This window comes from Moschus berezovskii, chromosome 5 (assembly GCF_049115385.1).
Source record: "Moschus berezovskii isolate FMDL1 chromosome 5, NW_MosBer_1.0, whole genome shotgun sequence".
Classification (NCBI taxonomy): Eukaryota; Metazoa; Chordata; class Mammalia; order Artiodactyla; family Moschidae; genus Moschus; species Moschus berezovskii.
In genome coordinates this window covers 112000495-112072583 of record NC_142464.1, presented here as the reverse complement: position 1 = coordinate 112072583, position 72089 = coordinate 112000495, and the positions used below count along the sequence as shown (strand labels likewise).

The 72089-nt window shown below is 45.2% G+C and overlaps 1 protein-coding gene and 1 pseudogene across 1 annotated transcript; both read right to left on the bottom strand.

Annotated features, from left to right (window-relative positions):
• Window positions 1–23363: 23363 nt before the first annotated feature.
• On the bottom strand, window positions 23364–26699 carry LOC129561621 (sugar phosphate exchanger 3-like; annotated as a pseudogene).
• Window positions 26700–37167: 10468 nt separating this feature from the next.
• On the bottom strand, window positions 37168–53303 carry DMP1 (dentin matrix acidic phosphoprotein 1). The gene is made up of 6 exons (XM_055434751.2): window positions 53215–53303; window positions 46465–46539; window positions 45939–45986; window positions 43064–43096; window positions 42564–42611; window positions 37168–39816 (listed from the first exon to the last, which is right to left on the bottom strand). Exons 2-6 carry the CDS (start codon window positions 46516–46518, stop codon window positions 38470–38472), a joined length of 1530 nt encoding a protein of 509 aa, XP_055290726.2. The 5' UTR covers window positions 46519–46539; window positions 53215–53303; the 3' UTR covers window positions 37168–38469.
• Between the last annotated feature and the right edge of the window lie 18786 nt (window positions 53304–72089).

The following is a 72089-nucleotide window of genomic DNA, read 5'->3' as shown; positions in this document are numbered from 1 at the left end:
ATTATCCTTCAGTTAAAAATAAATAAATTTAAAAACAGAAAAAAAAAAACACCCTGCAGGTGAGATATTTCTACCCCTCCCTTAACTACCTAGAAGAATTGAAATTTGGGATTCTTTCTCAGAGTGCGAATCACTACCAGAGTGAACTTTTATCTAAGCGACCCACCTGTATGGCACACTACTCATCAAACTACCAAATTTTCCTGAAAATGTCCCTCCTCCCCTTTGAAGTCCCAGGCCTCTTTCCAGTCTCCTAGCTCAGGATGGCATATATGCCTTTCTTTATCTATTGCCATTGAACTTCTTAAGTATGTGGGGTTCCTATGTGCTTAAAATTATTTTTCTCCTGTTAATCTGTTTTATGTCTTTGATGTTAGACCTGCCCAAAGAAGCTCTGACGGACTGAGAAAGCTCTTTCTTGCCAGCACACTCCTCCATCTCCTCCCCCAACCTCTCCCACTGCCTCCTTCTCCAACTCCTCTCTGTAACTCTACTCCAGAGAGGGAACAGGGACCGAGGGGCCTTGGAGGACCTTCCAGGGCGTGGTCACAGGGTGATGGACAGGAGGATGAAGTGCTAAGGATAGAGCCTCGGGTCCCAGAAGCCACCTGCTGTGCCTAGTAGTCACCATGGTCACCTTGTCAACACTGAGTCGCTGTATCACCTGCCTGTTTATGATGTCCATTTCCTGGAGGGGAAACTGAGGCTGGAAGAGAGAAAGGCAGAGTAGCTGGCCCAGGTAGGACTCAAAGTCCGACTGTTCTGACCCCAATCCAAGACCCTTCCCAACCTGAACCCAGCTGGGGGCAGGGATTGCAGCTCTCTCATGCCCCAAAGTTGGCACTTCTTATAAACCAGGCCAAGACTTTGGAGGGCAACTAAAATGAGGGAAAATAGAGGTACCCCACGACATGATCCTAAAGGAGAGGGGGTCAACTGAACCCTTCCTAGTCCCAGTTACCTTGCCCAATCCAACAACAGAAATCTCTCACTTGGGACACTAATATTCCTACAGTGCAGGGGTGGATGGACTTGAATTCCCTGCCTGCCACACCCCTTCGCCCCAGGATGGAGCAGAGGAAAGATGGAGGGGGAGAGGGGCCAACCTGAGCTTTGAAACGAAGAGAAGGAGGAACGCAGAGACAGAAAGAGCCTGCAGGCTCCCAGCCTCCCCATGGCTCTCCATCCACAACATAGCCCCAAATGAGTGGCTATAGCCAACTCCCTAGTCCCCTGTCGCACCCCCACCCCTCCTCCAGGAAGGCCTCCTGGGTCCTCCAGGAGCCCCTAAACCACCACAGTAGCTTCTCCTGTGGGCAGAGCCCACCATGGCAGAGGCCTTTCTCCCCAGCAAGGGCATCCTGAAAGCAGCACATTTCCTGTTGCCTCACCTCCCAGCACAGAGCCTGAGATAGAGTGGGGTTGCGGGGTTGTGCATTGATGAAAACGTGAGAAAAGGACCCAGGGCAGCCTTGCAGCTTGCAGTGGGGCGGACCTGCTGTGTATAAGCAGCTGTTCTCTGTGGCCAGGCATTGGGTGATCACTTTACATCCCCAACAGCTTAACGTCAAAATTACCCTAAGGGCAGACCTACATATCCCCAATGTACAGATCAGAAGCCTGAAGCTCTGAGTTAGGCTACCAGGAGTTGTGTGTCACACTGCTCCAGGCTTAAGCAATTTGGCCACGAATCAGGATGAAGTGGAATTGGAGTGAGTGGCTGAGTTGAGCTTTATACATTGCACCCTGGGAATCACCCTTGTCGACCAGGGTAGAAGCGAACAGAAATATTCATAATGATTACATCCATGTGTCCACACAAAAGATAAAGAGCTCCTGCTTTATACCAGGTGCTGATACAGTAGAGAACAGCATGAAGCCTCATGAAGCCTGTCTAGTGAGTGAGGAGGGTGTTACCGAAATACACAGATTAATGTAGAGTTATATTCATCAGTAAATGCTATGGAGGAGCGGGTGGCAGGTCCGTGGAAGATCTCTCAGAGAGGGAAAAGATGTACAGGAGAACTAACAACCTGCCCATTAGAAAGTGGAGGAAGACGCTTCTCAGTGGAGGCAACAGCACCTGCAAAGAGCCTGAGGTTGCAAAGGGCTCGACCTTGTAAAGGAGCATTTGGTCATGCCGAGGTGGTGCTGGGAGGAAACAAATCCTTGCAGGTGGAGGGGACACAAGAGGCCAGGAAAGAGCAGAGGAAAGGGGTTGTGGGGATGGTGGGCAGTGGGCCTTCTGGCAGCTTCTGGAATGGAGCAGAGGAGGGTGCGGGAGGTGAGGCCAGAGAGGCAGGTGGGACAAGCCCTAAGGGTCTGAGATGCAGGCTGAAGGCCAACCGCGCGGAGGGCAGACTGGGAGCGATGGAGGGCTGGAAGCAAGAGGATGCCGGGTCCACGCTGCTGTGGGGACCTTCCCGGTACACGTGCAGCCCCAGGCAATCTGCCCATCAAGGCAAGCCTGAGCCCAGAGGCCAATCCACTCGCCCTAGAGGACAGAGAGCACTGATTTGTTCTTACAAAGAACATTTGTTCTAACAAAGAACAAATGGAAATGGTGCTGGAGTGTCCATCCTACAAGCTCCCGCACACCATAACTTAGGGTCAGGCTGTCCTTTCTCTAGATCCCCTAGAACAAGTCACGCTTCACACTCTCGTGTGCAGCTATGACCTGGATCAAGAAGAGGTCACAGGCCATATGCCCACATGTGATGACGGGAACAAGTTGGCATTGCTGCGGGGAAAGCTGGCAGCACCCTGCGTTCTTCTCATGGTGCCTGGATCCAATGTGGTGCATCTCATGGGAGTGGCCAAAACACGTGGCACTGGCCCTTTTGCTTGACAACAATTTGCTGTTGGTCACAGAATCCAAGACCTCAAATAGCCTCTTCAGGCTAGACATGGAAGAACCTGGCCTAGAAAAACTGCTCCTGTGCTGTAGCCTGACCCTGTAGGGACGTGCCAACACCCTAGGGAAGGACAGTGAGCCCTTGAGCCTGTCATAGAAACATCGCTTGCCGCCACCCTCCCGGGGTCTTGCAGCCTCCAGACTGTGAGAAAATACAGGTCTGCTGTTTAAGCCCCCTCTGTGTTACCTGCTATGACAGCTGAAGTAGAATAAACGCCAGCCAGAAAGGACTTAACAGTGGGAGGCAGACTAACAGGCTGCAAAGATGCTCTGAAGCTGGTCAGTGTTGGTCCACATGCGTGAAGAAGAGATGCCAGCTCTACATGGCAGAGGGAGGGGGAAGGGATTAAAGATGCAGAGATGTAGGAAGGGGCTGCAGTGAAGGTGGTAGGTGAGCTCAGACGGTGTTTCTCCAGGAGGCCCGGAGGATACTCGGTTTACAAAGCACAGGCATCACCAAGCTCAGAGCTGGGGATGCCCCTGTGGGCTGGGGAGGATGAGAGCTGCGCTATTACAGAGGGGCTCCCTGATGGCACTGGAAGTAAGGCGACAAGGGAAGGAGGGGCCAGGCACCCGCATGTGGCGGGCGGTTAACGCTGGCTGCGGGGAGGACACCTCAGCGGACCCTACGTGGCTTCTTCACAGGCGGGCGGTTAACGCTGGCTGTGGGGAGGACACCTCAGCGGACCCTACGTGGCTTCTTCACAGGCTACTTGAATGTCCCATGATGTGGTTGCTGGTTCCTCCAGAGTGAGTCTCCAAGAGAGGACACGGTGACACCAGGGAGTGTGTGCATTTCAGTAAGGAGATGTGACAGGGACGCATGACCATGGGGTCTTCTGCTCCCACTGTGAGCCCAGTTTCCAGAAGCTGTAGGCCTGAGTGACGAATGGAATGGCCAGTTGAAGGTTCAGGTGAGCCGGAGCCTGGAGACGGCACCTGTGACTCTGGGGCACCATCCTCTAGGAGGCATGCACACCCCAAATCCATGGCCAGTGCACGGGGTCCCCAATGGGTAGAATATGTGAGATGGATACAGAAGGGGCCTCATGTATCATCACTCCCAGCAACCTACTTGGGAATTGGAGTCTCACAGGCGTGACTCTGGACTCTGCAGGTTCAGAGGTTGGCATCCAAAGGAGGGATGTATCCACCAGGTGATAACCTACTGGTGGCCCTGGTCCCTTTGGACTGCTTGTGCCAAGAGACCAGCAGATGAGCGGAAGGCCAGCATTCTAGTGGGGATCACGATGGAGACCACAGGAGGAGGCAGGTCAGGTGGGCTGAACACAGGGAGGCAGAGAAGGCTCGGATGGTAACAGATGTGTGCGTCTCTGGCCTTTTCCTGATGGGGAAGGTAAATGGACAGGTGAGTGCTGTGACTCAGGAAGACATGCTGACCAAGGGTCAGGCCCTCGGGAACGAGGCTCTGGGCATCCCCCACCAGGTCAGCCATCATTTCCAGCCGAGGTGCTCGCTGGAGGTGAGAGGCATGGATGGGTGGTAGGTGGGGGTATGAGTATCAGATCTGACCTCGAGTGAGTTGCAGCAAGAACAGCTAACGCACAGGCCTGGAGGAAAGGACAAGAATGCACACGTGTGTGACACAGCATGTGGTCTCCACGTGGGTACGGCCACGTGGGGCTGGAGCAGCGGGGCTGACCTGCCTCTCCCTCTCGAAGGGCTCTCAGGGCTTCCCCACGTCTCCTTCCCACGTGGCTTGGTTTGGGCTTCCTCGCAGCATGGCAGCCCCGGCTCCACACGTGAATGCCCCAGGGACCAAGGCAAAGTCCGCCTTGCCGCTTCTGACAGCCTCCAAGTCACACAGGGCATCTTATCTACATTCTGTTGGTTACTAGTGAGTCACACGCCCACCAGCTACAAAGAGAAAAGAAACAAGACCCTGTTCTCAACAGGAGGAAAGTCAAGGTCAAATCATGTCAGATGTGGGCCAAGGAAGGGAGACGGGACAGAGAGGATGAAGACTTGCTCGGAGACCGTGTTCGCCAGTGGTATCTGCTGAATGGGTGGACAAGGTGGCCAGAAGGGAGAATGAGTCTCAGCTCCGGTCATGATAGGAAATGCCAGTCAGGCATTTGGATCTCAGGCAGAAGCCCACCCTGTGGATCCCCTTCTCCTCCGTCAAGGGGCACAGAGACAATGCCAGGCAACACTCAGTTGCACCACGTGACCAGCCTTCCCCCAGGAAGGACACCCTGAGGTTGTTATCTCTTGTGCATTCTGTCACTGACCCCTGGCTCCTCTATGGCCAGCCCATTTTACAAATGGGGGGTTGAGGCCCAGAGAGATCAGGCATCTCATCGAGGTCACTATCGATTACCCAGATCCTATTTAGAAAGTTTCACATAGTCTTGCTCCTCTACTAGCTATGTGATCTCAGGTAAGTCAAGTACTATTTGTGAAAGTCCATTTTCCTACTTAAAATGGAGATTACACTCCTTATGGAGAAGAGAATGCCAACCCACTCCAGTACTCTTGCCTGGAGAATCCCTTGGACAGAGGAGTCTGGCGGGCTACAGTCCACAGGGTCGCAAAGAGTAGGACATGACTGAGTGACTAACACTATACTATACACTACAGTCCTTATTGCAAGGCCCCGATTGGGGGTTCCATGTGACAGAGAGTTTATCAAGGCAGGCTTCCAGGTGGTGGCACTCCCCGGATGAAGTGTTGAGTTTTGTAGGGCAGCTTCTGAGTCAGTCAGCCAGTCAGAGGGCTGCAAGCAGAGATGGGCAGGGAAGCAAAGCAGGAAAAGCTTGGAAAGGCACAAAGGAGGGGCACAGACATTGGAGTGAGGGGTAGCATTCCTGGCAGGAGTGAAGTCTGGCAGGCTTCCCTGGGGAGGTGGCATTCAGTACTTGGCCTGAAAGTAGACAGAGATTGCCAGGAAACTGCAGATGGGAGTGGACGTCTGAAGGGCAGTGAGCGGGTGTCTCCAGCCTGCACTGCTCAGGCGACAGCATCTATGTGGGCCTCTCTCCTGTTTTTCTTCCTCCCTCCTCCCCTGAGGGGTGGTAGCCCAATCAGCTCCAGAGAAGCCGGGCCCTATAGGCAGAGTGAAGTCCTCCAGCCCCTGCCTACGGGCCAGTGGGATGGAGTCGCTCAGCTGGCTGCCCGTGTTCATGCAACTGGTGCTGCTGAGGCCCCAGGAGGCCCTGGTCCCATCACAAAGCAGGGTCTTCGTGGGGCCCCACCACCACGTGGACACGGGCATACTCCACACCGTCCAGGTGGGTGTCCTCAGTGATCCCTGCTCGCCTCTTGGAGCTGCAGTTCCTTTTTTTCCCACTGGAATCCAGTGTGGGTCTGTGTCCTGGGTCTGCACCACAGGGAGGCTCAGCCTGGGCTCTGGTTCTGCCTCTGCACCACAGGGAGGCTCAGCCTGGGCTCTGGTTCTGCCGCGGTCATGGACGGCCTGTGTGGCAGAGCTCGGGTTGGTGGCATCCAGTGTGGGTCTGTGTCCTGGGTCTGCACCACAGGGAGGCTCAGCCTGGGCTCTGGTTCTGCCGCGGTCATGGACGGCCTGTGTGGCAGAGCTCGGGTTGGTGGCATCCAGTGTGGGTCTGTGTCCTGGGTCTGCACCACAGGAAGGCTCACCCTGGGCTCTGGTTCTGCCGCGGTCATGGACGGCCTGTGTGGCAGAGCTCGGGTTAGTGGCATCCAGTGTGGGTCTGTGTCCTGGGTCTGCACCACAGGAAGGCTCACCCTGGGCTCCGGTTCTGCCGCGGTCATGGACGGCCTGTGTGGCAGAGCTCGGGTTGGTGACTTCCAGTCTCTGCGGTTTAGTTTTCCCACCTGTACTGGGGAAAGTTACAGGCAGCAGAGATCAGATGAAGTGTGCATGGGCCTGGGGAAGGACACGGTCACAGGCCCAGTCTGGGGACCCGCCCTGCACCCCGAGGCTCACTTCTGTAGGGAGCAGCGGCCTCAGGGCCTTTGCACTGGCTGTTCCCTCCGCCCCAAAGTCTTTTCTCCCAGATGCCTGAGGGGTTCAGTCCCTCTCTGTCTCCTGGTTGTTCCTGAAAAGGGCTTTCACGGCGAGGCCTTCCTGGCACCCTTGCCTACTCTCCTATATGTCCTGTGCTCAGCCACTTCAGTCGGGTCTGACCCTTTGTGATCCTGTGGACTGTAGCCTGCCGGGCTCCTCTGTCCATGGGACTCTCCAGGCAAGAATACTGGGATGGATTGCCATTTCCTTCTCCAGGTGATCTCCCCGACCCAGGGACCCTGCATCTCCTACACTGCAGACAGATTCTTTAGCGCTGAGCCACCGGGGAAGCCCTTACTCCCCTGTATATGTTCCCCCTACTCCCTTCCTTATATTTACTTACCAGCTTGTGAATCTCTGGTTTCCAAACTAGAACCTCAGCTGCCTGGGTAGGGGCTTCATCCACTGTGTCTACGAACATATTCTCAACCCGCTTGATGGATGGAGTCGAGGCTCCATGAGTATTTGTTGAGTGAGTGAATGAATGATGCCGGAAAGGCTGATTTCTTTAGGTTTCCGGGCAGGTGACTTGAAATTGTTAGACCTGCCTCCTTGAGCTCTTTTCTGGAGAAGGAAGAAAATAAACACACAACCCCGCTCTGTGATGATGGATATAATTCATTACATGAGATGTTAACAAGTTGAGTAGCTCATTTTAAAGAGAGAGGGGCAGCAAGAGCCTTCAGGCTGAGTGTTAAGTCTGGTCCTGGGCCCACTGGGTAGCCTCTGTGGGGGTCCATCCACCTGTGTGTGGAGCTGCTGACCTGTCACCCCAGTTTCCAGAAGGTGAAACTGAGGCCCGGGAGGATCGGGGCTGCTTAAGTTCACCAGAAACAGCTGCCATGCCTGCTGACTCCCTGCCCGGTGCTCCTTGCATTCCTTTAACCAGCATCTCCGGGCTCGACGGTGAGCCAGGCTGACCCAGATGGGAAGCAGGCGCGGCCCCAGCCTGGGGGCTCCCTGCCTGGGGGGAGGCAGGTAGATCCACAGCGACAACCCGGGGGGTCAGTTCCCCTCAGCTTCATCTCCCAGCACCCACACCCCCATCATTCCAGCCCAAGGAAACCCTTCTGAGTCCCTGGACCTCTCCCCTGGGACCCCTGGGTTTGACTGGTCTGTCCTCCCATGGCAGCCTCAGGGTCACCCAGCATGTCCTTCTGGAGGCTGTCCCTGACCCTGGGCCTGGCCGGCATGTCCCTCTGTCTTATGGAGTGTCACAGTCTGTCTCCTCACATCTCCTCAGGGGGCGTATTCCCATCAAAGGGGGTCCCCGTGTCCTTCTCCCAGCACACCGTTTATTGTGCATCTGGCACAGAGTGGGCACAGAGGCTCCCTTGCTGGAAGAGCAGTGAGAGCAGAGGGCAGGTCCTGGGCAGATGGTGTGAGTGCTAGGGGCCCCTCGACACTGTGGGTCCCTGGATTTTCCTCCTTGGCCTCCAGGATTCCCGATGGAGCTGGTGTGATGGTGTCCCCCTTCCCCTCCCCCCAGTCTAGGAGAACACGCAGGCTTATGTCACCAAAATCTACACCTCGGTGGTGGAGGACCTGACCCGCAATAAGCAGCACAGGTTCATCATCGTGGACCAGGAGTTCTTCCGGCTGTGATGGGATGGCGTCGCGTCAGCCACGCAGGAAGTCCAGGTAGCGCTGCCCTCCAGGGTGGTCCTCGCCCTCGCCGGGGAGGTGAGAGAGGAGTGGCCTGGGGGACCCAGTGATGACCCTTCAGGAGGCTCCTGGGACAGTGCTGTCTGTGTCCAGGGCTGTGCTGTGTAAACCAGGAGGCCCTAAACTCTCCGGGGCTCTTCTCAGAGTTTAGATGAGAGTGTGGTCAGCCCCATGCCCAGGAGATAGGTTTGTGTTTAATCTGCCTTTCTGGCTATTCATTGCAGCTGTGGCAACCCCACTGGCGCTCAGCTGGTGTGAATGGGGTCACCTCTGACACTGGGCACTCCAGGGGGTCCCTGTGTCCACACTCTCTGCCTTCATTTACACATCTGTGTGGCCCCGTGGGGACGGGAGCTGGTGACCCAGCCAGGGGGTGCCACAGTCCCTGTGGTTTCAAGGCCGGAGGCAGATTGGTTTCACTCATCACAGGGAGTAAGAGGCCCCGCTCCACGGAGGGCAGCCTGGGACCAGGTCCTGCTCCCCCACCTCCCTGGGTGATCACAGGTGGCCAGTGGCCTCTGTCAGCCGCATCTACAGTGGGAGTGACCGCCCTCCTCAGAGAGGCTGTACTTGGAGTAACCACATGATGGAAGCACCTGGGATGCCTCTCTGGAGCTTGGCCCCTCTAGGCTTCCCTTTCCCTCAGAACAGTCCCTGGTGGTGAGACCCAGAGGCCCAGTGACCTGCTCAAGGTAGCAATGCTCAGATGGCGAAGCAGGGTGTCCACGAGTTCCCCCCAGAGGGGGTGTGAACCTGCAACCTTAGAGCTGAGGGGACCAGCCTCCTGTTTGATGGGCTCTGCGGCATTCCAGGTACTGGCCTACAACTTGTTATACATTATTTCATTGACTCCTCCCAACAGCCTCACTGTACAGAGAAGGTTCCGGTTCAGAGAGGGCAGGTAACTGGCTCATGGTGACACAGCTTATAGCAGACCGGTGGGATTCTGGGTCAGATATCCTGACTCGAAGCATAACTCTCCAAGGTCTTCAGTAGAAAGTCCCCATTTCTTTACATGGATGCTCCCAAATAAAACCGTCTTCTCCCCCAGAGAGAGGTGTGGCCTGGCTAAGGTAACTCAGTGGCACAGCCCATAAAGAGAGAGTTCTTCTCTGCTTTGTTTTGGCCAAATCCTCATTCTGGATGATGCCCAGAATGTAGTAGGTGTTTTTTGAACACAGTACATGTAGGTGTCATTCAGTATAGTTTCAGTGAATGAGCTTCAAATATTGTACCTTCAGAAATCAAATCAAAACTACAGTCTGTCAAGTGCATGGCGGCCTTACTGCCATAGCCTTTGCCTTTATATGTCCAGGGACATCCCCAGGGGTCAGCTCCTCTCAGCTTCATCTCCCATCTTCCGTCCTCCCTTTCTTTCATGTATATTAAAATTTGTCATCCAATCATGTGACAAACCCAATTTGAAGGACAGTCTACAAAATAATTAGCCTGTAATCTTTGAAATTATTAATCACATGGAAGAAAAAGAAAGGTTCATGAAGTGTTGTGAATTAAAGGATAATAAAGAGAAATGACATTAAAACCAATTCAGGATACTAGAATGAATCTTGCACCAGAAGAAGGACATTAGTGGAACAAGTGGCAAAGTTAGTTCAGTTCAGTTCAGTTGCTCAGTCGTGTCCGACTCTCTGCGACCCCATGAATCACAGCACGCCAGGCCTCCCTGTCCATCACCAACTCCCGGAGTTCACTCAAACAAACGTCCATAGAGTCTGTGACGCCATCCAGCCATCTCATTCTCTGTCATCCCCTTCTCCTCCCGCCCCCAATCCTTCCGAGCATCAGAGTCTTTTCCAGTGAGTCAACTAGTCGCATGAGGTGGCCAAAGTATTGTAGTTTCAGCTTTATCATCAGTCCTTCCAATGAACACCCAGGATTGATCTCCTTTAGAATCGACTGCTTTGATCTCCTTGCAGTCCAAGGGACTCTCTAGAGTCTTCTCCAGCACCACAGTTCAAAAACATCAATTCTACGGTACTCAGCTTTCTTAACAGTCCAACTCTCATATTCATACATGACCACTGGAAAAACCATAGCCTTGACTAGACGGACCTTTGTTGGCAAAGTAATGTCTCTGCTTTTTAATATACTAACTCAGTTCAGTTCAGTTCAGTTCAGTCGCTCAGTCGTGTCTGACTCTCTGCGACCCCATGAATCACAGCACACCAGGCCTCCCTGTCCATCACCAACTCCCGGAGTTCACTCAAACTCATGTCCACAGAGTCGGTGATGCCATCCAGCCATCTATTTCTCAGTCGTCCCCTTCTCCTCCCGCCCCCAACCCTTCCCAGCATCAGAGTCTTTTCCAGTGAGTCAACTCGTCGCATGAGGTGGCCAAAGTATTGCAGTTTCAGCTTTAGCATCAGTCCTTCCAATGAACACCCAGGATCGATCTCCCTTAGAATGGACTGGTTGGATCTCCTTGCAGTACAAGGGACTCTCAAGAGTCTTCTCCAGCACCATAGTTCAAAAGCATCGATTCTTCGGCGATCAGCTTTCTTCACAGTCCAACTCTCACATCCATACATGACCATGGGAAAAACCATAGCCTTGACTAGACAGACCTTTGTTGGCAAAGTAATGTCTCTGCTTTTTAATATACTATCTAGGTTGGTCATAACTTTCCTTCCAAGGAGCAAGCGTCTTTTAATTTCATGGCTGCAATCAGCATCTGCAGTGATTTTGGAGCCCCAAAAAATAAAGTCTGAAACTGTTTCCACTGTTTTTCCATCTATTTCCCATGAAGTTATGGGACCAGATGCCATGATCTTTGTTTTCTGAATGTTGAGCTTCAAGCCAACCTTTTCACTCTCCTCTTTTACTTTCATCAAGAGGCTTTTGAGTTCCTCTTCACTTTCTGCCATAAGGGTAGTGTCATCTGCATATCTGAGATTATTGATATTTCTCCCAGCAATCTTGATTCCAGCTTGTGCTTCTTCCAGCCCAGCGTTCCTCATGATGTACTCTGCATATAAGTTAAATAAGCAAGGTGACAATATACAGCCTTGACGTACTCCTTTTCCTATTTGGAACCAGTTGGTTGTTCCATGTACAGTTCTGACTGTTGCTTCCTGACCTGCATACAGGTTTCTCAAGAGGCAGGTCAGGTGGTCTGGTATTCCCATCTCTTTAAGAATTTTCCACAGTTTATTGTGATCCACACAGTCAAAGGTTATGGCATAGTCAATGAAGCAGAAATAGATATTTTTCTGGAACTCTCTTGCTTTCTCCATGATCCAGTGGATGTTGGCAATTTGATCTCTGGTGCCTCTGCCTTTTCTAAAACCTGCTTGAACATCTGGGAGTTCACGGTTCACATATTGCTGAAGCCTGGCTTGGAGAATTTTGAGCATGACTTTACTAGCGTGTGAGATGAGTGCAATTGTGCGGTAGTTTGAGCATTCTTTGGCATTGCCATTCTTTGGGATTGGAATGAAGACTGACCTTTTCCAGTCCTGTGGCCATTGCTGAGTTTTCCAAATTTGCTGGCATATTGAGTGCAGCACTTTCACAGCATCATCTTTCAAGATTTGAAATAGCTCAACTGGAATTCCATCACCACCACTAGCTTTGTTCGTAGTGATGCTTTCTAAGGCCCACTTGACTTCACATTCCAAGATGTCTGGCTCTAGGTCAGTGATCACGTTATCGTGACTATCTTGCTCGTGAAGATCTTTTTTGTACAGTTCTTCTGTGTATTCCTGCCACCTCTTCTTAATATCTTCTGCTTCTGTTAGGTCCATACCATTTCTGTCCTTTATCGAGCCCATCTTTGCATGAAATGTTCCCTTGGAATCTCTAATTTTCTTGAAGAGATCTCTTGTTTTTCCTATTCTGTTGTTTTCCTCTATTTCTTTGCATTGATCACTGAGGAAGGCTTTCTTATCTCTCCTTGCTATTCTTTGGAACTCTGCATTCAGATGCTTATATCTTTCCTTTTCTCCTTTGCTTTTCGCTTCTCTTCTTTTCACAGCTATTTATAAGGCCTCCTCAGACAGCCATTTTGCTTTTTTGCATTTCTTTTCCATGGGGATGGTCTTGGCCTCTGTCTCCTTTACAATGTCACGAACCTCCATCCGGAATTCATCAGGCACTCTATCTATCAGATCTAGTCCCTTAAATCTATTCCTCACTTCCACTGTATAATCATAAGGGATTTGATTTAGGTCATACCTGAATGGTCTAGTGGTTTTCCCTACTTTCTTCAATTTAAGTCTGAATTTGGCAATAAGGAGTTCATGATCTGAGCCACAGTCAGCTCCTGGTCTTGTTTTTGCTAACTGTATACAGCTTCTCCATCTTTGGCTGCAAAGAATATACTATCTAAGTTGGTTATAATTTTCCCTTGCCTCTTGAGGAACCTGTATGCAGGTCAGGAAGCAACAGTCAGAACTGTACATGGAACAATAGACTGGTTCCAAACAGGAAAAGGAGTACGTCAAGGTTATATATTGTCACCCTGCTTATTTAACTTCTATGCAGAGTACATCATGAGGAATGTTGGGCTGGAAGAAGCACAAGCTGGAATCAAGATTGCTGGGAGAAATATCAATAACCTCAGATATGCAGATGACACCACCCTTATGGCAGAAAGTGAAGAGGAACTTAAAAGCCTCTTGAGGAAAATGAAAGAGGAGAGTGAAAAGGTTGGCTTGAAGCTCAACATTCAGTAAGTTTGACTCAGTTCAGTTCAGTCGCTCAGTCGTGTCTGACTCTCCGCGACCCCATGAATCACAGCACGCCAGGCCTCCCTGTCCATCACCAACTCCCGGAGTTCACTCAAATTCATGTCCATCGAGTCGGTGATGCCATCCAGCCATCTCATTCTCTGTCATCCCCTTCTCCTCCCGCCCCCAACCTTTCCCAGCATCAGAGTCTTTTCCAGTGAGTCAACTCATCGCATGAGGTGGCCAAAGTATTGGAGTTTCAGCTTCAGCATCAGTCCCTCCAATGAACACCCAGGATCGATCTCCCTTAGAATGGACTGGTTGGATCTCTTTGCAGTACAAGGGACTCTCAAGGGTCTTCTCCAACACCACAGTTCAAAAGCATCAATTCTTTGGCAATCAGCTTTCTTCACAGTCCAACTCTCACATCCATACATGACCACGGGAAAAATCATAGCCTTGACTAGACAGACCTTTGTTGGCAAAGTAATGTCTCTGCTTTTTAATATATTATCAAGGTTGGTCATAACTTTCCTTCCAAGGAGTAAGTGTCTTTTAATTTCATGGCTGCAATCAGCATCTGCAGTGATTTTGGAGCCCAAAAAAAATAAAGTCTGACACTGTTTCCACTGTTTTTCCATCTATTTCCCATGAAGTGATGGGACCAGATGCCATGATCTTTGTTTTCTGAATGTTGAGCTTCAAGCCACCCTTTTCACTCTCCTCTTTCACTTTCAGACGCGTGAGACGCCGGCCCCGGCGGCGCAGATGCAGGGGGCGCCAGTCCTGGAGCAACCGACCAGGCAAAGAAGCTCGGCCGAGAGGAGCTACCCCACGCCTGAGGCCAGGGCCGGCAGCCGAGAGGAGCTGTCCCACGTCCAAGAGGCGGAGGCAGCGCGGGTGCAGGAGGGCTGAGAGTAGCTACTCCACGTTCAAGGTCAGGAGGGGTGGCCTTGAGGAGATACCCCTCGTCCAAGCTAAGGAACAGCGGATGCACTTGCTGGAGCGGCTGTGAAGAGATTTTCCACGACCAAGGTAAGAGAAACCCAAATAAGATGGTAGGTATTGCGAGGGGGCATCAGAGGGCAGACACACTGAAATCATAATCACAGGAAACTAGTTGATCTGATCACATGGACCACAGCCGAATGTGGTCCACTGGAGAAGGGAATGGCAAACCACTTCAGTATACTTGCCTTGAGAACCCCATGAACAGTATCAAAGAGTAAGTTTGACTGAAGTTCCTTAATTCCATAGTAGCGTTTTTAACATTAAATTTCTTGATTTTGATAAATATACAAAAGTTACAATAATCTTGTTCTTGCCAAACCTATACTGAAGTATTCTAAAGGCTAACTTGTGCTTTCAAATGGTTTGGAAGAAACAAATGTGTGTAAGGATATGGGAGAGTATTCAAGGAAACAGGCAACAATAATAATGAGATAATCTGGGGGAAATACTTATGGGAGCTCTTGATACAATTCTAGCAAGTGTTCTTTAAGTTTGAAATTATTCCAAAAGCAAAATTTCAAAATATATACTTATATATTATACACGTGTTTGATGAAGCTGCAGTCACGGGCCAGGTGCTGGTCTAGGTACTGGACACAGTGCTGACCAGGACAGACAGGGTCCTGCTTTTGCAGAATAAATGAAGGTGAGGAGTTTGAAGGAAGGACCATGAGACTCTGTAGGCATGTCCCCAACAAACACAACCAGGCTCAGCTCAGGGACTGTAACCTGGCTTTTTCTCTCTGCCTGCAATGCCAAGGTCCATGAGCTTGTGGCCCAAAGCTGCCTGGAGTTTGTCCTTGGAGGCCAGGTCATGCACGATGAGGCCGTGACCCACGGCGATGACCAGATTCTCCAGCTCACAGGTTTGATCACCCCTCCCCAGACCTGGGGTCCCTTGGGTCTCCTGTTAGGCTGGGACTGGGTGTCTGAGCCCTGGTCTGGCCTCCACGCTCCCCTCTCAGCAGGTGACTGTGATCAACAACAACTGTGATTGGCTGGTGTCACACCCTTGCTTGTGCCCTTGAGTGCAGGGCTTGAGTGAGGATTCTAGACCAGATGGGCTGGCTATATCCTGGCTCTCAACCCTCTGAACAGGGGCAAGTGATGTAACGCCATTAAGTCTCAGCTCCCTCCTCTATAAAAAAGTTTATAATGAGGTACCTCAAAGCATTGTTATTGAGATTAAATTGGGATAATTCAAACAGAGCACATTGACTGTAATGCGTGGATCTCCAGTAAATGGTCAGTAAAGTTAGGTCCCATCTCTGCTAAAACCCCACCCACCACATACTCCACCACTTTTCACACCATTACCGCCACCGTCACCATCTGCATCACCTCCAACACCCCCACCACCTCCAATAACAGCGCATACTCTCCATCACCGCCACCACCACAATTCCTACCACCACCACCACAATTCCTACCACCACCACCTCGGTCGTCACACACACACCATCACCACCACCACAGTTCCTAACACCACCACCACAATTCCTACCACCACCACCACCTCGGTCGTCACACACACACCATCACAACCACCATAGTTCCTACCACCACCACCACAATTCCTACCACCACCACCTCGGTCATCACATACACACCATCACCACCACCACAGTTCCTAACACCACCACCACCACAGTTCCTAACACCACCACCACCACAGTTCCTACCACCACCACCTCGGTCGTCACACACACACCATCACCACCACCACCACAATTCCTACCACCACCACCAATATGGTCGTCACATACACACCATCACCACCGCCACCACAATTCCTACCACCACCACCACCTCGGTCGTCACACACACACCATCACCACCGCCACCACAATTCCTACCACCACCACCACCTCGGTCGTCACACACACACCATCACCGCCACCACCACAATTCCTAACACCACCACCACCTCGGTCGTCACACACACACCATCACCACCACCACCAGCCACCGCACTCCCGTCATTATCATCATCAGCTCTGCTACCATCATCACTACCTACACGACCCTGAGGGCCACCAGAAGCACCACTGGCGTCCCAGCCACCATCAGCTCAAACACCTCAGCCACCCCAAAGACCGCCGCTGCTTCATCGCCACCACCGCCACTGCAGCAAGCACCACCTGGACAGCTGCCTAAACCACATCACCTCAGGAACAGCTCTACTACCACCAGTTCCTGCATCATCTTCACCACCAGCAAAACCTCTGCCTCCATCATCAGCAACTCCACTACCATTAGCACAACTTCCACTACAAACAGAAGAGCCACCTCCACTACCACATCACCCCCCATTCCAACAGCCTCTGACACCATGACCACCATTACCGCAACAAAAACAACATCTCCAATGCCAACTCTACCACCACCACCAAAACCACCACCATTAATGCTAACACCACCATGAACAGTTTAAAAGCTTTCTCTCCACCTCTACCGTCCTCACCACCAGCACCACCACCGTCATCATTATCTCTACCAGGGCCATTACTACCAGAACCACTGCTTCACCCACCGTCACCTCCACCACCACAATCTCCACCATCCCCTCTGCCACCACTATGCTCTCCATCACCTTGCACAGTTTGCACCAAACACCCATTCCTAGCTAGGTAACAAATGTTTTTCTTACAAGAAATAGCTTCACCCATCCCTAAAGGCAGGGTGACATTACTTTGTCAACCAAGGTCTGTCTAGTCAAGGCTATGGTTTTTCCAGTGGTCATGTATGGATGTGAGAGTTGGACTATAAAGAAAGGTGAGCGCCAAAAAATTGATGCTTTTGAATGTGGTATTGGAGAAGACTCTTGAGAGTCCCTTGGACTGCAAGGACCCAACCAGTCCATCCTAAAGGAGATCAGTCCTGGGTGTTCATTGGAAGGACTGATGTTGAAGCTGAAACTCCAACATTTTGGCCACCTGATGCAAAGAGCTGACTCATTTGAAAAGACCCTGATGTTGGGAAAGATTGAAGGCAGCAGGAGAAGGGGACAACAGAGGATGAGATGGCTGGATGGTATCACCGACTCAATGGACATGGGTTTGGGTGGACTCCGGGAGTTGGTGATGGACAGGGAGGCCTGGCGTGCTGCAGTTCTTGGGGTCGTGAAGAATTGGACATGACTGAGCGACTGAACAGAAAGGTAGGGTACTGAGGAAGCATCATTGTTCTAAGTTTCATTTTGTGAAACAGACACGAAGACTGAGGACAAAGGAAGTTCAAGAGGCAGTGGATGAGCCAGAATTGACTACAGCTCTATCCCATGTCACCCACCTCCCCAAGAGTGATCCCAGTTATACCAAGTGTCAAACATCAAGATGGCATTGGACTTTTTCTGAGAATTTTCTTTACAGTGTCTCTCCTTTCACCCCTTTAATCTGTGGTTCCTTCCTTCTGAGTTTCTACTGACTTATTTCTAGGTGTAAGTAGGCATGTGATGGGAATGTTTAGTGTTAAATAAACTCCCAGTCTGCAAAGTGTGGTCTCAGACCTCACCTCCTGGCCTCCACCTCATCCTTCTGCCTCCTGCTGCTCTTAATCTGCTCCCACAATAGGGCCTCCTGTGCTTTCAATCACAAGTTTTCCTGTTGTTTCCACCCGAACAGCTCATCTCAGACTCAGCTGAGGGGTCTTATGGTCCAGGAACCTCCACTAAACCCACAGGACGTTTTCATCTCCCCTTTCCACCCTGAAACTACAGGTTGTCTCTGGCAGTGACTAGTGTCTGATCCTTCTCTGGGTCCCCAGAGCTCAGCCCAGAATCTGGTCAGACAAGTGCTGTTGAGCTTGGAAGAAGGGGATAGGTGCTGACCCTCCTCGGGGGTGACCACAGTGGGGACAGCCCTCACCTCTGGTCTCAGCCCACCATACCCACTGTCCTGAATGCCCCAGAGATGACCCTACAGGCCTGACTTACACCATGGCAACCAGAATCCCAGCACACTTGTGTTCCCATCACCCTGGGGTAGGAAAGGACATGGATTTCTGGACAATGGTTCCTCCTCAGGGGATCCCATGGGGCTCCATTTCCAAGACCAGCCAAGCTCCCCAGAGGATGGACATTGATTTCCTCTCACAGTAAACTTCATGTCTAAGTACAAGACATACACTTAGTCCCTTCATTCCCTGAGGCAGTCCTGGAGATGGGGAGTCTTACAAGACTCCACTCGTAGGGGTAAAGGTTGAGGCTCAAATGCTACTAAAACTTACCCGAGTCACGCTGCCACCAGGTAAGAGTCAAGGATCTGACCCGAGCCCAGCCCATCAGTGAGGGGCTTGTTAGCTCAGCCCCTCTCCCTGGAGGATGGACCAAGTGCTTTTCCATCTCGTCTCTCTGATGGCCTCAGAACAGCCTGGCTCAATATCAGTTCAGTTCAGTGCAGTCACTTAATCGTGTCCGACTCTTCGCGACCCCGTGGAATGCAGCACGCCAGGCCTCCCTGTCTTATCACCAACTCCTGGAGCTTGCTCAAACCCATGTCCATCAAATCGGTGATGCCGATATGGCTCGATATAGCAACTTATAAATCAGAATTCAGTAAGTGAGTGGTTGGATGATTCTGAGATGGAGCCCTTTGTATTATTGTCTACAGCAGCAAGACCCTGCCTGGCCTGGTAGATGGCACTCCAGTCCTGGAGAAGGGCAGGGGGCCTTGAGGGGCCACCCTAAAGTCACTGAGGAGGCTGATCTCTTTGCAGAAGGACGCGGGTTTCTCTAGGAAACGTTTGGGATCCGGCCACAGTTCTCCTGGCAGGTGGACTCATTTGGCGCATCTGCCACGACCCCCACCCTCGCGTCATCTCCCAGATAGACTATGCCCTGAAAGAGGCCATGCAGCAGAAACAGGTGAGCAGTGAACCACACCCACGGCTGCCAACTCGCCTCTGCTTCTTCCCCCTCTATTCCTTCCTGCGTCTCAGAGCCCCTGCTATTCTCCCGAGCATTTGGGATGCTGGCAGCTACACAGGCCATGGGATGTCCCAGCCCATCTTTGCCCCGCTGTGCGCTCCAGCATGAGTGGTTCTCTCTTCCCGCAGGTCTAGCTCCTGGCTGAACTGCAGGCCCAGCTCAGATGCCTGCAGATCTGAGTCCCCTTCCCCCTGCAGCTGGGCTGGCGCTGCCTTCTTCTTTGAGTCTCCAAAGGGACTGGCACAGACCTGCACTCAGTAAACCATGCTTGATGCAGAGAGGAGGCAGTGGGGGGTTCAGGGTACCCGGGACATAATGACTCTTCTGATGGGTAGGCAGTGAGCATGAATGGATATAACACTCAACAACCACACAGACACTGCCTTTGCATCTACGAAGCGCCAGGCCTGGAGGGAGCCACTGCCCTCTGGGTTTCTTCTAATCTTTGCAGCCCTATGATGTAGTTTCTTTATTTCCTGGGGCTGTCTGAAGAAAGTACCGAACACCGGGAACTTCCAACAACAGAAATGTGTTGTTAACAGGCCTGGAGGTCAGAAGGCTGAGGTCAACTCTGGACAGGGCATTGCGTCTTCTGAGAGTATTCGGGTGGGTCAGCTCTGGGTTTCTCTCTCCTTCTGGTGGCCTCAGGCATCCTTAGCCTACAGACTGCTGACTTCTCCCTATGTTTGCCCATCACCCTCCTTTGCTCATGTTTGGGTCCAACTCCTCCTTTTATGAGGACTCTAGTCATATGGGATCAGGGCCTACCCTGGTTACTCAGTTACTGGTATAGAGAACCAACATTTGAGGCACTGGGGTTAAGATTTCAGTATATATTTTCTAGGACGTTATTCACACAGTTACAGATAGGAGTCGTATAATTTACTCTATTTCATAAATGGGAACATTAGGCCAAAATGTAAGGATTCTGTGCAGGATCACTAAAGTAATAAAGTTTTGGAGAGCAGTGGTAGCATGGCCAGCAGGAGTTATCAAAGAGGGTTTGGGCTCTCGGTGGGCAAGAGAAATATGCTTTATAATGACCCCACTGAGTGCCGCAGTTAGCACTGCACAAACTTCCTATAGCAGCTTGATTCTCCTGCAGGTAAGTCTGTGAGCTGGGTGTGATTCCCAGAGATTCATGTTCAGAGACCAAATCACAGAGGAGTTGGTGAACTGTGTATGAATCGGAGGTATTACTCACAGAAGCAGGATTTTAACCTTGCTTTGTAACTCTGAGCTCTTTCTAGGCATCTGACCTTGAAAAATGAACTGCACCCTCAGTGAGAGGTGATGAGCGCCCCCCCGTGTCTGGAGGCATTCAAGCAGAGTTAGTGAGAAAATGGCTGGCAGGTTCTGAGGATGGGTGGGATGAACATGCAGGCAGGCACCTTCTGAAGGGCAAATTCCTCCATTCCCTGTGGCTTTGGGAGGTCAGGAGGAATCTTGAGGAGGAGGTGGCAGAGGGAGACGTTGACCAGGAACCACTGAGAGAAGAGAGGGGTCCAGGCAGCCACGAGACTCAGGCGGGGTCTGGGGAGGGGAGCCTGGCAACCCTGTTGCCCCTGGGCCCTCACTCTGTTCCCTCTGGATTTGCAGGAGATGCAGTTTGTGTGGAGAAGATCCAGGTCCCTATTGGCACAGCAGGAAATCTTCACGCACGTCCTGGATGAGAACGGCTACTGCTCGTGAGCTCTTGCCTTGAGCCAGACCCTGTTCCCAGCCCTCTCCCTGTATCAAGTCAGCCCCGACCCTCACAGCCACCCCCAAGGGGACTCACTGAGCACCCATCTTACAGAAAGAACAACTGAGGTGTAGACACCCAGCCAAGGTCCGGCGGTAGCAGCCATGGGGGCAGCAAAATTGGGCTCAGGAGGCTGCTCCAAGACCTCCAAGTCATGGGAACAGCTCTCCTGTGGGCTGTCTGGTTGGAAGACCGAGGTTCAGTCCCCTTCTGTCCCTTTGAGCCTGTGAGGCCGCAGGCAGGGGAGTGAGCCCCTCTTTGAACAGGGGGGATTGTCAGCAGGATGAAGGGGCAGCTGGGAGTAGAGGGTGGGTAGGGACGACTTAGCAGCAGCCGCAGCACGGGCTCACTACCAGGTTAGTGATGTCAGGCCCCATTCTGTGCCTGGCATTGTTTCTTGGTGCTTTACGTCAATTACTGTCATTTAATTATCATAACAATCTTTAGCATACCTTCAGTTCAGTTCAGTTCAGTCGCTCAGTGGTGTCCGACTCTTTGCGACCCCATGAATCACAGCACGCCAGGCCTCCCTGTCCATCACCAACTCCCGGAGTTCACTCAAACTCATGTCCATCGAGTCAGTGTTGCCATCCAGCCATCTCATTCTCTGTCATCCCCTTCTCCTCCCGCCCCCAACCTTTCCCAGCATCAGAGTCTTTTCCAGTGAGTCAACTCGTCGCATGAGGTGGCCAAAGTATTGGAGTTTCAGCTTTAGCATCAGTCCTTCCAATGAACACCCAGGACTGATCTCCTTTAGAATGGACTGGTTGGATCTCCTTGCAGTCCAAGGGACTCTCAAGAGTCTCCTCCAACACCACAGTTCAAAAACATCAATTCTTCGGCGATCAGCTTTCTTCACAGTCCAATGGACACAAAAATAGAAATATACAGATTTCTCTCTTAATACAATTTCTCAAACGTCCCATTAGAATCCTAATCTCCTTTTCTTTTTTTTATTATAAAAGTCAGTTTATTTTCCCTTTCTGTGTTTCATAGTTTCCCTTTTGGTCAGTATTGAGCAATTAACTGATTTTGAATCTGCTTGATTAAATAACATTAACAAGTTTATAAACATACATTTCAGAGTATTAAAGCAAAAGGTTGAAAATTTTTTCCTAACTCCATGTAAATTAGGCAACCATAAAAATTGCACATTTTTCGCCTGCTCACTACCATAATTTAAAATATATATACAGGATGACCTTAAAATATTGATAATTAGTATAGAATTCACAGCCTTGAAGACATATATTCTACAGACTTCTAAAGAATAGATACCTAGATACCTCTCTGCTGCTGCTGCTGCTAAGTCACTTCAGTCGTGTCCGACTCTGTGTGACCCCATAGACGGAAGCCCACCAGGCTCCCCCGTCCCTGGGATTCTCCAGGCAAGAATACTGGAGTGGGTTGCCATTTCCTTCTCCAATGTGTGATACCTCTCAGGCCCTAGTAATCCACTGTAATTCAACGTCACATACTTAATGCATAGAAGGCCAGAAGGTCTTTCCTTTTTCTCTGATTTTAGTCTTCTGCTGAGATAACCCAAGGAACCTGGTTATGACAGAGATCGAGCCTCTGAAAATAGGGTTAAGCTGACTGGCTTCCTAGTGGATCCTAAAAAGTTCCCAGAGAACAAGCCTGGGGTTGAGTACTTCCGTTATAAATTAGTTACATACTGGAATGTCCACAACTGAGGTATCTCATGGTCCTTGACAAAAGGCTTCCAGGCGTTGAAGGTAATTCTGAATGAAGATGGAGAAGAGTTGATCATCACTGGAAGATATTTCTGCTTCCGGAGCTGAACAACTTCAGAGCAGACACAGAGGAACCGAGTCACTGAGCACGTAGTGTGATTTTTCCCACCAGAGCTTAACTAAGGGATTCTCTGTCCAAGACAGGCTTACACTGGACCCAGTTGGAGCGCTGTACCAGGATTTGATGCTTCAGAGAAGAGCCACTGTCTGTAAACTCATGACCAAAGCAAAATGCAATGATCCTTTCTATTCATAGAGCGTGTCGTTGCTACAAACCAGGCACAACTGCCTCATGGTCACTCAGCTTTCCAGGCTGGAGAACAAGGGTCCAAGTCCAATAAAGCATTTACAGTTAAAGGGATGAACCTCCAAGGGCCAACAGAGTTGCCAGCAGATTCATAGTCCCTTCATTTGGTACCGTCATGAAACAATGGTGATAAATAAAAATCATTAACAATAATTCCTATAGTGTAGAAAAAACAAGCCAGCCTTCACTCTGGTCAGCATCTCTAGGTGCTGACCCTGCTGAAAGAGGCTCGACAATCTGAGGTTATGTTGGAGTTCTTAAGACAAACCCAAACTAGGGCGAATTAAAAGAAATAATAGTCCTGATGTGTCTCTTGATTATTCTTGTTCTTTTGTGGGTACTGGTCACTCACTTAAAACGTGAGCTTGTCTTTGCATAAAAGAGCATGTTTCCTTCGCTATTAATGGTGAAATAAACAGAATTGTGCAACTTGTCATAATAATGAAAAAGTAGAAAACCCACATCCATCCTAGGTTGTCCTGGATCAAAGACACTAAATACTGGCCCACAGCAGCTCCAATGCCCCTGGTTCCATCAACGATCCCAGTGACTGTTGCCAAAGCCTCATTGCTCCCTTGGATCAGCTCCTGATGACCAAGGTTCGCAGAAATAGCAGAGCTAATCATATTAGAAGTTCCACCAATAAACAAAATCCTGTGACAGCCATCAGAAGTGCATTGATGGACTTATCATTTGGAGAATGACTATATCCAACAAGGGACCTGACAGAAGCAGACTGAGAGCTAACACCGACGCTTTTTTCTGTAACATGTCGGAGATGAAGCCTTGCAGCAGCCCACCTATAATTCCTCTGATCTCATACCAAATGGACAGCTGGTCAGCTTCGGCTTCCTTCCATTCGAAGTTGATACTCAGATAAAAGGGCAATCAGAAGAAGGAGTACTTCACTAACTTCAAGGGCTTCTCTGGTAGCTAAGCTGGTAAAGAATCTGCCTACAATGCAGGAAACCATGGTTCGATTCCTGCGTCAGGAAGATCCCCTGGAGAAGGGATAGGCTACCCACTCCAGTATTCTTGGGCTTCCCTGGTGGCTCAGCTGGTAAAGAATCCGCCTGCAATGTGGGAGGCCTGGTTCAAGCCCTGGGTTGGGAAGATCCCCTGGAGAAGGGAAAGGCTACCCACTCCAGTATTCTGGCCTGCAGAATTCATCCATGGGGTCCCAAAGAGTCAGACACAACTGAGCGACTTTTACTTCCAAGCACCCATAGGCCAGTGAATACGCTATAACTCTGGGAAGGCAACAAGCCTGGTAGAAGCTTATTGCCTTGACCTGGGCCACAGTATTGCCTTCTTGGATTGAATAATTAGGCTCAGCTTCTTCTTCGTTTTCAGCACCATTAATTCATGGCCCGTGTGAGTCTTCTTCAAAATTTTCTTCTGTCTCGATACCTGGGAGACCGATTTCTTCCGGTGACACCAGGAGTCCAAAGAAAATGATGGTCCCACCAGCAAACTTCACAGCCAGTGTCACCGGGAAGGCGTACTCCTGACCACACCTCAGAACGTAAGAAGCTAGACATGCTCCCACAATATTGCCCACTGAGGCACTGGCACTCCAGAGACCAAAAACAACTCCTCGTCCAGCTTTCCCAAACCAGTTGCCCATAACAAAAACCACGTGGGGCCAGCCGATAGATGGCAGCAGGCCACTCAACAATCCCCAGGCTGCAGTATAGCCCCTTATTGTAGAAATGCAGCCATTCCATGAGAGTGCCAAAGATGAACACCACTAGAGGAGATCAATCCTGGATGTTCATTGGAGGGACTGATGCTAAAGCTGAAACTGCAATACTTTGGCCACCTCATGCGACGAGTTGACTCACTGGAAAAGACTCTGATGCTGGGAAAGGTTGGGGGCGGGAGGAGAAGGGGATGACAGAGAATGAGATGGCTGGATGGCATCACCGACTCTGTGGACATGAGTTTGAGTGAACTCTGGGAGTTGGTGATGGACAGGGAGGCCTGGCGTGCTGTGATTCATGGGGTCGCGGAGAGTCGGACACGACTGAGCGACTGAACTGAACTGAACTGAACTGAATGCAGAAAAGCACACACTACAAGATAGAACCCATTGCAAATTCAGCTGACCAGCAAGATACTACTGATGAGAAGGCCCACAGCATAGGAGAAGAGGAAAATGGTGCCCAGCGTTCCGAGTGCTTTCTCTGCACTGGGAAACACACGGTTGCTGCTCCAGATCACCACAGGCAGTTGAATGGACTTGTTAAAAGCACCCGGGGTCCACTGACTTTTGACCTTGCTAAATGTTTTTCTCAATGCGTGGAGCAAAGGAGTAGCTGAAGAAGGTGAGCAGGGACACGACCACGTGGTGATGGCTGAACTGGGAGAGCAGAGCTCCTCCCTGAAAAATATTTGGCCAGGCCGTGTGCCTCCTGACTTTCCTTCTCACCGTGACTTTAAAGTCTGGATATTGGATGGTTTATATCATTTCTTCTTTTGTTGCTTGTGCACCAGAGATCCTCAGTAGTAGTCACGCTCCGGCCAGCTGCTCTGCTTGCGCCGCTGGGTCAGCCTTGCCCACAACCCCTCCGCTCCTGCCCTCCACCTCCCCCGGGCCGCCGCAGCCAGGGTTTCCCCTAATTTCCTTTATTCTTAGTCATCATATAGCATGTGCTAGGCGCCAGGCAGAATTCTAAGATGGCCTCAATGAACTTTACCTTCAGATACCCCGTGGACTGTGGTCTGCCAGGCTTCTCTGTCCATGGGGATTCTACAGGCAAGAATACTAAAGTGGGTTGCCATGCCCTGATCCAAGGATCAGGATCCTGATCCAAGGATCAAACCCAGGTCTCTTGCAGTGCAGATGGATTCTTACTATCTGAGCCATGAGGGAAGCCCAAGAGTACTGGAGTAGGTAGCCTATCCCTTCTCCAGGGGATCTTCCGAACCCAGGAATCAAACCAGGGTCTCCTGCATTGCAGGCAGATTCTCTACCAGCTGAGCTACGAGGGAGGCCCAGAAATATACAAATTTCTCTCTTAAAACAATTTCTCAAACGTCCCATCAGAATCCTAATCTCCTTTGTTCTTAGTCATTATGTAGCCTGAATTCTAAGATGGCCCCGGTGAACCTTACCTTTGGATACTCACAGCCTTGTGCAGTCTTCTCCCCTTGACTGAACCAGATCCAGTGGCCTGCTTTCAACATACAGCCTACAGCAAAAGTGAGGGGTAGGGACATCCCTGGTGGTCCAGTGGCTAAGTCTCTGAGCTCCCCATGCAGGGGGCCTGGGTTCAAGCCCTGATTGTGCAACTAGATCTCACAAGCGGCAACAAAAATTTGTATTTAAGAAACACGCAAGTAAAACACTGGCCTAAGATTTGGTAAAGAGCAAAGTTTTATTCCACTGTAAAGCTTACAGTGGAAAAAAATCAAACAGCTCTGGGTCCTCCGTAATCAGGTTTTTTCCAAATAAGTCATCTGATTGTGGTGGCTGGGGGCCTCTGCCCATGACAGTCCCCAGCCTGGCCTCTCCATCACCCTCCTGCTGTGACTTAGGAGGGCGGTCCCCGTGCAGGTAACCCAACCCTCCCTCTGTAGGGCTCCATCCAGAGCTGCAGTGTTACATGTGTAACATGTGTAGTGTGTGTTACATGGGTACATGTAACACAGTTACATGTGTTGCAGTGGTGATACATGTGTGCCACTAACCTTTCTCTTTGTGCCACTGGGGGAAAAAGTGCTATAAGCTTCAGAAGTGGTCACTGTATGCTCTACAAACATCTTTGAAAAACTGAAAGCCACTCAGTCGTGTCTGACTCTTTGCGACCCCATGGACTGTAGCCTGCCAGGCTCTGTCCATGGAATTCTCCAGGACAGACTACTGAAGTGGGTTGCCACGCCTTCCTCCAGGAGATCTTCCCAACCCAGGGATCGAACCCACATCTCCCGAATTGCAGATAGATCCTTTACCATCTGAGCCACCAGGCATTGGTCCACAAACATCTGTGGATATATGTGAAATAAAAGTAATATAATGCTTCTGCTTAAAGATGCCAAAGAGAAGACTGAAGATCCCACATGCCACAAGTAAGACCCAGGACGGTCAAATAAATAAATAAAAATAAACTTTTTTTTTTTTTAAAAGAACTAAAACCAAAAGGTAATGGGGATATCACTTCTGAGATGAGCTTATAAGAGACTGTGTCTTCATCTCGCTCACTCTTTCTTGCCTGTGCTCTGAATGGAAACCAACTGCCAATGTATGAACTGCCCTCTAGAGAGGCCCACGTCGCAAGGAACTGAGGGTGATCTCCAGCCAACAACCAGTGAGGAACCAAGGCCTTCACACAATGACCTATGATGGACTGAAAACTACTAACCCCCACATGAGTGAGCCTGAAACAGACCCTCCCCTGGTGAAGACTTGAGATGACCAAACATGTTAATAGCAATCATGAGAACCCCCGAAAGAGAAGGCCCAGCTAAGCCAAGGTGAGGTTCATGACCCATAGAAATGTTTAGATAATAGCTACTCTGTTGTAAATCACTACATTTTGAGGTGATGTGTCTCTCAGCTATAGACAACTAATACACTCAGAGGTTTAAAATTTCTGCTTCCAAAACCCATCCCTTCAAATAATTAAAAATTACATCTGTCCTTAAGTATTTACTGTGGCAACAACAAAATAAATACACTGTTTAGGATGGGAAAGTTCAGGGAAGAAAGTAGAATAGAAATTTAAGGGAAAATGGGGGGCTATACTGAGGTGGAGGGCTTCCCAGGCTGCCCTAGTGGTAAAGAATCCGCCTGCAATGCAGGAGACATGAAGAGATGAGGGCTTGATCCCTGGGTCGGGAAGATCCCCTGGAGGAGGGCATGGCAACCCACTCCAGTCCTCTTGCCTGAAAAATGCCACAGACAGAGGAACCTGGTGGGCTACAGTCCATGGGGTCACAAAGAGTCAGACACAACCAAAGTCACTTCGTGAGTGTGCACACACACACATACATATTGAAGTGGAAGTCAGTAATCTCACCTCCAAAAAAGTCAACATAAGACATAAAATAACCCAAAGAAGCCAAAGAGGGAAGAAGAAAAATAGAGAGTTTTGAACCAAAGGAATGTAGGTATATTAGGAACAAACTCTCCCCAACTTGTTAGGGGCTTAATGTTTGTTGAAGGAAGGGCTGAATGAGCAATCCTTGGCAGGTATCAGCCAAAATTTCACAAGGTATAAACTTCAATTTTACAGACTGGGGACTAGGAAATTATGATGCAGAGGCAAGTTGATGGCTCAAGGTAACTCAGTGCTTTTTTAGTGGAGCAGAGCATTGGGTCAAGTTCCTTTAAATTTAGTGCCTTGGCTCCACCAACCCACAAGATCTTTTAGTGCCACAGACAATGCCATTTATTTCTTGAACTTTTGGAGATCATACAGAGCATGTAGTATGTCTACACAGTCCATCTAGTTGTGATCCTTTTCTATTTCTTGTTAGTTGTCTTATCAGTAATGTAGGTAATGTTTCTTAAATAAAATAAATACAGAGGTTCAGAGAAGTGACCAGTTCAGTAGAGCCAAATCAGATTCAAATCGAGAATTCAACTTAGTCATGCACTCTGTCTGTATTTGGGGCTTCCTGGGGGACAGAAATATGGGTTCTTTTTGGTTATAGAAAAAAAAAAATCTTAACTCCTTAATTTGAAAATTTCTGTCCAAGGTTCAGTTCAGTTCAGTTCAGTCTCTCAGTTGTGTCCGACTCTTTGAGACCCCATGAAACACAGCACGCCAGGCCTCCCTGTCCATCACCAACTCCCGGAGTTCACTCAAACTCATGTACATCGAGTCGGTGATGCCATCCAGCCATCTCATTCTCTGTCGTCCCCTTCTCCTCCGGCCCCCAATCCTTCCCAGCATCAGAGTCTTTTCCAGTGAGTCAACTCGTTGCATGAGGTGGCCAAAGTATTGCAGTTTCAGCTTTAGCATCAGTCCTTCCAATGAACACCCAGGATTGATCTCCTTTACAATGGACTGGTTGGATCTCCTTGCAGTCCAAGGGACTCTCAAGAGTCTTCTCCAGCACCACAGGTCCAAGGTTAACCCAGCTCTGAATTCCAGATTCTTCGGGCCTCTCAGGGACGATAACAGCAAGCAATACTGCCACCTGCTGGGGATTATAGAAATTACAGAGCAGGCCTACCCAGCTATTCTTGAACTTCAGAATTTGAAACATTCTTGAAAAGTCTTGTTCTTAAAGAAATGTCAATAAATCCCAGCTGCATTTAATGATAACTCTTATCTTTCAGGTCACAAAGCTATTAAATTACAACTCTTAGACTTGAACGGTGGAAAGCCTGCAGTTTAGGAATTCCTCTTTGGGTAATTTACATTTTTACTCTGAGGTGCCTGTTAAGTCACTTCAGACATGTTCATCTCTTTGCGACCTAATAGACTATAACCCACCAGGCTCCTCTGTTCTTGGGATTCTCCAGACAAGAATACTGGAGTGGGTAGCCATTTCCTTCTCCAGTGGATCTTCCCGACCCAGGGACTGAACCTGGGTCTCCTGAATTGGTAGGCAGGTTCTTTACCACTAGCACCACCTGGGGAGTCCTTGGTGTCATTAAATTACCAACATTAAATCAAGCAATTATAGCCTCGTTGAACATCTATTGCAATAGAGGGAGGTTAAAAAGATACATATGATTCTCCATTCAGACTGGTTGGAAAAATACATGTAGCTAAATTAGAAGGCATCTTCCCACGGGAAAAATTTTCATTGCTGTTCTGGGTAGTGGATGAATGTAGAGTGGATAATCAATCTAACTTGATATGTAGCAAATGATATTTTCATAAAGTTGTTCATTGCTTCATTTCAAATAGTGAAAGGAAAGAAGAAGAAAGATATAATAAGTTGAAACTGTAAAACATAAGAAAATATGCTAAGTGAGAAAATTAAAAATCACTGTAATTGCAACTATGCATGCAAGTGACGGCCAGGTTGTTAAGCTATATATTCACTGATGGAACTCTTCATATTTAAATCATGTTAGGGCAAACTTCTGCTGCTGCTGCTAAGTCACTTCAGTCATGTCCGACTCTGTGCGACCCCATAGACAGCAGCCCACCAGGCTCCGCCGTCCGTGGGATTCTCCAGGCAAGAACACTGGAGTGGGTTGCCATTTCCTTCTCCAACAGGGTGAACTTCTAGATCATGGTAAATATTTACATCTTCTCTATGGTTGCCCTGCTCTGTATCAGATTCTGAACTGGATGCACCTAGTTTTGGTCAAGGTCCAGAACATCCTGTCTCACTCTCTTGTATAGGACCTTCCTTTGGCTTCTGACCTTATGTGGACCAGACTTCAAATTGTCGTAATCCCTCAGACTTGCTGGGTGCCCCCTTATTCCTCTCTTTAATATTTGAGAAGTCAGGAAGGTATGATCCACTCCCAGAAAAAATAAAAATTAACATTATCCCTTCAAGTACACATACAATTTCTGAAGGACAGTGAAAACAGTTCTTTGCTTTGCCTTTCAAGACATTTATCAACCCATATGGAATCTAATTCCCATGGGCATAAGGAGGTCTCTTCTTTCTGGTCTCCCTTCTCTGTCTTCCACTTTCCTCTCTCCTTCTATCTCCTCCATTATTTAGTCCTTTTTCATTCATTCGGGCCATTTGACTTCTTCAAGAGGCCCCCTTAGTGAAGCTAAAACAGAGAAAAGTGGACAGGGTAATTCACATCCTTAAAGTCTTGAATAAGGCAGGGTAAAGGACAGTGTGCTTTTAGGTGCATCCTCAGAGGGGAACTTCTAAAGGACAAACAAAACTTTCTCTTACTAATGCTGTCACCATGTTAAAGCACAGTGGAGTCTGTCTTTTCTCTACCTCTGTAAACTCCCAATTTATTGCCATAGCTTGGTATTGACTGTGAAGGGAAAGGCCGGATGGAGGTGCGGAAACACCCACCCCAGGAAGGAGATGAGACAGCTTTGAAGTTCTGTTTGGGTTGGGGGTGGATGTGGTTCCAACGACAACGTCCCAGACAGACCTCCTGCACCCTCCCTCCTGCTAGTTCCCCTTTTTCCCCATGAGGGACTTCCAGACAATCTGCTAGACGTGCAACTCGGAAAGAATGACTTGTGTGACATAAAAGAATGGTAAAGGTCTCTTTCATGTCAGTTGCACAATAGGGTCTCAAACCAAACACTATATTTATATTCAGTTGCTTAAAATAATAGTTATGATCTGTGCCAAAAAGGGAGAGCCAGGCTGTTTTGTGTGTCTGATCACGAGACCTATAGTCTGTAGAGGTTTCTCCTGCTGCAATCTCTCCCATCTGTTGTATTGTGGTGCAAGAACAGAGGAAACCATTCATGGGCTTAAGTCAGGTTTATTTTGATGACAATTCAGATGCTGATAGAAAACCAACTAGAGCAAAACTCAGAGATACTGTATTCTGACTGACCTTGGGGTAGGCAGTTTACCAAAAAGCCAAAATACTTTTACAATTTTTCTGATGACTGATTGTGTCTTAACTAGTTATCATCCGGGAGTTGACGAGAGCTCAATGCTCCAGTAAGTCCAATGTTGGGCCCATTTATTTGTTAGCAGAAGAAGCAGACAAGTCTGTGTGACTGACATAAGAATTCAACTCATCATATTAAATAGGGTTGGAATTTGGTTAGTGTTTTACTTCTAAAACAAGACCTGTGCCCAGAACCCAAGAGTGCCCAAAAGTTTTCAGAATTAACTATTATATTAAAGCAGTATTCTCAATGCTGGCTACATTTTGAAATTACCTGTGTGTGCTATATTTAGTCACTCAGTCGTGTCTGACTCTTTGCAACCCCATGGACTATAGCCTGTCAGGCTCCTCCATCCATGGGATTCTCCAGGCAAGAATACTGGAGTGGGTTGCCATTTCCTTCTCCAGGGGATCTTCCTAACCCCGGGATCAATCCTGGGTCTCCTGCATTGCAGGCAGACTTTTTACCATCTGAGCCACCAGGGAAGCCCTTTGGGATTATCTAGGACTTTTTGAAAATACCATTGCTGAAGTCTAATCCCAGACCAATTAAACCAGATTCTCTAGGATGGACCCTGTGGCCAAAGACTTTAAAAAAATTCCTCAGGTGATGTGTGCCAAGGCTGAAAACCAGTTAGTTTACAACGGAATAGAAGCAAGTTTGCAGCCTCACCTCATTTTCATTATATTCATTTATAAGAGCCAGATTTGCAAATTGCACTTGAATAATCAATATTTCAACTTAAAATTATGACCAATAATTTTAGTCTTTGATGTAGAAATTTGCCAAGTGGTAACTAGTTGTTTCATGAACCAGTGATATAATTTCTATTTATCCTCAAAAAATAGTTTATAGACTGGGGCATTGTCTTCATTACCTATATTTGCAAAGGCTAAATACTCCATTCACGTTAACAGTAAATTCAGTCTAAAAGTTAATATAAATAATATTAAAGCCTACTGAGTATGCATAATAATATTCTGAGAGCACAGCTGGAGAACAGTTTTTCTTCAATTATTAAATAAAGGAAGGATAATTCAGTGTTTCTGATGAGAACTCTATATAATATAGTTTCTGAATATACACATATAATACATACATCCATGAGGATGTAGATTAAGCTTCTTAATGTGCTGACTCTGTGAATGCATGAACTGTAGCCCACCAGGCTCCTCTGTCCATGAAGATTCTCCAGGCAAGAATACTCGGGTGGGTTGCCATATCCTCCTACAGAGGATCTTCCCAACCCAGGGATCAAAGCCAGGTCTCCCACTTTGCAGGCCTCTAGATTCTTTACCGTCTGAGCCACCAGGGAAGCCCAGGCTTCTTGTAAGGAAACTCAAAAAGTAAACTAGATTAAAGAAGAATTGAAGTTTATATCTCATGAAACAATCAAGGGTACCTTTGGGTACAAGGAAATTATCATGCTTCCTTGATAGCTCAGCTGGGAAAGAAACCACCTTCAACACAGGAGACCCTGGTTCAATTCCTGCATTGGGAAGATCCCCTGGAGAAGGGATAGGTTACCCACTCCAGTATTCTTGGGCTTCCCTTGTGGCTCAGCTGGTAAAGAATCCGCCTGCAGTGTGGGAGACCTGTGTTCGATCCCTGGGTTGGAAAGATCCCCTGGAGAAGGGAACAGCCACCCACTCCAGACTCCAGTATTCTGGCCTGGAGAATTCCATGGACTGTACAGTATAGTCCAGGAGGTCACAAAGACTCCACGACTGAGTTAATTTCACTTTAAACTATTTCAAAAGTTGCCAGTTTCTAGCCAATAGGAAAGAAAAATGAGAAGGAAAGCGCCCAGACGCATCACTTCTGCTCATATTCCATTGGCCAGAACTTAGCCACGTGGGCAAGCCTTACTGCAAGGAAGCCTGGGAAATGGAGTCCCCCTCTGGGCAGCCATGTGCTCCACTAAAATCCAAAGATTTTACTCCCTAATACAAAGAAGAGGAGAATGAATACAATTCTCAATCTGTACATCAACATGTAACCCAGAATCTAAATATACTTGGAATGCAAAAGAATTCTATGGTTTAAAATTTTACTTTGAGAATATTCATTTTCATTACATTACTATAGAATATTAATATATTTCTATATTAACACTGAAGAAGTTTAAAATTTGTATTCATTTTATCAGAAAAATATTTTATATTATACTATCTTTCCTTATCCAAGCTTTAGCTATGATATGCAAGTGATGTATGGCAAGCAATGCATATAATATGAATCATGCTGTATTCTCAGCTCTCTTCCTCAGCACTGATGGGTTTGTCCAGAATGCAATAGTTCTGCACAACAATATTCAGGCAGATCTGATGATTGTTGGTGTTATTTACTTTATTTAATTGAATAGAATCCAGCTTCTTAGTTGTAGACACCAGTGAGAATATGATGAAAATTGTGGATCCTTCTGTCCGTCTCTTTGCCACCCCATGGACTGAACCCCATGGCTCCTCTGGCCACGGGATTCTCCAAGCAAGAATACTGGAGTGGGTTGCCATGCCCTTCTCCAGGGGATTGTCCCAACCCAGGTATCAAACCCAGGTCTCCTGAATTGCACACAGATTCTTTATCATCTGAGTCATCAGGGAAGCCCCTCTACTTAAACATACCAACAATTTAGCAGATAATTTTAGAGGGAATAGAGACACCTTCCCCCACGAAGCTCAGTTTCAGAATGTCTTGATTTTTCCCCTGTCTTCCACAGAAACCTGGGAAATGAATCTACCACAAACGTTGAATTGAGAGCTAGTGATGCGATGAAGCAGAGAGAATGATCTCTGGCAACAACAACAGCTGGGGTCAGCAGCACCAGTGTTAGTGTAGTACCAGTGCTCCTGGCCGCATCCAGAGTCATTATGAGCAGGATCAGCAGAACAAGCCAGTGTCTAGCGCTTTGTGGTACAAACAGTGGCTTCTGGGCTGAATGAGTTCTTCTGCACATTAAGCCATGTTTTCTAAACATTTCATATAAGCTTCCTTTTTTCAGAATATCATTAGCTTCTCCAGCTAATAGTAAACTTTTCCATTTAAAGGGGCTCTTTCAAAGTTACAGGTCTGGGAAAACAAACCATTAGAAAATGATTGAGAAGCTCTTGGTTTCTTTATATGCCAAGAACAAGCTGAACTATAAGCATTTCCTTTGCTTATATTTCAAGCAGATAAGGCCGTATTCGTATATTTATGAATGTTATTCCACTGCTTAAAACTTTCAGTGGCTCATCCTCAAACTGAAGTGGAATCAGGCTCTGTCATTTCTTGGATTTTATTTATTTTTTAATATATTTTTAATTGGAGTGTGATTGCTTTACAATGCTATATTTAGCATTTGGATTTTAAACTAGAATAATTAACTTAGCTTTTCTGTGCTTCATTTGATCTTCTATACTTTTTATATGTTTTAACCTGGCATTCAGAGATCTTCACGTCAGATCCTGGCCCACCTTTCCAGTCTCTCCTTTTATCAGTTCCCCTTCCCTCTTCCTCTCGTCCAAATGCTTTGATGACAACAAATCTTTAAACTCGAACCTTAATGTGCCATAAACAATTCCATTCACTTACTTCTCTGTTTCCTCTCCATGGAATGTGTCTCTCCCTATTTTCTTTTTCACTCTCCAAGGTCCACTTAGGTTGTCCAGGACTTCCTCCACTTGACTGTTAAGTCAGCCAGTGTTCTGTGGTCACATCACCGTGGAACATTGGTAGCCTAACACCTGCGTTCACACGTCTGAGCTCATGAGGCTTTTTGGTTGCAAGAAGCAAAGCCCATCTTAGGTAGCCTCAGAAAGGTGGGTGTACTGTCAGGATACAGGTGGCCCTTAAGAGTCAGGAAGGTCATGGAGATCCAAGAAGGCCTGATAGACAACAGGAGAGTCAGGACCCAAGCATGAAAGCAAGAAGATTATGATTTTGTCCCTCAGTGTCAGGAGCTCGATCATTTTCAATTTTGTGCTCCATCATTAATGGACTTAAACTTTCTCCCTATTTCTGCCTGTCTGTATTTTCCCATCTGTTTTTGTTTGGACCACTTTCTGACCTCTCTTTCCCTAACAGCCAGATTTCCAGAGAGGGGAACTCAGATTAGACCTCAAGCCACCATCAGACAGAGCCTTTGTAACAGGCCTGCTCTGAGGCTGTTGGCCCCTCCCTCTTGGGTGGGGTGCTCATCCCACCTGATCACCTGCTGTGAGGAGGGGCACATGGGTGGCTGGAACCTGGTCAGCTACATCTCAGGCAACCAGGAGATCTGTGCATGGACAATTATCCTCTGAAGAAACTGTGGGTTGGGGGGAACCTGTAGGTTAGTAAAGCCAGATAACTAATTTGTACAGTCACAGAACGGAAATGTAGGTATGCACATGGACTACTTCAGAATCTCCTGGGATCCTTTTTAAAATATTTAACTTGGGGTTTCACTCCAGATCTACTGGGTTAAAATCTCAAGGAAGAAGATTAGAAAACTGTGTATATTTTGTCTACCATAGGCTTGACGTTGTGAGGGAACAGAGTGATATGAAGGATGGGAAGGGTCAGACTGAAGACTGGGAAGTCTCTGAATCAATTTGTAGGGAGAGTTAGTGGTAAAGAACCCACCTGCCAATGCAGGAGGTGTAAGAGACCCAGGTTCGATCCCTGGATCAGGAAGATCCTCTAGAGGAAGGCATGGCAATCCACTCCAGTATTCTTGCCTAGAGAATCCCATGGACAGAGGAACCTGGCAGGCTACAGTCCACAGGATCTCCCTGACCAAGGGTTGAACCTACATCCCCTGCTTTGGAAGGTGAAGTCTTAACCACTGGACCGCCAGGGAAGTCCCAAGTATTTCCACTTTAAAATGTGTTTTCACCCACACAGCCACTAGAGCACATCGCGTGCATGCTAAGTTGCTTCAGTTATGTCTGACTCTTCATGATCCTGTGGGATAGAACCCTTGTCCCCTGCACTGGCTTCATGACCGAAAAACCAAAATGTAAACCAGAAGCAATATTGTAAAAAATGCAGTAAAGACTTTAAAAGTGATCTATATTAGGAGAAGAAAAAAAAACTTAAAAAATAAATGGAAGTGCTGAGGTGAGGTCATTTCCTTCAGGGATATACAGTGTAAAGAATGTGTGTCCCTGTAGCTCCAAAAGTTTACATTTAGGACAGTCTGCGAGACCAGCAAGAGCTAACGTTAAGCCCGAACACCATGAATTTTTGGTACGGTCTAATCACAGGGAGGCCTGGCGTGCTGTGTTTCATGGGATCGCAAAGAGTCAGACATGACTGAGCGACTGAACTGAACTGAACTGAATACAAAAAGCTGAGAACTGGCTTCCCTTTTTTTCCCTTATCCATAACAGATACATTTAGTGAAATATCATAAGCAACATGAAAAGTAATTTCATCAAATGCTACCTGAATTATCAATAAAATTAAATGCTCAGGAAAGAAAACAATCTCTTGTTTTAATGGGAGAAAGCTGATAAACTATTTTGCAATGTCTGAAAGGAAAAGTTGTTCCGTATCCTAAAAATTAGCATACTATAAAAAATAAGCACATACTTCTGGATATTATTATCTTTATTACAAAACAAATATTTTATGTTGAGGTAACATTTCAAAGAGTATTTGGCAAAAATCAATTGAATTCTATACACACAATGTTGCTATGTGCAACACAAACAGAGGACTCCAAGAACAGTTTTTCTAGCTTTGCACATGGATTGATCTTAGAAAAAAATTAAGCTGATAGTTGTCTATTTAAAAAGGAATTTCACTTTTCTACTCTTCCCCACCCAATCCTCCATATCATCAGCAGTGGTCAGGGAGGTGACACTCCTGGGAGTTTCACACACACACACATACACACACACAAAGAACAAAGCAAAAAGGGTTAATTAATTGAAAAAAGAATTTTTGCTTATCTGAAACACATTACTGTGCCATAATTTGAAAACACTTTCACAAACTAAATGTTTATTCATATCGGATTTTCTATTGCTGATACTAAGTATAAATAGAATTGTCTAGCCTTAAATGGAGAAATCCCATGCAATGTTCTGACTCCACTGTCTTTCCCGCTGTGAAGCCCTCTCTAATTCTCAAGGCAAAGTGCACCCTCTCCTGTGAATCCATGTGTTTTGTTCATATCTGTGTTAATAGTGCTCACCACACTGGATTGTAATAATTCTTGGTTTAGTCATATTTATCCCTTTTCAGCTTTATTTATCCCTCTATAAGCTCCTCAGAAATCAAACCAGTCAATTCTAAAGGAAATCAACCCTGAATATTCATTGGAAGGACTGATGCTGAAGCTGAAACTCCAATACTTTGGCCACCTGATGAGGAGAGCCCACTCACTGGAAAAGACCCTGATGTTGGGAAAGATTGAAGGCACAAGGAGAAGGGGGAACAGAGGATGAGATGGTTAGATAGCATCACCGACTCAATGGACATGAACGTGAGCAAACTCCGGGAGTTAGTAGAGGACAGAGGAGCCTGGCGTGCTGCAGTCCATGTGCCACAAAGAGATGGACACGACTTAGAGACCGAACAACAACGAAAACTTCTCCTCAGGAGCAAGAGATAAGTCTTTAAGCTTCTTGACCTCCTCCCTACCCAGCGCAGTGCCCGGTACATAGCACAACCTGTGTAACTGTGCGTTAGGTTAATGAGTTAGGAGCTATTTCAGCTGTGAAGCAACAACGCACGTCTTTCCCTGCTTCAGGTCTCTCTTTGAGGGTGTTCTAGTGACATTTCCCATTATTGAAACCTCTATGGTTTGATGACATCGTAGACAGAAACAAGTATACCATCGAGCATTTCCTTTCAGAAAGAAATGGCTATTCTGATGCAAACGTCAATAAGTTACAGTTATGATTTTCCCTAGTCTCCAGCCTCCAGGACGCCTGTCTGTGACAAGCGCTCAGGCACGCCCATGCTAATAGCCGTCTTGGCAATCATTGTCGTCCTGGTCTCCGATGGGTTTGTTGTGGTAGGCGTCGACCGTTAATTTTCTGCTTTCTACCTCAGGGTTCCTGGCCTGGGCCTCTTCCTCGCTGCTTGACACGCTCTCGGTCGAGTCGCTGTCTTCCTTCGATCTGCTGCTGTCCTGGGACTCGCTGCTGTCGTCCTCCTCCGACGGGCTCTCCCGGCTCCGGGCCTGGGCGCCCTCCTGGCTAGAGCTGTTCTGCTCTTCAGTGGACTCCGGGCTCTCCTCCGAGGACGGGAGGCTCTCGCGGGATTCGCTGTCAGCCTGCTCCTCTGTGGAGGCGCTCTCTGAGTCGGAGGGCTTATCCAGCTCGGCCTCCTCACTGGACTCACTGTCTGCCTGAAGCTCTCTGGAGTGACTGGTGGCGTTATCGGGGTTGTCACCCCTGGACTCATGCAGCGCCTCTTCCTGAGACTCGCTGCTGTTTTCTGGAGAAGGCGGGTCGACCTCCTGACTAGACTCGCTGCTGGTCACCTCTTGGACATCCTGACTGTCTTCCGGGGACCGGTTCTCCTCACTCTCTTGTCGAGATTCACTCTTGCTGTGTTCCCTGGACCGGCCGAGGCCAGCTTCTTTGGAGTCGGGGTTTTCGATGGAGTCACTCATGACTTCCGTCGTGCGGCTGTCGTCCAGCTCCCCTCGGCCATCTTCCTCAGGAAGCCGAGACTTCCTGAAGGATTTCCTGCGGGGATACCGGGCTGCTGGGCCCTCATGGGAATCCTGGGTGTTTGCCTGCTCCTCGTCGTCGCCTTTCGATTCTCTTGACTTGAGGCCGGCACCGCTTATTCGGGAGTTGCCCCTCTCGCTTCTGTAGGCACCGGGGTCATCGCTCTGCATCCCTTCATCGTCGAACTCAGAGCCATCGCCATGGCTGCTGTCCCCGTCACTGCCGCCACCCACCCACTGCTCCTCACTCTCGCTGTCTGGAGTGGGGTCACCGCCCTCGGGCCTGCTGTCCCCCTCATCCTCATGGTCAAGGTCCCTGCTCTCACTGGTGGTATCGTGGGCCCCCTCGTCCCCTTGTGGGGCACTGTCTTCCCTGGATTGTGTGCTCTCAGCCGAGTCTTCGTCACTTCCAAGCCTGGAGTCCCCTCCTGATCGTCTCTCTTCGGGTCCTGGGCCACCGTCATCATCACCAAAGGTGTCGTCTCCGCTCTCATCTTCATCATCATCTTTATTATCACCTTCGCTTCCTCCCCTCCGAGAGAGGCCTCCAACTGGTCTACGAACATGTTGCTGATCATCAAGGCCCAGGACCTCCTCGGATTCTCTGCTGTCACTGGGGTCTTCATTTGCCTGGAGTTTGGGGTTAACAGACATGGTTAGTACTCCCAGGAGCTGCTCTAGAGGGTTGTACCTAATGCCCATCTGGGCTCTTTTTGTTTTCTTCTTCCTGTGTCCCTCATCTAAGCCATGTTCAGTTGTATGGCTCAAGAATGTCTCAAACAGGGGCTAAAAAGGAAGGAAGGGAAGTTGAAAGTCAAGTCATCCTATTTTCCACAGGCACCATTCACTCAGTGCCGCACAAATCTTCTCAAAATGTTCTCTAGAAATCACATATATGAAACTCAAATCATATTGTAAGTATGAGTCCTTAAGGGATACTTTCAGAAATTTTTTGTAAATTAAAGAATTGATTTATAATACTCCTCAAATTATTTGGTTTAAAACAGTGACAGTGAATGTGTTGCTCAATGGTGTCTGACTCTTTGCGATCCCATGGACTGTAACCCACCAGGTTCCTCTGTCCATGGGATTCTCCAGGCAAGAATTCTGGAGTGGATTGCCATTCCCTTCTCCAGAGTATCTTCCAGACCCAGGAATCGAACCCAAGTCTCCTGCATTGCAGGCAGATTGTTTACCATCTGAGCCACTAGAGAAGATATAATACTCATCAAATTATTTGGTTTAAAATAAAGGTTTTTTTAAAATACTGGGTGATTTTGAAATGACTCAGATATTTTTTTTTTTCAAATCAACTCTGGGACTGGGGAGGGAAATGTATTAGAGCAGGTGAATGAAACCTTTAGCTGAAATGAAAGTATAATATTGCAATAAGGTATGATGCTGCTGCTGCTGCTGCTGCTAAGTCACCTCAGTCGTGTCTGACTCTGTGCGACCCCATAGACGGCAGCCCACCAGGCTCCCCCATCCCTGGGATTCTCCAGGCAAGAACACTGGAGTGGGTTGCCATTTCCTTCTCCGGCAATAAGGCCTAGATCTCACCAAAACCATATTTATACCAGTTTGCACAGGCAGAGAGTTGCCTATAGAAGGCTCAGCTGAAGGAGTACAACTGGGGTGATCTCTGAGCTCTAAGTGTAGCTCAGAGGGATGATCCCCAGAAATAAAACAACTGGATGCTTTACTCAGATAAGGAAGGTCAGTGAGCCTTCGTTCATCACACCCTGGAAAAATCTCCTCTCTCTCTGCTGCTGCTGTTTAATCACTAAGTTGTGTCCGACTCTTTGTGACTCCATGAACTACAGTCTACCAGGGTACATGGGATTTCCCAGGCAAGAATACTGGAGTCAATTGCCATTTCCTTTTCCAGTGGATCCTCCTGACCCAGGGATTGAATTCACGTCTCCTGCATTGGCAGGCAGATTCTTTACCACTGAGCCACCTGGGAAGCCCAAGCAACTTGCCCATTTTTTTTTTTCTTTTCCCACCTGACCCTGCTCATCAGTGTCTGAGTTCTGATTGGGAGGAAATACAGGGTGATGACACTTTTCCCATCAGTAGAATTTACATGAATCTGCTGGACTAAGCATCCATGTAGCTTTCCTTACCTCAATAGTCCCATATTGCACCCCTCCCAAACTGTTGCTGTCATCTAAGACCTCAGAGAACATGGATGTTATAAATCACAGGGTCCCCCCAAAAAGAGCGGTTCCCCAATTCTATGCTTATAAATGTATACAATGTTCATCTGATGAATCTTTAGTCAACATCCTAGGAGAAACCCAGCTCCTAGGCTAGCTGGAGCCCAGGGGATTGAGTTTGGTTAAAATGACAGGACAGTTAAGAAAGCAATGACTAAATGTCTTAGAAAAATGAAAAGAAGAAGGAGGGGGAGGAGAAAAGGGGGGACAGGGAAAAAGCATAGGAAAGCGGAAGGGAAGAAAAAAGATGCTAGCAAGTTTTTTATTACAGGGATATAAGCTAAGGGCTTCCCTCATAGCTCAGTTGGTAAACAATCCACCTGTATGTAATGCAGTTGACCCCAGTTCGATTCCTGGGTCAGGAAGATCCATTGGAGAAGGGATAGGCTACCCACTCCAGTATTCTTGGACTTCCCTTGTGGTTCAGGTGGTAAAGAATCTGCTGCCTGCAATGCAGGAGACCTGGGTTCGATTGCTGGCTTGGGAAGATCCCCTGGAAAAGAGAAAGACTACCCGCTCTAGTATTCTGGCCTGGAGAATTCCATGGGCTGTATAGTCCATGGAGTCGCAAAGAGTTGGACACGACTGAGCAGCTTTCACTTTCAAGCTAAGTCAGCTTTTCTGTCTCCCAGGGCCACAGATGAGAAACTATTTTTTAAAAAAGAAGTCATTACTGAAGCAGCTGTCCTCTAAAAGTTTCCTCAGGGGTCTCCTAGTCTCTCCTCTAGCAGTCTAGCAGGATTCTGGGCACAGAGGCGGCCTTAAGGCCCCACAGGTATCTCACATGAACCAGAACGTTTTTCTCTGCCTGGTCTGAACTGCTCCAATTGTAAAAGCAATATCTGAGATTTATGAGCAAGCTGTTGTCTAACAGAGTTTATGACTCTCTGTGTGTATGTGTGAGTGTTCTCTTTAACTAGAAGAACATTTAGGGCCACAGTGTCTATCATCCAGCCCCAGTGATAAATATGGAATGAAGAGCATGTCTACCTCTGAATTCTCCCACTTTTTTCCTTCCTATTTTATAGGACTTTTAAGGCAGCATAACCAACGTTTAGAACATCTTATATTTAGAACAGTCACCAGGTAATTTAATCTAACATCATTTCCTTCAACTCCTAAGTAGCCTGGAAAGTTAAGAAAGGTCTGTTTAATTACCTGTTCCTCTGAGCTAAGTTTACTTTCTTCTGATGACTCACTGCTCTCCTAAAGAAAAAAAATGTTGTTGTTTATTTTTCGTGTTAGTAATTCCTGAGGAAAGGAAAGAAAACATGGCACACATCAATCACTTGTGGTTTGGATTTACGACTTTCCAAATGGCCTAGATGATGAGAAGAGTGTCAAAGTGATTTTATGAGATGTTTATGACAAAAAATAAATTAGAGTATTGGGGAGTTTGGGTGGGTCACATACACACTGCTATATTCAAAATGGATAACCAACAAGGAACTACCGCACAGCACATGGAACTCTACTCAATGTTGTATGCCAGTCTGGATAGAAGGGGTCGAGGGGGAGGGTTGGGGGAGAATGGATACATATATATGTATGGCTGAGACCCTTTGCTGTTCACCTGAAACTACCACAACATTGTTAATCAGCTATACCCAATACAAAATAAAAAGTTTAAAGTTTGAAAAAATAAATGAGATAGTTACCAAAGGTGGTGTTGGTGTCTGAGCCAAATGACCCTGTAACAAAGGAAGGTAAACAAGTTACTCCTTCACAGGTGGATCATATATGATTGCAAATATTCATAATAATTTCAGGGTTTTTCTTAGCTTATTGATAGATTTTATATTTACATGAGTGTTCATTATATTTTATAATGAAATAGCTAAAAAAAAGTGAATGACTGTGAGATGAACAATGGTCTAAAAAGGTCTTGTATATAAAAAACTTAGAAGATTTTTATATTTCCCATAGTTAGAGAAAAATAAAATTTCTTTGAAGAAAAATTCACAACCTAGAGAAAATATAAGATAGAAAAAATAGCATTGGAACTCATAAACCCAGCTTTAAGTGTCAATTCACTCCTTGGCTTGTGTTTTAGCCCTGAAAACTGTCTTGAGGGTAGTACTGAAACTCATGTGTTTCAGGAAACACTTAGGTCTTAGGTAAACTCTGATGGCTGGACAATTCACTTAACCTCTGTGATGTCAGTTTCTTATTCCTAAATTTAGAATATTAGCAACCACTCTGCCTATTGCCCCTGGTTGCTGTGAGGATGAATTTGGCTAATGCCTATGAAAGCCTCTTGAGAACCATTCAGTTTGATATAACCTGAAGAAATGACCCATTTTGAGAACATCCAAAAGGATTATAAATATCCTTTATAAAACTGAATAGTGGACAAAACTGAATAGAAAAAAGCCACCTGTCTTAAGTCATGTAAGATCACCAAAATTGCAAAATGCTGAACTTGAAAATTAATTAGTCATAGTTCTGATTTATTTTACTATCTTTAATCTTATAGGAGCTCTGAAAGTGCCTGCACCACCTCTGGTGCCCTCTCCCAACCTACTCTCCCCCTCCCCCTTGAGCAGGACAAAAGTCTCTAATCCCATGTGGCTCAAAGCGCCTGAGCAATGGGTGTGCAGACCCAAGGTTCCAAGGAGAGCAGAAAGGAGCTGCTGGAAGCACATCTTCAGCAAGCCTCTCAGCAGTCCTGCACTGGGGATCTCTCCTAGATGGAGGAGCTATGGTCACTCTAAGTCTCTGTCCTGTGACACGGCTGCAGGCACCATGGCAGACTCTACTCCAGTCACTTAAAGGGTAGAAGGGAGCCAGACATTGCTTTTTTTCTCATGCTAGGGCTAGACCTGGGACTACCGCATGTTTGCGGTACTCTGGCTAAACGAAAGGATCCACAGCAGCTGCTTTTAAACTAACCAGCCCAAGGACACCCCTGGTGAAAGTTCATGTAAGAAATTTTGCAATGCCTATTCCAGCCTCAAACAGGGGCAGTACCCTGTCTCAGGCCTTTGACATTATCTGGCCAACACAAATAGCACTGTGCCCTGTGCTTCGTCACTCAGTCATGTCCAACTCTTTGCGAGTTGGGCCATAGCCAGACTGTAGCCTGGACTGTATGGACTACAGTAGCTTGCCAGGCTCCTCTGTCCATGGGGATTCTCCAGTATTCTCAAGAATACTGGAGCAGGTTGCCACACCCACCTCCAAGGGATCGTCCCAATCCAGGGATCGAACCCAGATCTCCTGCATTGCCAGCAGATTCTTACTGTCTGAGTCAGCAGGAAAGCCCTAGCATTATGCCCTAGCTTTGTCAAACCTTGCAGGCTATAGTCCTTGGGGTCTCAAAGAGTCAGACACAACTTTGTAACTAAACAACTAGCTGTAGCATATGTAAAAGCCAGCAGGAAATAGGTAATGAAAAACATTCTGATTTAGGTTAAGATTTTAACCCTCACGTGTACAATCAGTCCTTCATAAGCGTGAGTTTCACATCCACACATTCAACCAGCCTCAGATCAAAAATAGTGGGCAAAAAAAGAAAGGTGGGAAGGAAGGAAGGGAAGAAAGAAAGAAAAAAAGAGAAACTTCCAGAAAGTTCCCAAAGGCAAAATGTACTTGCTGCACTCCAGCAACTATTTGCATGGCATTTTATTAGGTATGATAGGTAATCTAAAGATTAGTTAAAGTATATATGAAGATGTGCACAGGTTATATGAAAATACTATGCAATTTTATATAAGTATTGAGCATCCAAGGATCTTGGTATCCACGGAGGTCCCAGAACTAAATCCCTTATGGATATGGAATGACAACTGTAGCTCCAATCTTGAAAAGCTGCTGACTTCCTAGACCTGGTTCCTTTCCAAGAAGGGTATAACACTCAGTAAAAATACAGATTCTGGGGCCAGAGTGACCTGGGTTCAAAGTCTGGCATGAACACTAATTAACCATATTACCTAGACAGACTGGGTTATTTTCTGTGTCTCAGAGTTCTCATTTGTAAAATAAGAATAAAATATAGCACCTAATTCATTGGGGATACTGTGAAGATTCAAAAAGTTAACACAAGCAAAACAAAGAACTATGTCTGGCAATGGCTCTTGAGTTACTGAGCATTAAGAACTGTTGGATTAGCTGTCATTCCAAAGACTAGTGTTCTCTCATTCTTCTTTCTTTTTCCCGCTTCCAGGACTTGACCTCCTAACCTCCTGCCTACCAGACATCTAATAAAACAGATCTCTAGTCTTAATTTTTCAAGGAAAAACTTGGTTCATTGTCAACCATCCCCTTGCACTACCATACAGACCGATCATGAAAATAAAGCTAAAGGAAAAAATGTTTCCTCACCAAATTACACTATTCAGTTGAAGTCAAAGCATTATATGAACTACATTTTCTTATAAGAACTAGAAATAATAGCCCTTACCCTCTATATCTCAGGTTACTAATGTGTTCACTAAAATCATTAGTAGTTTGAACATTTGCAGTGAAGCCAATTTGGTTATACTAATAACATACTAAAATAAAAATATTTCCAAAAATCTTATTTCTACTCACCTTCCATTCTTCAGAGCTCTTGGATTCAGTATTTTGATACCTGGCTACCTAGAAAATTTGGTACACATGGTCAGTCCCCAGAAATTTCCAAGGTAGCAGGTATTAACATATCACAGAGTTAGAAGGAGTAGTTGTCAAATTTTAGCATGCATCAGAATCACCTGGAGGCCTTGCTAAAACACAGATTGCCATGTCCCATCCCCAGAGAGTCTGGTTCTGTAGGTCTGAGTTAGGACCTGAGAATTTACATTTCTAACAAGGTCCTAGTTGATCCTGACGCAGCTCGTCTGGGGGTAACATTTTGAAAACCATGGCTTATAAGGAAGAAAATGAGCATCTAGCTATATGAATGCCATCTGAGCAGAATAAGGGATAATTTGGATGTATTTGAAAGAAAGAATCTTCCTAGGAATTTACTATTGTCATCTGACTGGAACATGCACAATCACTTTAGCTTATAGCCAATGACACGTGCAGTTTTAGATATAAAGCTTTCTTTTTCATGCATCCCTATCCTGATACTTACTGGCAGAGCACAGGAAAGTCCCCACAGGAACATAAGCAGGATGGTGGTCTTCATAGCCGTGTGCGTCACCCCTACCTGTGATGGAAGACAGAAGATGATTTTCTCCACACCAAAGAAATATAAGAGCTTCAACTTTTAACACTTTTAATGGACATTTAGATGAGTTTATTTTTTAACTGATGAATAGATAAATAAAATGCACTGTATCCATACAGTGGAAAGTTATTCAGCCATAAAAAGGAATGAAGTATTGATGCATGCTTCAAAGTAGAGGAATCTTGCAAACATTATATTGAATGAAAGAAGTCAGGCACCAAAGATCATATACTGTATGATTCCATTCATGGGAAAGGTCCATTGAAGGCAAATCTATTGAGACAGAAAGTAAGTAAGTGTTTGCCCAGAGCTAGAGCAACTAAGCACAACACAGCACAGGAGAGATCATGGCTTCCCTGATGGGTCAGCAGGTAAAGAATCTTCCTGCAATGCAGGAGACAAAGGAGACGTGAGTTCAGTCTCTGGGTGTGGAAGATCCCCTGGAGAAGGAAAATGACAACCCACTTCAGTATTCTTGCCTGAAAATCCCGTGGACAGAAGAGCCTGGCCAGCTACAGTCCAAACAGTCGCAGAGAGTCGGACATGACTGAGCAACTGAGCACTAGAGAGAAGATTGAGGGGTTGGAGTGACAGCTAATGGGTGAATTCTGGACATAATGAAATGTTCTAAAATTGATTTTGGTGAAGGTTGTTAAACTCTGTGAGTATACAAAAAAAAATTAATGGTATACTTCAATGGATGAAGTATATGTGTGAATTAGTAGGTTTATTAGCGGTTTTTTAAAAACCTTACTCCCAAAAGATACACTGAAAACTTTTCAGTGAGAAGCTCTATAAATACTTCTTCACTAACACATAAGCTATGATAAATGAAGGAAAATAAAGAAAGAGCAGTAGAGAAATTTCTGATCTTTCAGTTTGATACTGATTATGTAGCCCAGTGTGTCAGAACAGACTGGCAAATATCATCCCACCAAAATCCTACATTATTGATGCCACTGACAGATGTGGGCATTTGTCTTCTCTCTCTCTCTCTCACACACACACACACGCATGCAGGGATCCTCAGTCATGTTTATAACCTCATAATAACATCTAAACAAACTCGATTGGTTTTGCATTTTTTTCTTCATTTGCAAGTAACCCATTATGATAGGCTTCATATTATGGCTCCAGAAAGGATTTCATATCCACTGTGCTTTTAGTCATGCATTATACATGATTATGCTAAATTTTTTCAGCGTCATTCACAGTGTTGAAAGATCCAGGGAAGATTAGAGGTTTGGGATACACTTGTGAATCACACTGAGAAACCTGCCAAATGAAACTGTATTTTCCTGGAGGGTGGCTTCATTTCACACCTCAAGAACTGGTGGTTTGAAAAACAATTTGTTCTGTATCTAAAAATAAATGTCCTCAATGCTAATGTAAAAAGTTATTGAAGTGATTTAAAAGGAAAATAATTTGCCTGGCACTCATGAGCCCTGGGGCTGCCCTAACAGATGGACATCCAAACACTGTTTGGAAAGTCCGGCTGGTTTCAGACTTCACTTCTACTGATTTGTGTCTCTAAATGTTAAACATATACTATGCTGGCGACAAAAGATCTAAGCCAGGGACTTCCCTGGCAGTCCAGTGGTTAAGACTTTGTACTTCCAATGCAAGGGGTGCAGGTTCAAACCCTAGTCAGGGAACTCAGATCCCACATGCCACACAGCCAAGACCAAAACCAAAAATTATCTAAGACAAAGATCCCCAGGCTTGGCTGTATACAAGTATTACCTGGGGAGATTTAAAGCGATCAGACAGTCACTCAGTCATGTCCAACCCCATGGACTGGAGCCTGGCGAGGTAAGAGAGTGGGTTAGCATTTCCTCCTCCAGGAGATCTTCCCAACCCAGGGATCGAACCCACATCTCTTGCATCTCCTGCACTGGCAATCAGATTCTTTACCCCTAGCAATACCAGTGCACAAATTGCACCACAGTGTAATAAATCTGTCTACTGAGGGTGGAAACAAGCATGGATTTGTTTTTGAGGTGCTCCAAGTGACTTCAACCTCTGATCCCAGAAATAATTGTACCTTGCTCAATAATGACTGAATACACTGAATAATGTCTGAAACACAGGGCTAGAAGTCATCTAGTCTTATTGTTTAAATTTATTCAGGAAAGCAATAGAAATCCTAAGATAAGGAGACTGAGAAGGTGCCTGCCTCGTTTCTACAATTCTATACTCAAATGGTCCAGCAGGGTCATTCATCCCTTTTCTTGAGCATATTCCTCGTCAACATCACTAGGCTTTGTGTTATTTTCTTCATCCTAATTCAGCACACTTCATATCAGTCCATGTGCTTTAATAATTTTTTGATTCCTTTTCAAATCTTTCACCTAATATCAACAATATGAAAATGTTCAACTGCCCCTAAAACAAGCTTAATTCAACTTTTGAAGGAAATCAGAATATTTCATACCAAAATATGCTTCTGACACAAAAATTTTGTTGAGCTGAAGGCACTTGAGAAATAGCAGATGCCAGAAGGGTGCTCTGATCCTCCTTTTCCTACCTGGAAGCAGAAGATAAATCCCATGTGAAAGCTGCCCCCTGTCCCAAGGGGAGAGAAGACAATCTCTTTAGCAGAGATGGAGGCAAGGCTGAGGGATTCTGCCCAAACAGACCTTGTTAAACTAACCCGATCTCCCTGGGGACTTCTCCACAAGCTACTAGCCCTACCTCAGATCCCCTAGGTCTTGTCAGTTCTTCACAAATATATTGTTTCTTCGCCTAAAAGTTATAAAAGCTTCTGTTTCAGTCACTTCAGGTCCTCATTCTCTTGGGAATGCACCCGTATACATGTGGGAATTTTAATAAAACTTGTAGGCTCTTCTCCTGCTATTCTGTCTCCTGTGTTTAATTTTTAGGCCCAGTCAGAGACCCTAAGAAAGTAGAGGAAAATTTTTCCTCCCTTACACTTTAGTTTCCACAATCAAAGCATCTTTTAAGTTCTTAGGTTCATTTCTTAAAAAAAAAAAAAAAAGTGTTTATTGAATTTGTTACAATACTGCTTCTGTTGTTTGTTTTTTTTTTATGTTTGGTATTTTTGACCCCAAATCATGTGGGATCTTAACTCCCCAAACAGGGATTGAACCTTCACCTGATGCACTGGAAGGCAAAGTCTTAACCACTGGACCACCAGGGAAGTCCTTTAGGTTCATTTCATAAGGAAAGTTTCTCCTGAATACAATACTATCAAAATAACTCTATGCTAATGGTGTTGGCTTCATAGGTCTAATGGCTCACCATTTTAATTTTCAAAGTGAAATCTGAATATAGTAACAACTTCATGGTACTCTGAAAACCAGTAAATATTCCAGTCTTGATAAAAGGCCAACAAATATTGAGTTCTCCTCTTGTATTTTCATTTGTTTCTCTCTAATCTAAATAACGAAACAATGAAGCAGGGATCTAACACTATGAATGTTGCGTGTTTTAGGAAGGAAGGGCATGCTTCCAGTGTTCAGTTTTGCAGGGATGGAATATTATGAAATGCAAGGAAGATGCAGCAACTTGTTCATGCTTCTAGAAATACCATTTAGCACCCTGAATCAAAGTCATAATTTTCCAAGTGGAAGTCTGGTAAACTAAAATAAAATACACCCTGGGGTCCTGAGAGAGCTGATGCTGCCTCCCATAGAATATAGTCTGCCATCAAGCATCAAAGTCAGAGCTTAAACCCTATGCTAGGTTTTCAATGAGTGTTTTTGATAAAAATAATTATACTTGTGTGAAGTATATTCCAGATGACAGCCCCAAACACTTATAAACTTTTTTACCAACCACCCCAAAAGTGTAGAAGCAGATATGCAGTAGCCCTATTCTGGGTAATAAATGAACAAAAGAGCTACAAGCATGAAAGATGAATCCAGAACCCCAAGTTCTTCTTCAGTGATTGGTAAGTGTCACTTCTACATTGCATGTGCTGTCATTCTACAATGAGAACACATAACAAAAGGAAATCCACAAGCTCAAGATTGCCGGGAGAAACATCAATAACCTCAGATATGCAGATGACACCAACCTTATGGCAGAAAGTGAAGAACAACTAAAGAGCCTCTTGATGAAAGTGAAAGAGGAGAGTGAAAAAGTTGGCTTAAAACTCAACATTCAGAAAACTAAGATCATGGCATCTGGTCCCATCACTTCATGGCAAATAGATGGGGAAACAAAGGAAACAGTGACAGACTTTATTTTGGGGCTTCAAAATCACTGCAGATGGTGACTGCAGCCATGAAATTAAAAGATTCTTGCTTCTTGGAAGAAAAACTATGACCAACCAGATAGCATATTAAAAAACAGAGATATTACTTTACCAACAAATGTCCATCTAGTCAAAGTTATGGTTTTTCCAGTAGTCATGTACGGATGTGAGAGTTGGACTATAAAGAAAGCTGAGTGCCAAAGAATTGATGCTTTTGAACTGTGGTGTTGGAGAAGACTCTTGAGAGTCCCTTGGACTGCAAGGAGATCCAACCAGTCCATTCTAAAGGAGATCAGTCCTGGGTGTTCATTAGAAGGACTGATGCTGAAGCTGAAACTCCAATTCTTTGGCCACCTGATGCAAAGAACTGACTCATTGGATAAGAAGACCCTGATGTTGGGAAAGATTGAAGGCAGGAGGAGAAGAGGATGACAGAGGATGAGATGGTTGCATGGCATCACCGACTCTCAGGACATGAGTTTGAGTAAGCTCTGGGAGTTGGTGATGGACAGAGAATCTTGTTGTGCTGCAGTCCATGGGGTTGCAAAGAGTCAGACACGACTGAGGGACTGAACTGACTGACAACCTCAATTTGAGTTCCACCTGTTTGGAAGTGTGTGTTTTAGACGCTTTTAACCTTTATCAGTTGTTTCCCCGGAGTCAGCAAGATCCGGAATGCTCAGAATCTGGAGAAGGGTGTTTCAGTCTCTGTTCTCTCTGGCCACTCTCAAGTAGTGCAGAATTTCTAGAATTTCCTCAAAGTTAATATTCATGTGTATATATTTTCTTTTATGTAAACTTAAATGAAAGAGATAGGCCGAAGGAAGGAAATCAAAACTTGAAAAATTATAGGCTCAATATATCATGCTTACTTTCCTTATGTTTGTCTTAATGTTGTCATCCTTAATAAGACTAATGAACAACATATCCACTTATTAGCAGTCAATAAATACCTATTGAGAGTGTCCTGTGAGCTCGGCACTGTTCCAGGTGCTCGAGTATACAGCAATGCAGAGCTGGTTTTACAAAAGCAAAATGACCCAGAACCCAACTAACCAGAACCCCCATTAGCTCGAATGTGGTCTGTTACTACTCTTCGAAAATAAAGTGCATTTGACCAGGACATGAATTCTATTAGAAATTCAGAAAACTAACCAAGTAAATCAATAAAAATTCCAGTCATTTCAACTGTAATTGTCTTGAGGTCAGTTATAAGCATCCCTTGGTTAGATGCTATCAACCACAGTACAATAACTCCTAGGTGTTGCCAAAATAAATATAGATGTGAAAGGCCTCTTAGCATGTGAGACACATTGGTCCTCATCACCAGTGTGATGGGCAGGCGGGGGGTTCTAACGGATTAATGTCCATTAGAAAATCGCTTGCTTGTTTACTTTTTTAACCAACCAGAACAAATATTGGGTTGGCCAAAAAGTTCATTCCAGTTTTTCACAACAACCCATGGGAAAACCCGAATGAAATTTTTGGCCAACTCAATAGCATAGTCTACCTGACCCTCAGTTAAACAGAAAGTCTGGGTCATCAGACACTATCACTCCTGAAGAAGACAAGTACTTGATGTGTTGCTATTACACATGGGATCTTCAAGACATCATGCAGAAAAGCATTGATGCAGAAAGACAGACACTTCTGATACAGACGAAAAAGAGGAATAAATGCAAAAATATAAGTACAGATGGACAGGAGTATACTCCTGTCCTCTACATTAAGAAAGTTTTTTAAAAGACAGTTATATTCAACATTTATTGAACTCTGACAGTGTGTAAGACATCATCTTATCATGACTACCCAGCTAAACAACAGAAGAACATTTATTGAACTCAGATAGTGTGTAACACATCACTCTTACATGAATATCCAGATAAACAGAAGAGCAGTGTAAGTAACACACCCTTGGTTTATTTCAGTGGTCTTAGCATCTCCTTTCAGCTACTCAATTCACAATGAATATTATTGGATGAATACCATCATATGATTTTCAATTTAAAAGACCATATTCTGAAAGTTCTCCCAGTCTAGTTTAGATTCTTTAATGTCTTGTGGGCCATGAACATAACTATACCCATAAAACCTAAATGTAAAAGCTTTATTTGTTTTGCTAATTAAAGCCAAACTTCAAAATGACCTTCCATCTGCCTCTTGATAAATAAACTTACCCTTTCAGAAGTACCATGCAGAGATCTAATTAAAGTATTACTGAGAAAAGCACCTGTCTCTATTGACAACGTGTCATTTTAATACCGCTGTTTACTGGCATAAACAAAGGTACAAATGGAATTGTTTTTACCCAAGGCACAGTTTTCCCCATCTTTCTCTGTATGGCATAACGCTTCTCAACGTGTACATATACTTAATATTTTCCAAACAACACAGCAGAAGTCATTTTTTTAAATTTAGCAATGAAAATATCTTACCCTCTTCAATTTGCAAAGACTTTTCCCCCAAAGGCTCAACAATCAGGCTGAAGTTCTCGAAGAGGAAATCTGTGACAATGAAGCCTCTCTTGGATTGAGGTTCTGAACACTTCCCTGATAGTGCAGGAATTTAAACACTGCTTCAGCTCTTCACAGCCAATCAACTTCGGGCTGGGGGTGACTGACATCACAAGGTGTGACCGGGACTTCAGTACACCCACACTTCCTCCAGCTTGCAGAAGCAGATTTGCCCTAAAAAGCTCTTGTGGTTCCCAAATGACTAGACTAGTTTCCATTAAATTGAAGATCTTCCTAAAGCTTTATTTTGCTTTCTAAATATATGTCATTCACATCCATGCAGGCTTATATGAGCATTATAAACAATGACAATGTCTTCCACCCACTGACAGATCCCAGCAGACCCAAGGATGGGAAAAGGAGAGTCAAGAAGTGGTTAGAACGTTTCCTGTTAATGCTGGTGACTCTATGCATCTTGGCTTGTACATGAAGAATCTGCTAAAATACTAGACTTGCCTAAATTGCTGGTGCTGAGAAGATGGACATTTTTTTTTCACTGTTTTCATCTTTTAACAATCTCCACCACTCATCCCCTTTTCCACTCATTGCCCTACTCCCAAATACACGTGAATGCATGCTTGATCGCTCACTCATGTCTGACTCTTTGCAATCCTATGAACTGCATCCCACCAGGCTCCTCTGTCCATGGATTTCCCAGGCAAGAATACTAGAGTGGGTTGCCATTTCCTCCACCAGGGTATCTTCCCAACACAGGGATCGAACTCAAGTCTCCTGTGTCTCCTGCATTGGCAATGAGATTCTTTACCACTAAGCCACCTGGGAAGCTCCTTCTTATATACACAAAGATCCAAAATTCTTACTAATATAGCACAGTATCCCCTTACAGAATTCTGTGGTGACTGGAAATGTTAAAGTACCACCCTAAGTATCTTGCATTTTTAATTAAAAATAACTTAAATCCAATACTTCATTTCTCCTCCCAACTGCCTGTCACATTTTTCTTTTAATACTGGTGACTTTGAAATAATAATTGGATTAAAAGAAAGACCAGTTGTATAGCATTCAGAGAAGCCAATTTCCAAGGAACTTTTTTTTTTCTCTTTTTTTTTATTTTATTGGAGGCAAATTACCTTACATTAATATATTGGTTGGTTTTGCCATACATTGACACAAATCCGCCCCAGGTGTACATGTGTTCCCTTTCTTGAACCCCCCTCCTACCTCCCTCTTCCCCATATCCTCCCTCCAGGTCATCCCCGTGCACCAGCCCCAAACATCCTGTATCATGCGTCGAACCTGGACTGGTGATTCATTTCACATATGATAATATACATGCTACAATGCCGTTCTCCCCAATCATCCCACCTTCACCCTCTCCCACAGAGTCCCAAAGACTGTTCTATATACCTATGTCTCTTTTGCTGTCTCGTATACAGGGTTAAGGTTACCATCTTTCTAAATTCCATATATATGCGTTAGTATGCTGCTGCTGCTGCTAAGTCACTTCAGTCGTGTCCGACTCTGTGTGACCCCATAGATGGAAGCCCACCAGGCTCCCCTGTCCCTGGGATTCTCCAGGCAAGAACACCGGAGTGGGTTGACATTTCCTTCTCCAATGTGTGAAAGTGAAAAGTGAAAGTGAAGTCGCTCAGTCATGTCTGACCCATAGCGACCCCACGGACTGCCGCCTACCAGGCTCCTCCATCCATGGGATTTTCTAGGCAAGAGTACTGGAGTGGCTTGCCATTGCCTTCTCCGATGCATTAGTATACTGAATGGATAAGAAAGCTTTGGTACATATACACAATGGAGTATTTTTCAGCCATCAAAAAGAATGCATTTGAATCAGTTTTAATGAGGTGGATGAAATTGGAGCCTATTGTACAGAGTGAAGTAAGCCAGAAAGAAAAACATCAATACAGTATACCAAGGAACTTTCTGACATCCCCAAATATGTGATGAAGTGAATATAATGGTACTTAGCAGGACTCTTCAGGGAATATGCTGAAGGTTGTATAGGCAGCTGAAAGTGAGGTGGGCACCTCCCAAGGAGAATGCTCAAGGAACGGTAGAAAGACCACTGAACAAATATCTAAAGAATGTAAGTTTTTGGGACTCCCTGGTGGCCCAGTGGCTAAGACTCGGTGCTCCCAATGCAGGGAACCCAGGTTCAGTCCCTCGTCAGGGAACTAGAGCCCTCAAATCACATCAAATTCATGGATTTTTCACTGTGAACTGTCAATAGGTTGGGGGCATAAAATAAGGATAGGAGAGTCTATTTTCACACAGGGCTGATTAAAAGACCAAAGTTCATAGGCGGAAGCTATAAATTCCCTATGCTCTGTTCCGGTTCTGAATTATACTCCCTGGTGGTTTCATAGGTTTTAACTGAGGTCTGTCCTAGTAGAACCTTATAATCTTATGTCAGAGTGGATTCTGGGAAAATTTCAGTGAAGGGTGTTACTGGACATTGTTTTGGGATCTCCAAATTCCTGCATAAAATCAGACAGAGCAACTAGATAACCAAACTGAAATCCATAGACTACACGTACAAAAAAATTCGTTTTTTTAGTTCTATTGCTGCAAGAGGAGCCACTGAAATGAGAAGCCTGCGCCCAGCAACTAGAGAGTAGCCCCTAGTGGCTGTAACTAGGGAGAAAACCCACACGCAGCAATGAAGACCCAGCACTGCCAAAAATAAAAATAAATTAATTAATTTAAAAAATCTAAAAACCCACTTCATATTGTATTTTAATGCATATATATGGAATCTAGAAAGATGGTACTGATGAACCTATTTGCAGGCAGTAGTGGAGATGCAGACAAAGAGAACAGACTTATGGACGCAGGGTGGCGGGGAGGGTTGGGGAGAGGATGGGATGAATGGAGAGAGTAGCATAGAAACATACATTATACACCGCCATATGTGAAATAGATAGCCAGTGGGAGTTTGCTGTATGACTCAGGGGAATCAAATCGGGGCTCTGTGACAACCTAGAGGGGTGGGTTGGGGTAGGAGGTGGGAGGAAGGTTCAAAAGGGATGGTACATATGATGATTCATAGGGGACATGTGGCTGACTCATGTTGATGTATGGCAGAAACCAACACAATATTGTAAAGCTATTATCCTTCAATTGAAACAGAATATTCAAGGTTGCTCTCATATTGTTGTTGCCTGGGAGCTGGAACTGCTATTCTGGGCACTTCAGTTCCCCTTTGTCCATGGTCTCTCCTTGTGGCTTGGCCCTTTCACCCAGTGGGGTCCAAGAGCAGCCCCACGTGTCACCTTCTCCACGTTCTATTGTCCAAATCAATCACCGGCCCATCCCATACTCCGAAGGAGGAATAATAGTCTCTCCCTTTTGATGTGAGGAGCAAAATGAACACACAAGGAGCAGAGGAAATGTTGAGGCCATTTTGGGGGCTGGTTACCGCACGACATGACAAGTTGTAGCCACAAACAACAAAGTGGCTGAGGACAAACCACCAGCTGCCACAGCTCCTACGTCATCTGCACAGGCCCAAGCAGAGGGGAGCAGGAGGGCATCCGATGGACTTCAGAACAGGAAACTCCAACAGAGTCATTAATTGTCGCTGGTAGGGCCTGGTGGAGGGCTTCTCAGATGATGCTAGTGGTAAAGAACCTGCCTGCCAATGCGGGAGACTAAGAGATGCGGGTTCAGTACCTGGGTCGGGAAGATCCCCTGGAGGAGGACATGGCAACCCACTCCAGTATTCTTGCCTGGAGAATCCCCTGGACAGAGGAGCCTGGAGTCCACAGGGTCACTCAGAGTCGGACACGAAGGGGCTGCTGGAACATAATAAAATCTGAAGGATCTGGAGCAGTTTAGCCGCTAGTCTAGAATTCTCAAAACAGGCACCAGAGTTGTCTTTCAGGGCAGACCCATGTAGAGGAGAAACTAACGGCAGTAGAATAAAAATTGCCCAGAATAGGTAAAACAGGGAAGGCACAAATAAGTGTGCAAGAGGGGAATGGATACAGCCTTCGAAAGCGCATTGCTGTATATTTCTTTAATTTTGATTTTTTATTTATTTTTGGCTGTGCTGGGTCTTCACTGCTGTGCACGGGCTTTCTCCAGTTGCAGTGAGCAGGAGCTCCTCTAGTTGTGGTGCTAGGGCTTCTCACTGCAGTGAGTTCTCCTGTTGCAGAGCATGCGCTCTAGGTGCGCAAGCTTCAGTAGTTGCGGCTCGCAGGCTTTGCTGCTCCATGGCATGTGGGATCTTCCCAGCTCAGGGCTAGAACCCATGTCCCCTGCATTGGCAGGCAGATTCTTAACCACTGGACCACCAGGGAAATCCAAGTTGCTGTATTTTTTAACACAACATGAAAATAAGAGAAGAGTGAAAGCTACCCTGATCTATGCCTCCTTCCAAAAAAATCGGGAAAACCAACTTTATACAAAAACACAAAAAAGCTATGAAGTTTAGATAAGAGCAGAAATCAAACAATCTAATAGACAATGGTGGCATCTGAGAATATATCAAAACCATAATATTCTATTTTTAAAATAGCAAAAAGACATCAAGAAACTGGCACAATAGATGAAACCACAGCCTAAACAGAAATTAGAATAATTTAGAAATGAACTATTAGGAGTCATGAAAAAAGTTTACATAAAAGAAAAATTTTGAAAATGAAGACTAAACTATGGGACTTCCCTGGCGGTCCAGTGATTAAGAATCTGCCTTCCAATGCAGGGAACACAGGTTGTGCTGTTTGGGGTTGGCCAAAAGTTCATTTGGGTTTTTCCTTGTCATATTATGGAAAAATTCGCATGAACCTCTTGGCCAACCCCTGTGATAATTGTTTCACAGCCTCCAGGTCCACCTTGCGTAGATGATCTACCCCTTACATCTTCAGGATCTTAGGGAACTATTATCTCTGACCTTTGCTATGTTAGTTCTCAGCCTTTGCAACCTCATTTAGCATTCTGTTGTATTTTCTCTTTTCACCACTAGACTATAAACCTCCTTGTGTGTGTATGTCCAGTCTAGTCTGACTCTTGGCAACCTCAAGGACTGTAGCCCACCAGGTTCCCCTGTCCATGGGATTTTCCAGGCAAGAATACTGGAGTGGGTTGCCATTTACTCCTCCAGGGGATCTTTCTGACCCAGAGATCAAACCCATGTCTCCTGCACTGGCAAGTGGTTTCTTAACCACTGCGCCACCTGAAAGAAAAAATGAAAGTGAAGTCGCTCAGTCGTGTCCAACTCTTTGCGACCCCATAGACTGTAGCCTGCCAGGCTCCTCTGTCCATGGGATTTTCCAGGCAAGAATACTAGAGTGGGTTGCCATCTCCTTCTCCAGGGGATCTTCCCGACCCAGGGATCAAACCCAGGTCTCCCGCATTGTAAGCAGGCATTTTACCGTCTGAGCCACCAGGGAAGCCCCTAAATCTCCTTAGTGGCAGTCTAGTTCAACAGACATTTGTCAAGAGCCTGCAGTGTCGGGCACCATGATGGGCATGGAGAGAGAGGATGAAGAAGTCATGGCTTGGGCCTGGAGGGGCTAGCATTCCAGAATGACGTGTCCAGCAGAACTTTCTGGGATCATGGAAATGCTCTGTATTTGGATGGTTCAGTAGGGTGGCCAGGAGACATCTGTCCTTGAGTCTTAAAATGTGTCCAGGGGATTGTGGAACTGAGTGTTTAATTTTGTTGCATTTTAATTAATTAAAACTCAAGTGGCTACGAAGCAGAAATAGAGACACAGACACAGAGAACGAAGATACGGACACGACTCAGAGAAGGAGGGGTAGGATGAGTTGGGAGATCAGACTGACACACACACTGCTGATAGTAGGTATAAAGTAGATAACTCACGAGAACCTACTCTATAGCACAGGGAGCTCTACTCAGTGCTCTCTGGTGACCTAGATGGAAAGCAAATCCAAGATTTGTGTAGCTGATTCACTTTGCTGTACAGTAGAAACTAACACAACATTGTAAAGCAACTACACTCTAATATAAAAAATTTTAATAAAATAAAATCAACTTAAGTGGCTTAAGCCACACATGGCTGCTGCCTACCATATGGGGAAGAACAGATTCAGAGTGAAAGTTGGCAATTCTTTTTTTCTCTGTGGTTAAAGCGTTATCAATCCAGGTATATGCAGGATGCCACGGGAGCGCGAAAGAGAGGCATCTAACTCAGCCTGGCGCGGAAATAAAACAGGCCCAAAGAAGCCAATGGTCGGACAGGATGCTAAGTGCATGCAAACGTGTAACCCAGTAATTCTATTCCTAAGTATACACCCATGAGAAATGTATGCTTCTGTGAACCACAAGATATGGACAAAAATGTTAATAGCAGCATTTTTCACAATAGCCAAAACACAGAAACAGCCAGAACGTCCATCAGCAGCAGAATGGCTAAACAAATTGTCATGTATTTTATTAAACAGAAAGCGTACCTCGATGAGAATTTTTTAAAAATGTATATATAACATTGTGTACTATGCTCAGTCGTTCAGTCGTGTCCGACTCTTTGCAACTGCATGGACTGTATCCCACCAGTCTCCTCTGTCCAGGGATTTCCCAGGCAAGGATACTGGAGTGGGTTGCCATTTCCTTCTCCAGGTACATAGCAGCATGCTTAATGAAAAACAAAATGTTGAGTTAAAGAATATAAAACCCAAAGAAACCGTATCGTATTAATATGATGTATATATAAAGTTCAAAAAGTGGCAGAACTAAAAGGCTAGTATTTTACTATGTATGTTTAAGGGGTAAAAGAAAAGCAAGGAAGTGATTCCAAAATCAGGCTGAGAGCTGCCTTGGAGCAGAAAGGGCAGGGAGGTGGGGAGGGGGCCGTGGGAATGGCTTCTAGGGAGTTCACAGAGTTGCTTGGTAATTTGGATGGTGGCTAAACACGCATTTGCTTTGTAAGGCTTATTAAAGTTGTATGTTTGTTTTATGCCTCTAGGAAAGTAGATTACATTTCACAGTAAAAAGTCTTCAAGATCTACACACTGTTTTCAGAAAATGAAGAGTGAATATGATCATTAAGAACAATTTTTCTGTGAACTCATGGTGTAATTTCACCATTCTAAACTTAAGTAAGCAGTTGCTTGTAATTTTTTTTATATCAGAACTTTTTGAGTTTTTAAAAACATTCCTACCTCTTCCCCATAATGGTAATTAAGTCAATGCTTTGTTTTCAGACTTGAAAGTGGATTAAATTTTCTTTTACTTTTCTTGTTTGTGAGATTGTTTGAAAATTGCATCTGGCTATTTGGAGACAGTTTAAAAATTTACAATATCATAACTTAGTTACTTGAAAAGGGTTGATATCAGTCTGCCACAGAAATTGACTTTTCTCAAATCTGGAGAGCTCAGGGTGTTCTGATCTTGGAGAAAATTGCTAGTAAAATAAAATGAACAACACTCAGTAAATCATGTCCCTCATTTTTCTTTGCCAACCTTAAATAATGCTTAGGATAGATTACAGACATCAGTTCTCCGAGTTTTCCTGCTTGGGACTTCCTTTCTACACCCTTCCATGTGCCAACAACAGGATACCAAAAGAGTCAACTCCTAATTTGTGGAAGGAAAAAGATCAGTTTGGAAACAAGTAGCTCAGTCTGAAAGTTAAAGTCTTTTTAGGATGTATCTTACTGACAGGGGCAATCCTGACAGAGATGTGTGAAAACCTTCATTGACATGTCTAATAAGATCAAGAATATTGGAGTCAAAACATTGCAGATTCCATGAAATGCCAGGCAGATCCTGTTGGTTCTGGATTCCAACATACATGGTGGAGCATGTTTTCTCTCAAATGCTTTATTTTTTTTAAGGAATAAATAGCTTTGTCCAACATCCTATTTACTACTACTTAGACTGAACCATTTCCAATTGCTGGTTTTTCAAGTTAAAAAAAAAAAGAACAGCTGAAATGGAGTAACCAGCACCACCCTACATTTGAAACATGAGCAACATGAGGATAGAGGTAGCAACCCCAGCTCAGTAAAAAATCCAACTGTAACATAGAGTCAGCCAACCATATCCTTGGTTTCCCTGTATCTTGGGTTTTGCATCTGTGGATTTAACCAGTTGGGGATAATGTAGCACTAAAAAATCTGCATATACATGGACCCAAGACATTTAAACCCATGTTATTCAAGGGTAAACTATACTTCTTTCCTATCTCTCCATTTCATCCTCTTACTTGTAATTTCTCTGCAAATCCTACACTTCACGCATCTTCACCTATTCCTTCTATCCCTCAATACATTCTCCTTCTAATCAATGGCTCAACTTACTCAGAATTCCTTCTTCACCACCTATTGTAACAATCAGTTTTCACCAGAGAAACAGATCGATAGGATATGGGAGATATATAAGAGATATAGATATAGGACTAGGCACATGATTATAAAGGCTAAGTCCCATAAAAGTCCAGTTCAGTTCTGTCGCTCAGTCATGGCCTACTCTTTCCAACCCCAAAGACTGCAGCATGGCCTCCCTGTCCATCACCAACTCCTGGAGTTTACTCAAACTCATGTCCATTGAGTCGGTGATGCCATCCAACCATCTCATTCTCTGTCGACCCCTTCTCCTCCTACCTTCAATCTATCCCACCATCAGGGTCTTTCCCGAAGAGTCAGTCTTCATGTCAGTTGGCCAAAGTATTGGTGTTTCAGCTTCAGCATCAGTCCTTCCAATGAACATTCGGGACTGATTTCCTTCAGGTTGGACTGGTTGGATCTCCTTGCAGTCCAAGGGACTCTCAAGAGTCTTCTCCAACACCACAGTCCAAAAGCATCAATTCTTCGGTGCTCAGCTTTCTTTGTTTTTTTTTTTTTTTAATTTTTATTGGAGGCTAATTATTTTACAATATTATATTGGTTGGTTTTGCCATACATTGACATGAATCCGTCCCGGATGTACATGAGTTCCCCCTCCCAAACCCCCCTCCCACCTCCCTCTTCCCCTAATCCTCCCTCTGGGTCATCCCAGCATACCATCCCCGAGCATCCGTAACATGAATCGACCCTGAACTGGCAATTCATTTCACATATGATAATATACATGTTTCAATGCCATTCTCCCAAACCATCCCACCCTCACCCTCTCCCATAGAGTCCCAAAGACTGTTTTATACATCAGTGTCTCTTTTGCTGTCTCGTATACAGGGTTATCAAACCCAAAGAAAGGCAATGCCAAAGAATGCTCAAACTACCACACAGTTGCACTCATCTCACACGCTAGTAAAGTCATGCTCAAAATTCTCTAAGCCAGGCTTCAACAATATGTGAACTGTGAACTCCCAGATGTTCAAGCAGATTTTAGAAAAGGCAGAGGCACCAGAGATCAAATAGCCAACATCCGCTGGATCATGGAGAAAGCAAGAGAGTTCCAGGAAAACATCTATTTCTGCTTCATTGACTATGCCATAACCTTTGACTGTGTGGATCACAATAAACTGTGGAAAATTCTGAAAAAGATGGGAATACCAGACCACCTGACCTGCCTCTTGAGAAACCTGTATGCAGGTCAGGAAGCAATAGTCAGAACTGTACATGGAACAATAGACTGGTTCCAAATAGGAAAAGGAGTACGTCAAGGCTGTATATTGTCACCTTGTTTATTGAACTTATATGCAGAGTACATCATGAGGAACGCTGGGCTGAAAGAAGCACAAGCTGGAATCAAGATTGCTGGGAGAAATATCAATAACCTCAGATATGCAGATGACACCACCCTTATGGCAGAAAGTGAAGAGGAACTCAAAAGCCTCTTGATGAAATTGAAAGAGAAGAGTGAAAAAGTTGGCTTGAAGCTCAACATTCAGAAAACAAGGATCATGGCATCTGGTCCCATCACTTCATGGGACATAGATGGAAAAACAGTGGAAAGAGTGTCAGACTTTATTTTTTTGGGCTCCAAAATCACTGCAGATGCTGATTGCAGCCATGAAATTAAAAGATGCTTACTCCTTGGAAGGAAAGTTATGACCAACCTAGACAGCATATTAAAAAGCAGAGACATTACTTTGCCAGCAAAGGTCCATCTAGTCAAGGCTATGGTTTTTCCAGTAGTCACATATGGATGTGTGGACTATAAAGAAAGCTGAGCGCCAAAGAATTGATGCTTTTGAACTGTGGTGCTGGAGAAGACTCTTGAGAGTCCCTTGGACTGCAAGGAGATCCAACCAGTCCATTCTAAAGGAGATCAGTCCTGGGTGTTCATTGGAAGGACTGATGCTAAAGCTGAAACTGCAATACTTTGGCCACCTCATGCGACGAGTTGACTCACTGGAAAAGACTCTGATGCTGGGAAAGGTTGGGGGCAGGAGGAGTAGGGGACGACAGAGAATGAGATGGCTGGACGGCATCACTGACTCTGTGGACATGAGTTTGAGTGAACTCCGGGAGTTGGTGATGGACAGGGAGGCCTGGCGTGCTGTGATTCATGGCGTCACAAAGAGTCGGACACGACTGAGCGACTGAACTGAACTGAACTGATACACGGTTATCATTTGCATCTTTCTAAATTCCATATATATGCGTTAGTATATTGTATTGGTGTTTTTCTTTCTGGCTTACTTCACTCTGTATAATAGACTCTAGTTTCATCCACCTCATTAGAACTGGTTCAAATGTATTCTTTTTAAAGGCTGAGTAATATTCCATTGGGTATATGTACCAAAACTTTCTTATCCATTCGTCTGCAGATGGACATCTAGGTTGCTTCCATGTCCTGGCTATTATAAACAATGCTGCAATGAACATTGGAGTACATGTGTCTCTTTCAATTCTGGTTTCCTCGGTGTGTATGCCCAGGAGTGCGATTGCTGGATCATATGGCAGTTCTATTTCCAGTTTTTGAGGAATCTCCACACTGTTCTCCATAGTGGCTGTACTAGTTTGCATTCCCACCAACAGTGTAAGAGGGTTCCCTTTTCTCCACACCCTCTCCAGCATTTATTGCATGTAGACTTTTGGATAGCAGCCATTCTGATTGGTGTGAAATGGTATCTCATTGTGGTTTTGATTTGCATTTCTCTGATTATGAGGGATGTGGAGCATTTTTTCATGTGTCTGTTAGCCATCTTTATGCCTTCTTTGGAGAAATGTCTGTTTAGTTCTTTGGCCCATTTTTTGATTGGGTCATTTATTTTTCTGGAATTGAGCTGCAGGAGCTGCTTGTATATTCTGGAGATTAATCCTTTATCAGTTGCTTCATTTGCTATTATTTTCTCCCATTCTGAAGGCTGTCTTTTCACCTTGCTTATAGTTTCCTTTGCTGTGCAAAAGCTTTTAATTTTAATTAGGTCCCATTTGTTTATTTCTGCTTTTATTTCCAATATTCTGGGAGGTGCGTCTTGGAGGATCCTGCTGTGATTTATGTCAGAGAGTGTTTTGCCTACGTTCTCCTCTAGGAGTTTTATAGTTTCTGGTCTTACATTTAGCTCTCAAATCCATTTTGAGTTTATTTTGGTGTATGGTGTTAGGAAGTGTTCTAGTTTCATTCTTTTACAAGTGGCTGACCAGTTTTCCCAGCACCATTTGTAAAAGAGACTGTCTTTTCTCCATTTTATATTCTTGCCTCCTTTGTCAAAGATAAGGTGTCCATACGTGTGTGGATTTATCTCTGGGCTTTCTATTTTGTTCCATTGATCTATATTTCTGTCTTTATGCCAGTACCATACTGTCTTGATGACTATGGCTTTGTAGTAGAGCCTGAAGTCTGGCAGGTTAATTCCTCCAGTTCCATTTTTCTTCTTCAAGATTGCTTTGGCTATTCGAGGTTTTTTTGTATTTCCATACAAATTGTGAGATTATTTGTTCTAGTTCTGTGAAAAACACTGTTGGTAGCTTGATAGGGATTGCATTGAATGTATAAATTACTTTGGGTATTATACTCATTTTTACAATATTTATTCTTCCAATCCACGAACACGGTATATTTCTCCATCTATTAGTGTCCTCTTTGATTACTTTCACTAGTGTTTTATAGTTTTCTATGTACAAGTCTTTTGTTTCCTTAGATAGATATATTCCTAAGTATTTAATTCTTTTCATTGCAACAGTGAACGGAATAGTTTCCTTAATTTCTCTTTCTATTTTCTCATTATTAGTGTATAGGAATGCAAGGGATTTCTGTGTGTTGATTTTATATCCTGCAACTTTACTCTATTCATTGATTAGCTCTAGTAGTTTTCTGGTAGAGTCTTTAGGGTTTTCTGTGTAGAGGATCATGTCATCAGCGAACAGTGAAAGTTTTACTTCTTCTTTTCCAATTTGGATTCCTTTTATGTCTTTTCTGCTCTGATTGCTGTAGCCAAAACTTCCAGAACTATGTTGTATAGTAGTGGTGAGAGTGGGCACCCTTGTCTTGTTCCTGACTTCAGGGGGAATTCTTTCAGTTTTTCACCGGTGAGGATAATGTTTGCTGTGGGTTTGTCATATATAGCTTTTATTATGTTGAGATATGTCCCTTCTATTCCCACTTTCTGGAGAGTTTTTATCATAAATGGATGTTGAATTTTGTCGAAGGCTTTCTCTGCATCTATTGAGATAATCATATTATTTTTATTTTTCAGTTTGTTAATGTGGTGTATTACATTGATTGATTTGTGGATATTGAAGAATCCTTGCATTCCTGGGATAAAGCCCACTTGGTCATGATTTATGATCTTCTTAATGTGTTGTTGGATTCTGATTGCTAGAATTTTGTTCAGGATTTCTGCATCTATGTTCATCAGTGATATTGGCCTGTAGTTTTCTTTTTGTGTGAGATCTTTACCAGGTTTTGGGATTAGGGTGATGGTGGCCTCATAGAATGAGTTTGGAAGTTTCCCTTCCCCAGCAATTTTCTGGAAGAGTTTGAGTAGAATAGGTGTTAGCTCTTCTCTAAATTTTTGGTAGAATTCAGCTGTGAAGCCGTTTGGACCTGGGCTTTTGTTTGCTGGAAGATTTCTGATTACAGCTTCTAGTTCCGTGCTTGTGATGGGTCTGTTCAGATTTTCTATTTCTTCCTGGTTCAGTTTTGGCAAGGTGTACTTTTCTAGGAATTTGTCCATTTCTTCCAGGTTATTCATTTTATTGCCATATAATTGCTGATAGTATTCTCTAATAATCCTTTGTATTTCTGTGTTGTTGATTGTGATCTCTCCATTTTCATTTCTAATTTTATTGATTTGGTTCTTCTCCCTTTGTTTCTTGATAAGTCTGGCTAGTGGTTTGTCAATTTTATTTACCTTCTCAAAGAACCAGCTTTTGGCTTTGTTGATTTTTGCTATCGTCTCTTTCATTTCTTTTGTATTTATCTCTGCCCTAATTTTCACGATTTCTTTCCTTCTACTAACCCTGGGGTTCTTCATTTCTTCCTTTTCTAGTTTCTTTAGATGTAGGGTTAGGTTATTTAGTTGACTTTTTTCTTGTTTCTTGAGGTGTGCCTCTATTGCTATGAACTTCCCCCTTAGCACTGCTTTTACAGTGTCCCAGAGGTTTTGGGTTGTTGTGTTTTCATTTTCATAAATTTCTATGCATATTTTGATTTATCTTTTGATTTCTTCTATGATTTGTTCATTATTTAGCAGCGTGTTGTTCAGCCTCCATATGTTGGTATTTTTAATGGTTTTTCTCCCATAATTGTGATCTAATCTTACTGCATTGTGGTCAGAAAAGATGCTTGGAATGATTTCAATTTTTTTGAATTTACCAATCTAGATTTATGGCCCAGGATGTGATCTATCCTGGAAAAGGTTCCGTGTGCGCTTGAGAAAAAGGTGAAATTCATTGTTTTGGGGTGAAATGTCCTATAGATATCTATTAGGTCTAACTGGTCTATTGTATCATTTAAAGTTTGTGTTTCCTTGTTAATTTTCTGTTTAGTTGATCTATCCATAGATGTAAGTGGGGTATTAAAATCTCCCATTACTATTGCATTGTTGTTAATTTCCCCTTTCATACTTGTTAGTAATTGTCTTACATATTGCGGTGCTTCTATGTTGGGCGCATAAATATTTATAATTGTTATATCTTCTTCTTGGATTGATCCTTTGATCATTATGTAGTTTCCTTCTTTGTCTCTTTTCACAGCCTTCGTTTTAAAGTTTATTTTATCTGATATGAGTATTGTTACTGGGTGTTCACTGGAAGGACTGATGCTAAAGCTCAAACTTTGGCCACCTCATGCGACGAGTTGACTCACTGGAAAAGACTCTGATGCTAGGAAAGGTTGGGGGCGGGAGGAGAAGGGGATGACAGAGAATAAGATGGCTGGATGGCATCACCGACTCGATGGACATGAGTTTGAGTGAACTCCGGGAGTTGGCGATGGACAGGGAGGCCTGGCGTGCTGTGATTCATGGGGTCGCAGAGAGTCGGACATGACTGAGCGACTGAACTGACTGACTAACTGACCCCTGCTTTCTTTTGGTCTTTATTTGCATGGAATATCTTTTTCCAGCCCTTCACTTTCAGTCTGTATGTGTCCCTCATTTTGAGGTGGGTCTCTTGTAGACAACATATATGGGGTTCTTGTTTTTGTAACCATTCAGCCAGCCTTTGTCTTTTGGTTAGGGCATTCAACCCATTTACGTTTAAGGTAATTATTGATAAGTATGATCCCATTGCCATTTTCTTTATTTCTTTGGGTTTGAGTTTATACACCCTTTCTGTGTTTCCTGTCTAGAGAAGATCCTTTAGCATTTGTTGAAGAGCTGGTTTGGTGATGCTGAATTCCCTCAGCTTTTTCTTGTCTGTAAAGCTTTTGATTTCTCCTTCATATTTGAATGAGATCCTTCCTGGGTACAGTAATCTGGGCTGTAGGTTATTTTCTTTCATCACTTTAAGTATGTCTTGCCATTCCCTCCTGGCCTGAAGAGTTTCTGTTGAAAGATCAGCTGTTATCCTTATGGGAATCCCCTTGTGTGTTATTTGCTGCTTTTCCCTTGCTGCTTTTAATATTTGTTCTTTGTGTTTGATCTTTGTTAATTTGATTAATATGTGTCTTGGAGTATTTCGCCTTGGGTTTATCCTGTTGGGGACTCTCTGGTTTTCTTGGACTTGGGTGATTATTTCTTTCCCCATTTTAGGGAAGTTTTCAACTATTATCTCCTCAAGTATTCTCTCATGGTCTTTCTCTTTGTCTTCTTCTTCTGGGATTCCTATGATTCAAATGTTGGAGCGTTTAACATTGTCCCAGAGGTCTCTAATATTGTCCTCATTTCTTTTAATTCATTTTTCTGTTTTCCTCTCTGTTTCATTTATTTCTACAATTCTATCTTCTAGCTCGTTTATCCTGTCTTCTGCCTCTGTTATTCTACTGTTTGTTCCCTCCAGAGTGTTTCTGATCTCATCTATTGCATTATTCATTGTATATTGACTCTTTTTTATTTCCTCTATGTCCTTATTAAACCTTTCTTCCATCTTCTCAATCCTTTTCTCCAGGTTATTTATCTGTAACTCCATTTTGCTTTCAAGATTTTGAATCATTTTCACCATCAAAATTCGAAATTCTTTATCAGATAGATTCCCTATATCTTCCTCTTTTGTTTGTGTTGGTGGGCATTTATCTTGTTCCTTTACTTGCTGGGTATTTCTCTGCCTCTTCATCTTGCTTATATTGCTTTGCTTGGGGTGGCCTTTCCCTCTTCTGGCCGTTTGTGGAGTTCTCTTTATTATGTAGTTTCCTCGCTGTGTGTGGGGTTGGACAGGTGACTTGTCAAGGTTCCCTGGTTAGGGAAGCTTGTGTTGGTGTTCTGGTGGGTGGAGCTGGATTCCTTCTCTCTGGAGTGCAATGAAGTGTCCAGTAATGAGTTATGAGATGTCAGTGGCTTTGGAGTGACTTTGGGCAGCCTGTGTATTGAAACTCAGGGCTAGTTTCCTGTGTTGCTGGAGAATTTGCATGGTATGTCTTGCTCTGGAACTTGCTGACCCTTGGGTGGTGCTTGGTTTTAGTTTAGGTATGGAGGCGTTTGATGAGCTCCTATCGATTAATGTTCCCTGGATTCAGGAGTTCTCTGGTGTTCTCAGGATTCGGGCTTAAGCCTCTTGCCTCTGGTTTTTGGTCTTATTCTTGGAGTAGTCTCTAGACTTCTCTGTCATTTCCAAGGTGGTTCCCTCTGTTTTTGCTTCTGTTTGCTGGTCTCTTCAGTGTCTAATTTCTGCCCTGATACTAGGGGGCAGGTGGACACTTTTTAAGGCTCAGTTGTTCAGTCCTGTTCTGGGAAGGGAGGAACGCTGCAGACAAATATCTCTGGCATCTGTGGGGAGTGCTCGCAGCGTCTCGGCCACACTGGGTTTGCCCCCACTCACAGCGTGTGTGCTGTCCCAGTCTACACTGCACAGGCTCTAGGTTGCTCTGCCGGGAACTGTCCGAGGACGGCGCTGGGTTGTATGCACTTCCCAGGTCTGAGCGTCTCAAGTTCAGTTTCTTGGGTACTCCACAAAGGCACAGACTTGGTTGGGCCTGCGTTTTGTGCCTTCCCGGGTCCGAGCAGCTCAGGTGACCAGGTGTTTGGCAAGCATGGTCGCTGTGACTTATCGCCTCCCCAGTCCCTGCCACACGGTTTTCTGGGTGTACAACCAGCGCACCTTCTCAGGTGGATATCGACCGGCCAGAGCCCAAGAAGTCTTGATTAGCAACAAGCCTGCCTGCAGTTTGTATCGGATGCCTTTCTGGGGCCCCGGTTGCCCCCTCCAGCTCGGGCTTCCCTCCCTGCCTGTCTCGGGGGGGGGGGGGGGATGGGGGATGGGCCGACTGCAGCCGGCTAGCTCTGTTCAGTCCTTTGTTCTGTGAGTGGGGCTGGCAGAGTGTTAGGTTAGAGCTTTCCACCTTTTCTTGGGGAAGCTATCCCAGTCTGCTTTGCTATCCCCTGTTAGATCTCTCAGATTGTTCTCACGACATAAGCCCAGTCCTCTCTCTAAGCAGTTCAGCTGGCTCCTCCCTGCCCAGTCCCCGCTTGCTAATGGTGTATACAGGCATCTGTGCTGCTTCTCTGCTGGGAGTTACCGTTTGGCGGGTAATCTGTGGGTTTTATTTCTTTCTTTTTTCCTCCCAGTTATGTGGCCCTCTGAGGTTCCAAGGCTCACCACAGACTAGCCAGTGAGAGTGTTTCCTGGTGTTTGGAAACTTCTCTCTTTTTAAAGCCTCCCTTCCCAGGACGGAGCTCCATCCTTACCTCTTTTGTCTCTCTTTTTATCTTTTATGTTTTTTCCTACCTCCTTTTGAAGACAATGGGCTGCTTTTCTGGGTGCCTGATGTCCTCTGCCAGCATTCAGAAGTTGTTTTGTGGACTTTACTCCGTGTTCAAATGTTCTTTTGATGTATATGTGGGGGAGAGAGTGATCTCGCCATCCTATTCCTCTGCCATCTTGTTCCTTCTCTCAGCTTTCTTTATAGTCCAACTCTCACATCCATATGTGACCGCTGGAAAAACCAGAGCCTTGACTAGATGGGCCTTTGTTGGCAAAGTAATATCTCTGCTTTTTAATTTGCTGTCTTGGTTGGTCATAACTTTTTTTGGAAGGAACAAAGTTATTTTAATTTCATGGCTGCAGTCACCATCTGCAGTGATTTTGGAGCCCAAAAGAATAAAGTCTGTCACTGTTTCCCCATCTATTTCCCATGAAGTGATGGGACTGGATGCCATGATCTTAGGTTTCTGAATGCTGAGTTTTAAGCCAACTTTTTCACTCTCCTCTTTCACTTTCATCAAGAGGCTCTTCAGTTCTTCTTCACTGTCTGCCATAAGGGTGGTGTCATTTGCAAATCTGAGGTTATTGATATTTATCCCAGCAATCTTGATTCCAGCTTGTGCTTCATCCAGCCCAGCATTTCTCATGATGTACTTTGCATATAAATTAAAGAAGCAGAGTGACAATATACAACCTTGACGTACTCCTTTCCCAATTTGGAACCAGTCCGTTGTTCCATGTCCAGTTCTAACTGTTGCTTTCTGACCTGCATACAGATTTCTCAAGAGGCAGGTCAGGTGGTCTGGTATTCCCACCTCTTTCAGAATTTTCCACAGTTTGTTGTGATCCACACAGTCAACGGCTTTGGCATAGTCAATGAAGCAGAAATAGATGTTTTTCTGGAACTCTCTTGCTTTCTCCATGATCCAGCAGATGTTGGCAATTTGATCTCTGGTTCCTCTGCTTTCCTAAATCCAGCTTGAACATCTGGAAGATCACGATTCACATACTGTTGAAGCCTGACTTGGAGCATTTTGAGCATTACTTTACTAGCATGTGCAATTGTGTAGTAGTTTGAGCATTCTTTGGCGTTGCCTTTTTTTGGGATTGGAATGAAGACTGACCTTTTCCAGTCCTGTGGCCACTGCTGAGTTTTCCAAATTTGCTGGCATATTAAGTGCAGCACTTTCACAGCATCATCTTTCAGGATTTGAAATAGTTCAACTGGAATTCCATAACCTCCACTGGCTTTGTTCGTAGTTGATGTTTCCTAAGGCCCACTTAACTTTGCATTCCAGGATGTCTGGCTCTGGGTTGGTGATCATACCATTGTGATTATCTGGGCCCTGGAGATCTTTTTTGAGTAGTTCTTCTGTGTATTCTTACCACCTCTTCTTAATATCTCTTGTTTCTTTTAGGTCCATACCATTTCTGTCCCTTATTGTGCCCATCTTTGCATGAAATGTTCCCTTGGTATCTCTAATTTTCTTGAAGAGATCTCTAGTGTTTCCCATTCTATTGTTTTCCTCTATTTCTTTGCACTGATCACTGAGTAAGGCTTTCTTATCTCTCCTTGCTATTCTTTAAAACTGTGCATTCAAACGGGTATATCTTTCCTTTTCTCCTTTGCCTCTTGCTTCTCTTCTATTCACAGGTATTTGTAA

Bases quoted from the DNA above. Each gene is read 5' to 3' on its own strand.
- DMP1 (XM_055434751.2), bottom strand. From the start codon at position 46,518: ATGAAGACCACCATCCTGCTTATGTTCCTGTGGGGACTTTCCTGTGCT. The intron at 45,987-46,464 runs GTAAGTATCAGG...CAAATTTTCTAG, and splicing joins GACTTTCCTGTGCTCTGCCA to GTAGCCAGGTATCAAAATAC. The intron at 39,817-42,563 runs GTAATTAAACAG...CCCAAACTCCAG, and splicing joins AACTTAGCTCAGAGGAACAG to GCAAATGAAGACCCCAGTGA.